Below are 72,089 nucleotides of genomic sequence, written 5' to 3'. Positions count from 1 at the left end.
TGCTCCATGTTGGTCAGGGTCTGCTTTACCTTATTCCATTGCTGGGTCTTCTCATTCAGATTGGGCAACTAAAAGGCATGGGCGACCTCGGGTCGGAGGCAGTTAGGGAAGGTTAGTACAACCATTTTGCTAGGCCGGAAGTATCACGCATTTGATTCCCACGTGGCTTTGAATCGAGACATGAAGTCAGTGACGATTTATCCTTTCTTCTGCATGCACCGCGTAACTTCTCTGAAGCGCCGAGGTTGTCGGAGTTTGGCAAGGATTGGGGCTTTAATTTCACGCAACCATGTTTTCATAGTTTGCCCGACATCCTCGCGGACTGCTGGTCGTCTGTGCTCCCCAGGAGTAGCATTGGCAGACGGGAAAATGACATCCGCCCAGGTCCATGAAGCTCCGTATATGATACGGAGGTGCGCCCGTAAATAGGGTTAAATATTTGACTGGTCTTAATAAGCCAATGAAGATACGCTACAGGTTTTCTTAGTGGATTAGGGGCATCGCCGATCATATTGCGTACCTCGGCAATATTGGTCCAGGGTTTTAAAATAGGGACATTGCCAGGGGGAACTGAGAGGTCTCTCCACTTATGCGCTGTCGGGTAACCCTTACCTGCTTTTGGTTGAAACTCGACCGTCCCGTAAACAGAGAGTCCTCCACGACCGTAAGTTCCGGAGGAATCGGGCACACGTGCTGGTTTTCGGTTAAGGATAGCAGCCGATACTGCCACGGCCTGGGTTAGCTGCCCGTCCTGGGGTATTTGTTGCAATTCCACAGCCGTTTCACTAAGCTCCATCTAAATCCCTGGACAATGTAACAGAGTACCTGATGTCCTTGTTTCCAAATAAACCGTATTAGCGGGCGAAACCATGGGGACTAGCAGGTCGCCCAACAATTGCTTTGTCCTCTTCGATTTTGCGATTTTTATCTGCGTGTCCTTATTTATTGAGACCTTTGGACTCGTATCGGCCGAGCGTCGTTCATGGGGAGGTTGCTTGTTCTATTCCGATCGGATTGGCATGACCAGGGACTTACCGCCTCTGTTTTCCATTTTGACATGTACTTTTATTTTTATTCATCTATATTAGTCGTATTCTATGTTCTATTATCTATACTAAGCGCACTTCATAATCAACTGATGACCATATACGAACTGCTGGGTCCCATTATATTTCACAAAATCATTATGTCTATTAGGTCTGATCTCTCTCCCAGTTTCCTTCTTGATTGTTTTTTTTAAATTAGGACCTAGGAGCTGATGTCTGGCCGATCAGGGACGTCCTTTCTGACGCCTCAAGCTGGTCCTGGTCTTGATGCCCTTCTTTCAGCTAAGTCTACAGTTAGAGTACCCTGGACCTAGTTTTGAGTCCTGTCTTTCACGGATTTCTCACAGGTAGTGTTTCGATTTCTTACCAAGGGGCCAACTACCCGTTTGGGGCTCAGTTAGATACCGTATATAGGGATCCCATACCCTTGCCAAATTTTTAGAGAATCTCCCTTTCCGCATGAGACTCAGACTCAGGTATTCATTAGGAGACCCTTTATTTACGTGGTAGGGAGAGCCGTCCCTCCGGAGAGCAAAGTCTCCATTTACAATCAGCACACGAACCCTCTTTATGGTTGATTCTAACGAGTATGATTTGTTCAACATTTCCATATTTGGTATTGTCCTAAGCAAGCTGGAGGGGAATAAGCCTATGTCACATGGCCTCATGGTGTACAGCTGTAGGCCGGAGCTTATCGCGTAGTCTTATGTCTACAACAGTACGGCAAATGACAGCTCCACGATTTTCTGCTGATCCGGGCTTTAAGCAATACAAGCACACAATTCTAGAGTCTGGCAAAGGTATTGAACAGACCCCATCTTCCCCAAATCCTCCATAAGTGCAGATAATGTAAGTGGATACAGCCTTTTCCAAGCACTGGTAGTCGAACACAGCAGGGCAGAGAATGATGTTGAAGGAACATGAGGGACAACAGTTTCTGCGCAGAAGGTGATGGACATTTGTAAAAAAGCTATAAAATTGTTTTTAGGCCAGGCTCTGGGAACCGTGCATAGGTCTGGAAAACACACTACAGGAAAGTACACAAGAAATCTTGGGCATCTAGATTCACAGTTCCCAGAAGTTTTTAAAAATAATTTGTGAGGGTTAGTTTATCCCACCAAAGGTGTTCTCCTGGAAGGTCTGACTCGGAGTAGATTAAACGGCACCTTATCCAGAGCTGTACAAATGCGATGGAGAGGAAACTCTCCGAAGAGGTTTGACTGGGAGAGTTATAGATTATGGTTGTAACGTTCTCCTTCGGGTGTAACGAACGCCGAATTTAACGTCCGGATAAACCACAGCCAATGAAAACCAGATCGCAGTAAGATTAACCATTTACTGTTCACTCTTCACATTAACATATGGTGAAAACTGTTGATAAAACAATACAAGATTGATACAGTATTTGTTCCTTCCTTAATATCACATTTCAAGTGTAAATACTTGCAAAGGTGACCATAACTACATTACACTAAGGTGCAGTATACAGGGAGAGTTTACCTGCTCCATTGACTACTTTAAATACACTTCCATGCAAACTATACGCGACTCTTTAACTAACGAAAGCATAAACATTATCTACCGTCGTTACTTCTAACAGGATCGGCATTAACATCTTAGTTCAATATATCGATTATCTATTAACTTACAGCGTTGCTCTCACTGTGATTTCTCATGCCTGCAAAACTACTTCTGCTCGGGTGAGCCTCGTGGCAAGCCCCCACCCTCGCGCTAATTTCAAACCGGTGTTTTCCCACAAGACGCGGCGAAACCGGATGTGACGTCATCGCATGCCGATATATTTTACATGCAATGAATATACTTTAAACACTTCTAATTCTAACTAGAAAATACTATTGAATGAATTACTAAGCGAAAATATTATAAACTAAATAACTGTCGTAAATACAGCACAATGGTGTTGACTGTTTCTGAGTTATTGAACAACGTGAACTCCAAATCCTTTAATGACACCTTGTCCAGAGTAGAATAGTGGTTTTTTTGGACAGGCAGCTCCAGGATGGGGTGTTTGGGAGGGATTTAGTGCGAAATTGACCAGAGTTATCCTTATGCTGGGGACAGGCCCCTCTCCTGGAAGGTGTGACTGGGACTGTTTTACATTGCGAAGTTCACTGTTTCTGAGTTACTTTTCAGAGTGAAATGCTGGTCTTGGGTTTCAAGTCTCCTGTGATGTATGTCACAGTCAGATTCCACTGTCTGTTGGTCAATATTTGGGTCCCATTACGTGAACCAGTTCCCACACATCTGCTAATGTGTGTTATCGAAGTGAACTGAGTTGTAGAACTGTTCCATTAACCAAGTCATCAGTCTCAGGTTACTAAGTTGTACCTAATTTCCCTTTCCGACCAGACGTAAATTGGTGCACCACTTTGTAATCAAGAACGGTCTCCAGGCGGAATGTTGAGTGTTTGCTAATTTCCTTGAAAGCTGCATAATATGCTGAGTTTTTCCAGCATATTGAGCGTGCGCCCTCCCTCTAGTTCTCTTCTTGGCTCCGTCTGATGCTGAGACAGTCACGGTTAAATCATGAAACCGGCCCCATCAGCGATTGTAATCGGAATTAGCACGGACTATTTCTGCTCATACGGCTCGATTTTACCCCCAGTGATTACCCTTACATCGTCTTATCTTCACACTGAAGAAGGCGCGTCAGAGACAGCGTGAATCGAGCCTGACGATTGAGCGTCAGAACATCCAAATGTTCCTGCAGTTGTTGCCCTAACTGAAGAGGGACAGAGACAGGCACCAAATGAACCAACTATGTGAGAGGAATGGATGAGTTGGCGGTACCGGTCCCGGTGGTGTAGATGAAAAACCACTGGACGCAGATTGAAGATGACAGGGGAAATGTAAGGCGGATCTGAGTGGAAACATTTCACGACGACGGTGGTCCATATATGAACTACACGAAAAATTGGCTTAGGCAGGTACTGTCTGGTTCCATCTGGCAATCCCTCACCTTGCTATTTACCTCAGCAATGGGGCCTCTATCCCTTCGTTTAGTTTCCAATCATTTCCAGGTTCCACTAACGACACACGCCTGCTTTCCGGATGTGCTTTCAGGATAAAGATCCTGTGATCACAACAAGGAGCTGCCAGTTCGTAGGTCGACTCCAGGGTGAGTAACCTCGTTTCATCGTTCTCAGGATGCCAGTTCTAAGTCAATCATCGCTTCTGGATACCCATTCCACGCTCGCTACCTCAATAACACCTCCCGACTCTGCCTCCACGCTGGTGTTCTGCATATGGGTTCGTCCACCGCCATGCTCGTGTAACAGAACGAACTGGACATAATGAACCTAGCGGAAACGGATCTCGTACAACAGGCCCGCGCCAGTCAGAGCTGCATACCGGGCGCCCACGACCAACTACTTAGGGAGGTCACAGAAAATCTTCGGTCGCTGTCCACGAAGGTATGAAAGGGCAGTGAAAAGGTGGACCGAGTTTCCGCTTCCCTTTCTCCGTTCCCTCCACCACTCGGGATGGCGTCGCACCTGGGATCAGCAACACAGTCCTCTCGAGAGCCATACGTACCCGAGTCAGAACCCTACGCAGGAGACCTAGGAAGGTGCAGGGCCTTCCTGTTACAATGTCCTCTGGTCTTTGAGCTACAGCCACGTACCTTCACTTCAGATAAATCCAAGATTGCGTGGATCATGGGGCTGCTACGAGAGGATGCATTAGCTTGGGAACTGCGATATGGGATAACCGACCAGAGGTCTCCTCCTTCCCCTCCTTTGTTGCTGAAATCAGGAAGGTCTTCGAACATTCCATTCGCAGTAAGAACGCCGCTAAACGCTTGCTTCTTCTTTGTCAGGGTTCACGAAGAGTAGCAAGGTATTCCACTGAGTTCGACCCTTAGTCTCAGACTCAGGGTGGTATGACGAGGCCCTACGGGAGGCGTTTTGACAGGGCCTCTCGGACAAGATAAGGGATAAACTGGCAGCGAGGGACGACACGGACTGTCTGGACTCGTTGATCTCGCTAGCCACTAGATTACATACTCAACTTCAAGAGCGGCTGAGATGAAGAACCAGTCGCCCCGCTCCTCGGGGAAGCCCCCGATCCACCTTACCAGTCCTAGCCAGCTTCCTTTCCCCAGCACCTCCAATTGTAGCTCCTGCTCCGACCGTCCTCGCCACCCTGGGGGAAGAACCGATGCAGTTGGGACGGAACTGGCTCTCCCCAGCTGAACGACTTCGGAGGTGGAGAACTGGGGATCATTTCTATTGTGGCCAGCCCTTTCCCTGCCTCCGCACCGCCATCGACCTTCTCCCCGGGGACTCTCTACCCACCAGTCGCCTTTTTAAGCTATCCCGACCGGAGAGAGAGGCCACGGAGAAATACATTAGCGAGTACCTCGCGGCGGGCATTATCAGAACTTCATTTTCCTCGGTAGGCGCCGGTTTCTTCTTTGTAGAAAAGAAGGACAGTTCTCTTCGTCCTTGTATTGATTACAGAGACCTAAACAGTATAACAGTTAAGAACAAGTATCCTCTACTCCTCATTAGTTCGGCTTTTGAACCACTGCATGGAGCCACCATTTCCTCAAAGCTGGCCCTTCGTAACGCCTACCATCTAGTTAGGGTGAGGGAGGGGGTCGAGTGGAAGCCGGCCTTTAATACCCCTCCGGGATACTTCGAATATTTGGTCATGCCCTCACCAATGCTCCCGCTGTTTCTTAAGCACTCGTTAATGACATACTGACGGACTTCATTTATCGGTTCGTGTTCGTTTACCTCGATGATATCCTGATATTTTCTAGCATCCCCCCACCCCACAAAGAACTCGTTCACTGTGTCCGTCAAGTCCTCCAGAGACTGTGGGAAAACCAAATATTTGTGAAATGTCTGTTCCACGTACCTTCGGTCAGTTTCCCGGGTTATATCATCGAGAGCGGGCAGGCGAGAGCAAATCCAGAGAAGATCCGGGCAGTGGAAGAATGGCCTAGGTCCACGACCCGCAAACAAATTCAAAGTTTCCTGGGATTTGCAAACATCTCCCGCCGATTTGAAAGAGACTACAGTCAAGTGGCTGCCTCCCTTACCAGGCTGACTTCACCTACTACCCCATTCTGTTGGGACTCCGAAGCTGACTCGGCGTTTACCGACCTGAAGAGGCGTTTTACGACCGCTCCCGTCCTGGTTCATCTGGACCCAGCCCGGCAATTCATTGTTGATGTGGACGCCTCTGACTCCGGGATAGGAACAGTCCTGTCCCAAGGATCAAGTTTGGAGTAAAAGCCTGTTCTCTGTGCCATCTATTCTCGCTGACTGTCCCCCGCAGAGCGGAATTACGACGTGGGGTATCGGGAACTTCTGGCGGTCAAACTAGCATTGGATGAATGGAGGTAATGGCTGGAGAGGGCAGACCATGCGTTTGTGGTATGGCTGATCATAAAAAAACATGGGTTATACTTAGACCGCTAAACGTTTGAACTCCTGCCAGGCCTGTTGGGCATTATTTTCTGGACCGTTCAAGTTTTAACTCACTTACCGTCCAGGGTCCAAGAACGGGATGCCGAAAGAGATCTCCCGCTAATACGACTCCAAGGAGGAAACTTCCAGCCCAAGGACTATCCTCCCACCATCCTGCGTGGTTGCCACCCTCACCTGGAAGATCGAGTCCAAAATAGAAGAAGCCCAAAAGGATGACCCAGACCCCGGGAATGGACCAGGCGATCACATGTACGTGCCCGTTTACGTCAGGTCTCAGGTTCTCCAATGGGGGCACACGTCTCGGTTTGCCTGCCACCCCGGGAGTGATCGGACCCTAGTGCTCCTGAAGAAACACTTTTGTTGGCCGACCATGGAGGCGGATACCTGTTCCTATGTCTCAGCATGCTCCATCTGTGCCCAGGGAAAAGCCTCTCATCGTCTACCTGCGGGTTTTTTCGTCCTCTACCTGTCCCTGGTCGTCCCTGGTTGCACATTGCCCCAGACCTCGTCACCGGTCTTCCATGGGAAATCCACCGTATTCACAGTGGTAAACCGGTTCTCCAAGGCGGTGCATGTCGTAGCCATCCCTAAAATCCCTTCCTCTCAAGAAACCGCAGACCTTCTTGTCCGCCACGTCTTCCGCCTCCACGGAATCCCCGTAGACATCGTCTCCAATCGAGTTCTCCAGTTCATCTTTCAGATATGGAAGGCCTTCTGTCAAGCCTAGGTGAATCGGTCAGCCTATCATCCGATTTCCACCCCCAGACGAACGGGCAGGCGGAACAACCAAGATCTGGAGGCGACACTACATTGTGTAACGGCAAACAACCCATCAACCTGGAGCAACTACCTCCCGTGGGTTGAGTACGCCCACAACCCTCTGGTGAGCTCGGCCATTTGAACGTTTCCATTCGAGTGTTCCTTGGGGTACCAACCCCCGCTGTTCCCCGGGCAGGAAGAGAAGATTGCGGTACCGTCGGCTCAGGACCATATTGAATGGTGTCTTAAGGAGTGGGAGGAGGCACGCACTCAGATCAGCAAAACGCAATATGAAGACGGCCGACCGACATCGGGCACCGGCGCCTGAGTATCAAACGGGACAGATGGTGTGGCTTTCATCCAAGGAGATCCCGCTCAAAAACGTGCATATGAAACTTGCCCCTCACTTTCTGGGACCATTCAAGGTCGAAAGTGTTATCAAACCCGCAGCGGTCCGCCTAAAACTGCCAAGATCTATTGGTATCCACCCGACATTTCATGTTTCCCAGTTAAAGCCAGTTTCAGTCAATCCCTTGCATCCCCCGGCTGAGACTCCCCCACCTGCCCGTATCATCGACAACCATCCGGCATACACAATCGGAAGGCTACTGGATGTGCGCCGTAAGGACAGGTGTTTCCAATACCTGGCAGATTAGAAAGGGTACGGTCCTGTAGAGCGTTCCTGGATCCCCTGCTCCTTCATCTTAGACCCTTCTGTCATCCATGATTTTCTTCGGGACAATCCAGACAGGCCTGGAGGATCGCCTGGAGGCTCCTGTTGAGAGAGGGCGACAATTATGGTCCCTTCTCGCAATCCTCCACCTTGCTATTTACCTCAGGACTTGGGCCTCAATCTGCTAGTTTAGTTTCCAATCATTCCCAGGTTTCACTATCTAAACACACCTGCTTTCCATCAAAAAATGCAGGATATGGACCCTGTGATCACAACAAGGAGATGCCAGTTTGTTGGCCGACTCTGGTGTAACTAACCTCGTTTCATGGTTCTTAGGACTGCCAGTTCTAAGTCTAGCATCGCTCTTGGATACCGGTTCCACGCTTGCTAAGTCAATAATGCCTCCCGGCTTTATCTCCACGCCTGTGTGTTGCATTTGGGTCCGTCCACGGTCACGCTCATGTAACACTCTCTCTCTCCTTCTGCGATTGCGTAACCACCAATTGTGATTCCCCAACAAAACAACTACTCAGCAAACTCCGTCTTCCCTTTTATCCCGGCTGGAACATGCCATCACGTGACAACGGATCACCTCTCTATCACGAGACAATTACAGCATACCAATATCACGAGACAATTACATCATGCTCACGAGAAACTCACGGGGCAGGTAACACTTTAAGCAAAGTGTTACGTCTAATCCTGGTTGTCAGAATTGCTTCGTATAAAATTTAAACCCAATTGTTCGACAGAGATCGAAGACAAAAGTAGCTAACTCTAGTCTTGGTAGCGTAATATCTGTTGTTGGCAAGGTGCTGGATTCGGTGATCTATGAATAAATAGTAGGTCACTGGTAGATAACTTCATCAAACTGAATTAACATGGTTTAGATTTGTAGCATCTGCATGGAAATGTGTTTATCAGTCCATCAGATCCATGCCATCTAGAGAACCATAGAACTACAGCACAGAAACAGTCCTTTTGGCCCTTCTTGGCTGTGCCAAAGTATTTTTCTGCCTAGTCCCACTTAGACTGCACCTAGACTATATCCCACCCATACCCCTCTCATCCATGTACCTGTCGAAGTTTTTCTTAAATGTGAAAAGAGAGTCTGCATTCACCACTTCAACTGGCAGCTCATTCCACAGTCCCACGACTCTCTGTGTGAAGAAGCTCCCCCTAATGTTCCCTTTAAACTTTTCACTTTTCACCCTTAACACACGTCCTCTGTTTTTTTTTCTCCCCTAGCCTCAGTGGAAAATGCCTGCTTACATTCACTCTATCGATACCCATCATAACCTTATAAACCTCTATCAAATCTCCCCTCATTGATCAACGCTCCAGCGAATGAAGTCCTAACCTATTCAACCTTTCTCTGTGACTCAGGTTCTCAAGTCCCACAACATCCTTGGAAACCTTCTCTGCACTCTTTCAACCTTATTAATATCCTTCATGTAATTAGGTGGCCACAATTGCACGCAATACTCCAAATTCGGCCTCACAGATGTCTTATACAACGTCACCATATCGTTCCAACTCATATTCAATACCTTGATTTTCAAGGCAAATGTGCCAAAAGCTCTCTACCTGATCTACCTGTGATGCCACTTTTAGGGAATTATGTATCTGTATTCCAAGATCCCTCTGTTCTACCTTACTCCTCAGTGTTGTAGCATTACCATTGTATGTCCTGCCTTGGTTTGTGCTTCCGAACTGCAATATCTCACACTTGTCTGCATTAAACTCCATCTGCCATTTGTCAGCCCATTTTTGCAGCTGGTCTAATTCCCTCTGCAAGATTTGAAAACCTTCCTATCCACTACACCTCCAATCTTTGTATCATCAGCAAATTTGCTGATCCAATTTACCACATTATCATCCAGATCATTGATATAGATGATAAATAACAATGGGCCCAGCACTAATCCCTGTTACACTCCATCAGTCAGGGGTCTCAACTAAGTAACAATGCTCCACTGCCACTCTGGCTTATCTCATCGAGCCAATGTCTAATCCAATTTACTAACTCATCATGTATGCCAAGCAACCAAATCTTCCTAACTAACCTCCCATGCGGGACCTTGTGAAAAGCCTCACTGAAGTCCATGTAGACAACATCCACTGCCTTCCCTTCATCCACTTTCCTGGTAACCTCCTCGAAAAACTCTACCACGCACAAAGCCATGTCGACTCTCCCTAATAAGTCCGTGTCTATCCAAATACTTGTAGATCTTATCTCTTAGTACTCCTTCCAATAATTTGCCTACTACTGACGTCAAATTTACCGGCCTATAATTTCCTGGATTACTTTTAGAGCCCTTTTTAAGCAACTGAACAACATGAGCGATACTCCAATCCTCTGGCCCCTGATCCGCAGATACCAACAGTCTAAATATATCTGCCAGGGCTCCTGCAATTTCAACACTAGTCTCCTTCAAGGTCCGAGAGAATAATCTGTTAGGTCCTGGGGATTTATCTACTCTGATTTGCCTCAAGACAGCAAGCACCTCCTCCTCTTTAATCTGTTTCGGTTCCATGACCTCAGTATTTGTTTGCCTTATTTTCATAGACTCCTTGTCAGTTTCCTTAGTAAATACAGATGTAATAAAAACATTTAAGATCTCCTTCACTTCTTTTGGTTCCATACATAGCCGACCACTCTGATCTTCAAGAGTACCAATTTTATCCCTTACTATCCTTTTGCTCTTAATCTACCTGTAGAAGCATTATCCTTCACCTTGACTGCCAAAGCAACTCTATGACTTCTTTTAGCCCTCCTGATTTCTTTCTTAAGTATTCTCTTGCACTTTTTATACTCCTCAAGCACTGAATTTGCTCCTTGCTGCCCAAATCTGTCATACATCTCTCTTGTATTCTTGATCAGATTTCCAATGCCCCTCGAAAACCAAGGTTCTTTATTCTTATACACTTTGCCTTTAATCCATACAGGAACATACAAACTTTGCACTCCCAAAATCTCTCCTTTGAAGGCCTCACAGATCAATCACATCCTTGCCAGAGAACAACCTGTCCCAATCCACGCTTGTTAGATCCTTTCTCACTTCTTCAAATTTGGCCTTTTTCCAGTTTAGTACCCCAACCAGAGGAACAGATCTACCTTTATCCATGACCAAGTTGAAACTAATCATTTTATAATCCAAAGTTTCCCCCTACACACACTTCCGTCACTTGTCCTAACTCATTTCCTATTAGGAGATCTAGTATTGCATCTACTCTTTTCAGTACCTCTGTATATTGATTTAGAAAACTTTTCTGAACACATTTTACAAACTCTCACCCGTCTAGACCTTTACCAGTATGGGAGTCCCAATCAATATGTGGAAAATTGAGATCCCCTACTATGATAACTTTATGTTTCCTGCAATTGTCTGCTGTCTCTCTCCAGATTTACTCCTCCAGTTCTCGCTGATTATTGGGTGGTCGAAAGTACAACCCCATTAATGTGGTCATACCTTTCCTGTTTCTCAGCTCCAGCCATATCACCTCGGTAGACAAGTCCTCTAATCTGTCCGGCCTGAGCACTACTGTAATATTTTCCTTGACTAGCAATGTCACCACCCCCCACCGTTCATCCCTCTGCCTTTATCACGTCTGAAATATCGGAACCCTGGATCATTAAGATGGATCATTAAGTTCCTGTAGCCAAGTTGCACTAATAGATATAATGTCATAATACCATGTGTCAATCTACGCCCTCAGCTCGGCTGCCTTGCCCACAATACACCTCGCATTGAAATAGATACACCTCAGGAGATAATTACCATCACACACAACCATTCTATTTTTGTCTTTGCATAAACTTTTAACATAATGTATTTTCACCCACGCTCCATTATCTGTTCTGGCACTCTGGCTCACATCCCCCTGCTGATCTAGTTTAAACCCTCCCCAATAGCACTAGGAAACCTCCCGGCAAGGATATTGGTACCCCTGTAGTTCAGGTGTAATCCATCTCTCTTGTACAGGACCCACCTGCCACAGAAGAGGTCCCAATGATCCAAAAATCTGAAACTTTGCCCCGTACACCAGTTCCTCAGCCACTTGTTCATCCTCCAGAGCATCCTACACTTTCCCTCACTGGCACGTTGCACAGGTAGCAATCCTGAGATTACTACCCTCGAGGTCCTACTTTTTAACTTCCCGCCAAGCTCTCTATACTCAATCTTCAGAACTTCCTCTCTATTTCTTTCTACGTCATTGGTACCGATGTGCACCATGACATCTGGCTGCTCACCCTCCCAATTCAGAATGCTGTGCACGCGATCAGAGACATCCGTAACCCTGGCGCCCGGGAGGCAACGAACCATCCGGGACTCTCTGTCTCGTCCAGAGAACCTCCTGTCTGTATCCCTAACTATCGAGTCCCCTATCAATACTGCTCTCCTCTTCTTCCGCCCTCCATTCTGCGCTCCGGAAACAGAATCAGTGACGGAGATCCAGGTGCTGCAGCAGTCAGTGCACTGACTATAAATGTTGCGATGTTGCTTTGACGTCTCAGGTACGTCACCTCCCCTACCCCCAGCCACCCCACAGTATCCAAATCGGTATACTTGTTGTTGAGTGGAATGACCACAGGGGAATCCTGCTCAGTCTGCAATTTCCCATTCCCTCACCTGATGGTAACCCAATTACCCGTCCCTTGTTCCTTTGGTGCAGCTACCTCCCTGAAACTTCTATCTATAAAGTCCTCATTCTCCTGAATGATCTGGAGGTCATCCAGCTCCTGCTCCAGTTCCCTAACATGATTCGTTAGGAGTTGCCACTGGATGCACATTGCATGTGTCGTTGTGAGGGACACCTGAGGTCCCCCTGACTTCCCACATCCTGCAAGAAGAGCATTCTAACACCCTGTCTGACTTTCTCTCTAAACCTACTAGTTAAAAAAGAAATCGAATGAGAAAGAAAAGCAACAAAAGCAACTTACAGGAATCTACCCTCGCCTCTGCCTGTTCATGCCGAAGCCTGTTGAGCCAAAGCCGTCCCACTCTGATTCAGTCTACATTGATGATGGCCGCGTCGCTAGACAAGACTTTTTTTTATAGAACGCTAGCTGACCAGCTGTCTTCAGCTCCTCCGCACCCAACTGGTTGGCCGTTTAAAGAACTGAAAAAGACCGCGAATATTCTCTTTCTCAAGCTCCTATTTAAGTTGTGCCCATATCTGTCTAAACCACGTCCATGTCGAGCAGCTTTTCAATCTTATTACTGTACTTACTTCAAACATTTCCTCCGGCAATTAGTTGTCTGTACCGATCTCTATCTGGCTGGAAGACATATCCCATTGGACTTCTATTCACTCTCTGTTCTCGCACATCCAGTGCCCTCTAGTTTATTATTTTAAGGTGACAAAAGCTAAACATGATATTTCAAAGTAACCTCACAACATCTTGTACAATGCAAAGCACCATCGCAACTGACTGATGAAGGCGGTTGTGTCAAAAGGTTTCATCAACAACGTGTCTATGTCAACATGACCATGTTTGAGACGCTGTCAGTTCATTCTCATTTGACCAACATGAGAGGAACTTTTCTGGATTTTAGAAGGGAACCTGTAGACGTAGCTGACTTAGATTTTCAGAAGGCATTTGATAATTGCCACATGAAAGGCTAGTGCATGACAGCGGAAATGACAGGACCGGGGGAAAGGAGTTTACAAGGAGTGGATGCTGGTTATTACATTGAAGACAGAGACTGAATCAACAGGTCTGTCTCAGGATGTGAGGATGTAAGTATTGGATTGTCCTTGGGATCACCTCTAGGCCCTCAATTGCTGAAAATGACAGCGTTTAAAGGAGAATCATGAAGATTCCAAGATTGAAAAGCATGTCATTTGAAGGGTGTTTGACGTCTCTGAGACTGAATTCTCTCGAATTAAGATGAAAAAGGGGTGACCTCATGGAAACCTACAGAATGGTGAAATGGCTTGAAGAGTGGTACGCAAGGGATGTTTCCTCTGTTTTGAGAGTTTAAGACTCAAAGGGATATTGCCTCAAAATATAGAGGCATACTTTTAGATTGGAGGTGAGGAAGAACTTCTTCAGCCGGAGAGTGGTGAACCTCCGGAATTCTTTGCCAAAAGCAACTGTGAAGGCCAAGCCTTTATTTATATTTATTACAGAGGCTCATAAGACTATTGCAAGGTCAGAACATGAAGGGATAATGAGCTATGCAGGAAATTAGGGCCGAACGGAAAATTGAATCAGCCATGATGAAATGGTGGAACAGATTCTATAAGCCAAATTGCCTAATTCTGCTCATATGTCTTAAGGTCGTGTGATCCAATTATTTACTATCAATATTAAGGACATGGAGGAGTGGGGAGGGGTGTAATAGAGTTTCCCAAGGAGCAGGAAACAGTTCGGGGCTGTCAATATCGATTTTAATCACTAGGTGGAGAATGCGGAGTATAAGGGATCGAAGGATATTAATGACAAGGAATGTGGTGAGGGTAATGTTGTGATGGGACATTTGGTCTCTGCAGCTGGATATAGAGCGCTGGCTGAATAGGAAAATACTTGAAAATGGAGTTTTAATGTCGTAAACAGCGATGCCGTGTTCAGTGGTGGAACGAAACAAAAGGCAAACTATTATTTATATGGAGAAAAACGACCATAAATGAAGTACAGAGGGATCCAGGTGTTATCCTGTACAAGTTACATTTAAAAAAAAAACAGCAGACAGGTGCAGTGAGTGGTGAATGATTCATTGATATTTAGTGCTGGGTCGATGGTACAGAGACACCGAAAAGTGTTGTTACAGTGTCAAACAAGTACACAGTGATGAATTTTGGGAAGTTAAAGCAGGTCAGGACATACTCTGTGAATGGCAGAGTCATGTGGTGTGTTAGTGAACAGAGGTACTTTGGGATGCAGATATAGTTCCCTGAAAGTCGCAACACAGGTAGACAAGGTTCTGAAGTAGGTTAACAACATGCTTACCATTGGCAGCAGAGGAGTTACAACATCACATTATAGTTGCACAAACCACAGCAGCAGTACCTGTGCAGTTCTGGTCATCACCTGAGAGGAACGCTGTGATTAAGCTGGAAAGGTGAAACAATTTTCACAAGAATGTTGCTGTGACTGGGGGCTTGAGTAACAAGCAAAGCTCAGTCCAGCTGGGGCTGTTTTCCCTGGATTGTCTGAGACAGTGGAAAGACCAGCCAGAAGTTTATAAAATTATGAGAGGTGTTGATAAGGTAAACAGTGAAAATTATTTTCCGAGGGTGGAAATGTCGAATTCAAGATGGCTTACAATTAAGGTGACAGTTTGGTCATTTATGATGAAAATCATGGCATGTTTTATTTACAGAGAGCTGGGCCCTGTTATGGGCTGCTATGGGAAGTGATGAAATCTGATATGAGAGTGACATTGAAGAGACAGCAGAGATTTAGTTTAATTTGGTATTGTGTTCAGCACAGACATTGTGGGAAGAAGGGCATGCTCCTATACGCTATTGTTCCATGTTTTGAGTCAGCCTTAGTGACAGAAAACTATTTAACCGGGGGCACGAACAGGTGGATCTGTGGCTATGAATGGGATCCTCAAGAGTGTTGGCGAACAGAGAGACTAAGGAGTACAATTTCATAGTTCTCTGAAAGTGTAGACAGGGTTGTGAGGAAGGTATTAATCACACTGACTTCATTAGTTAGAGTTTGGATTAAAGGAGATGGGACATCATGTTGTAACTGTAAAAGTCATTGGAGAGACCACAATGTATTGTGTGCAGTTTCATTTACAGGATGAAAGTCATTGAGCCATTAAAAAATTGGCCGAATGGTTTGGGGAATCTATAACGGACGGAGATAATGTGGAAGTGGAAAAGACTCGAAAGGGACCTGAGAGGCAACTTCTTCCACACAGAGGGTCGTGGGTATATGGTACGAGCTGCCCTAGGAATTTTCAGAGGAAAGAAAAATTACAATGTTTAACAGACATTTGGACAGGTACATATATGGAGAGGTTTAGAGGCATATTGGTCAAACATAACTACATCGAATTCTAGGATATGCATCTTGATCAGCATGGCTGATTTTCTGTTTTGTGCTGCTCTCTGACTCAGTGATAGATGGACTGCACGAGAGACTCCTCACTACAGGTGTAGATTATTCACCTGTGACAGGGACGGATGTAAATAATGGGGAGGAGCGAATGTTGCATTATTGATCAAAGAGACCATCAGTGAGGGAGGATGTCTCAGAATGATCTTCCGATGAGTCCGTGTGAGTGGAGTTAAGGAATAAATAAAATAGCAATCACATTGCTGGGATTATACTGTAAATCTTTTAATAATTGGTGGGAGATTGAGGAACAGATCTGTTGTGAAATCACAGAGGTCATGAGATTAGGGTTTCAGCAATAGGGCATTCAAACATAATGAAGAGCATCACCTTTGTAGAAGTTTTGAAGCGCATCCAGGAGGTCTTCTTCCAATACATTATAGTGCTACTTGGTACATGGCAGGAAAGTTGATGAAGTGTCAGTGGACGAGGACTTTGGAACAGGTCAGCACTGAATTTAATCAGTCTGGGAGAGGGACTTACTGTTGTAAACATGTAGCTTATTGGTGAAACCACGAATTATTGTGCACAGCTCTATAACTCATTTATATGAAGAATGTCATTAAGATGAAACGGTGCAGGAAGCTGAAAATAGTTTGGAAAATTAGAGATTTGAAGTAGACATTTGAAGGTAAAAAACTAGACCGAAGACACATGTGGATGTTAAGATTAAGGTAATTTTCAATTAATGTTAATTATAAAGAAAGAATACTGAGTGTTTCAAGGATATGAAGAAAAAGGATAACTAGGGAATGAGAGAGGCCTTTTGGTGACAACCTATGTGTGAGGCTGGAGGAGGTACGTAGGGTCTGAAATGAATATCTTTCAGACATAGTCACCAAGGAAAAAGAGATGATGTTTGGACATTTCAGTTGGTGTCTTGAAATTACAGAGAACATGAAACTTACAAAGAAGGGCCAATTAGATGTTCTAGTGGGTCTAAATTTCGATAAATCCTCAGAGCCCAATGAGATTAGATGTAACTCAGGAAGCCCTGGAAGATTACATAGACACTGAAATAATTAAATATTCCATAGTCACAAGGAATCTAATCTTGATAACTGCAGGACAGGAACATCTTTCAGCACAATATTAATGGAAAGAAGGGGTTGAGTTATCAGGAAAGGCCGCATAACCTTTCCTCCTGAAGCACAGGAGGATGAGGGGTGAACTTGATGGGAACAGAATATCATGAAGGGAGCAGATGGTGTGAGTGGACCCCGGCTTTTCGAAGCACAGTGCCGTCGAAAACAACAGGCAGAGAATGAAGGTGAGATGAGAAAGGTGTTAAGCAACATGAGGGACAAAATTTTCTGCAGAGAATGTCATAGTTACGTGGACGCGTTTAATGAAGAAACTGCGTTCAAAAACCAGGTAAAAATTATTTCAACAGGTTCATGAATAGGTTGTCTCAGACGGGTATGGGCCAAATACAGACAAATGTGTCTAACTCAGGTCAGCATGGATCAGTTGGGATGGAGGGTCTTTTTTTCTGATCCAGACTGAAGTGTGTACAACATGAGGTTTAAGGAGTGGTGTGTGTGGTTTAAAGAGGATTTAAAGAAAAATATCCTCTTTCATCCACAGGGAAGTTACAACCTGAAACACACTGCTTTAGTTGTTGATGCGGGCGAGTATTTAAGGACCACCTGGGTAAACGACAAAATAATAAATGATAAAAGACAAACGAAGTGTAGTCTTAGTGGAGACAGATTCTTAATGTTCGGTACAAACAAAGTCCCACAAAGCTGAAACATATAGACAAAGCCGAAGTCCCTGTAACTCTGCATCATAGGTAGACACAGTTGTGAAGAAGGCTTGCGCCCTGCTTGCCTTCAGCAACCAAAGACGTCACCTGGACGTCACGTTAGAGTTGTACAAAACTGTATTAGGGCCAGACGGTGTGAAGGATTTCGGCCAAGTCGGGTAAATACTTTTGCGAGACTGTAGAATTGCTTGTCTGTATTGCTTAGTGTCGATTAGCAGGAAATCGTGGTACTGCCTTTTAGCCTACGTCACGAGGGTATGTGATTTAATTGGGGATGGAAATTCAGAGTAAAGGGTTAACTATCTGAGTTGTTAACACCTTGCACCTTTCTTTAATTAGCAAAATGTCTCGTGCTGATCATGGTTCATAACGGAGCACTAAAACAGAGACAGTGAAGGTCTTAAATTGTAGAGAGGACCCTGTGAAGTTCCTGACAAATCGCGTGAGTGGTTTTCTTTCACCTGTTTGGTACGAACATATAAAACATTTTGTACTTTCGTACTTTACTGACTTCCTGTATCTAAGGATTTAATAAACCTTCATTATATTATAAATAAAGACTCCCCGTATGACCTGAACTTTCAGCACACTTGCAATAATCTTATCTGTGTATTTTGTACAGAAACGAGACTGTCATTCATTGGGAACTTCTGACCGTGAGCGACTCTGAGCCTTGGGAAACAAAACTACTAGGGAAGACCAGAACAGACGAGGGGCCCAACCGGCAGATGACCATCCTTGAGCTCCTGGAGAGGGTCAAAACGGTACATGTTAGATGGCGTCCGAGACCGACAGGAACTCCACTGAATCGTCAAACTAATGGACAACAGAGACTTTGGAAGTCGGAATTGAATACTATTCAGAGAAAGGTAAGATGATTGTATTGTGATTGAAAATTAACAAAATATGGTTACAGATTATCCTAAAACTAACAGTTAAGAAATGGATAGTCAGGAAAGCAAAGGCGCCGATGCCATTGTCACTGTCCCAAAGAGAAGAGAATTAGCCTCCAAGCCTGTCGATCCACCAACGCAGGATCCGATGAATAAACATACTGAGAAAAGGGTAAAGCACCATAAAAGACTGGGCAAATTTTAGGCGTGCCCCTGTGCATCCGAGCTCGCCAGTGGACAACATATTGCTGGAAATTGGAGATTCCAGGAATGTGATTGCTTTTCTGGCGATTTATACGGACCGAACGCAAGACACTGGCCTTTGGATGCTCTTTTGATTTGAAGAAAATTCGTTCCAGGAAAGGTGAGACCAAAGGAAGGGATGAGGTCCCGAACTGGGATTTGGAATGCTTGAAGTGATGTTTTAAAGCACGGGAAGAAGTGGTTAAAAGACACGTGACACCAGAATCTAAATCAGGTTTATTATCACAGGCAGCAGCAGTTCGATTTTCAATTACTTGCATTGAAAAGATTTTCTTAAATGTGCAAAAACAGAAATATTGCAAAAATAAAGTGTTAGTGTCCAAAATTTCAATGTCTATTTCGGGATCGATGGCAGAGGGGAAGAAGGGGTTCCTGAATCGCTGAGTGAATGCCTTCAGGTGTCTGTATCTCCTACCTGACGGTAAAAGTGAGAGAATGGCATGCCCTGGGTGCTGGATGTCCTTAAAATGGATGCTGCCTTTCTGAAACACCGCTTCCTAAAGATGTCCTGGGTACTTTGCAGGCCAGTGCCCAAGATGGAGCTGGACTAGGTTGTACAACCTTCTGTAGATTCTTCCGGTTCTGTGCAGTAGCCCCTACATACCAGACAGTGCAGCCTGTCAGAATGCTCTCTACCGTACAACCATAGAAGCTTTTGAGTGTATTTTTGACATTCCAAATTTCTTCAAACTCCTGATAAAGTATAGCTGCTGTCTTGCCAGCTTTATCGATATGTTGGAACCAGGTTAAATCCTCAGAGATCTTGACACCGAGGAATTTAAAGCTGCTTATTCCCTCAATTTCTAATCCCTCTAATCCTTCTAATCCCTAATTAGCATGTGCTCCTTCGTCTAACCTTTCTTGACGTTCACAATCAGCTCTTTCATCTTACTGACGTTGAGTGCCATATTGTTTGTCCAGCACCATTCCACTAGTTGGCATACCTCACTCCTCTACGCCATTTCGTCACCACCTGAAATTCTACCAACAGTGGTTGTATCGTCAACCAATTCGTAGATGGAATTTGAGCTATATCTTGTCACACAGTCATGTGTATACATAGAGTAGAGCAGTGGGCTAAGCACGCACCCTTGAGGTACGCCAGTGTTGATCGTCAGCGAGGAGGATATATTATCACCAATCCGCAAAGACAGTGGTCTTCCGGTCAGGAAGTCGAGGATCCAATTGCAGTGGGAGGTAGAGGCCAAGGTTCTGCAACTTCTCATTCAGGATTGTGGGAATGATGGTATTAAATGCTGAGCTGTAGTCGATGAACAGCATCCTGACGTAGGTTTTTGTGTTCTCTGGATAGTCTAAAGCCGTGCGGAGAGTCATTCAGATTATGTCCGCTGTTGATCTATTGTGGCGATAGTCAAATTGCAATGGGTCCAGATCCTTGCTTAGGCAGGAGTTCAGTCTATTCATAACCAACCGCTCAAAGCATTTCATCACTGTCAGTGTGAGTGATACCGAGAGATATTCGTTAAGGCAGCTGGTTTAATTCTTGCCAGTTTTTGACAAGTGGGACCATTTGCCTGTAGCAGTGAGAGGTTGAAAATGTCCTTAAATACTCCCGCCAGTTGGTTGGCACAGGTTTTGAGAGCCAGACCAGGTTCTCCAACGGGACTTTCTGCCTTGCGAGAGTTCACTCTCATTGAAGACAGTCAACCATCAGCCTCTGAGACAGAGATCACAGGGTCATCAGGTGCAGCGTGGATTTTCACAGCTATAGTTGTGTTCTCCCTTTCAACGCATGCACAGAAGGCGTTGAGTTCATCTGGTAGTGAAGCATCGCCGCCATTCATACTATTGGGTTTCGCTTTGTAAGAAGTAATGTCAAGCAGACACTGTCAGAGTTGCCGTTTATCTGATATCACCTCCAATGTCGTTCGAAATTGTCGCTTCACCCTAGAAGTAGCCTTCCACATATCATACCTGGTACAGGCCTGGGTTTCCAGATTTGAATGTCAATGATCTAGCCTTCAGCAGACGATGTACCTCCTGAAACTAAACCTAAGATAGAGGAGAAAATTTTTTTAAAAAAATAGAAGCAGGCCCTCCACAGCCTTCTCTTCTTTCTTCCCCTGTGGGATTCTATCCTAAAATCCTAGGTGCCAAGCTGCTAGAAAACCCTAATACGGAAATAGTAATGTAATACATATGTGCCACGGCCGCAGCATCACACTGAGCCTAGCTGTTGCAACATGTCACAGTCACATTCCGGGAACCAGTTTCCTGCATGTGAACGGATTTCCCCATCCGGTGCCTCTAGTACAGGACATCCTTCTGCTGCCATGGAACAGGAACAGTCATAGCCTGTGGACATTCTGCAGAGTATACGGTGCAAACGCGGTTACAGGCCAGGAGAGTGCAGTCTCAATCAAATTCATGATGGGTATTTGAAGATATAAGAGGAAAGCCGAGGCTCATGCCGAAGAGCCTATTCGGCATGGTTTAAGAGCCAAATGTTTTTTAGCCCAAAAGGTAGAGCCGCCTAAATACAGCTAAACCTTGTCAGATAAAAGAAACAAACTTCCTGGAAGGAGAATAATCCCAGGGAATAAAGCCTCCCTTTAAGCCTAAATATCTGAGTTGCATGTTGGAACGGTTAATAGTGGAAATTTCAGGCGCCTTTCCAACTGATGTCACCATTTAGGTCCCCATACTGGAGTGATTGTCACAACACGAATTCGGCAGCGAGGTAGATGCAACAATTGCGCTTGTGAATTTTTACATGTATGCAAATTATTTATTCGTGATAGTTTTTAACTCCAAACTTGTCATAATAGTGCTTTTCGAGACTTGGGCAGGGAACAGCAACGCAGACAGCAAACTGTCTGACTTGCTTTCGGCCTTTTCTCTCAGAAACTGGACTTTTGAGTCATCTGACTTTGAAGACTAGCGGTATTTGTTTAATGTTTAGATTTTCTTTTCAGCCGCAGTATAGGCCTCGGTTCCCATTTGAGAGTTTTAGTTAACGCCTCTATTTGGCCTAGCGTTTATTGTTTATTTTCCCTTAAACACTGTTCGCAATAAAGTTTGTGAACTATCGACCTGCTTCAGTGTCTCTCAATCCGCACTTGGGCCGTATCCAAACCTGGTAACAGTGACAGTGAGTCATCCCCTTAGGACTGTCCTGTTTTGGATCCCTTGTACGTTTGGACGGGAAATCCCATTCCCTTCTCCTCAGTATGACTGTAAGAAGTAAACCCGTCTCTTGTGGGCATTGTACAAGAATCATGTTGATCTAATTGTCTCTGCGACACCCCACCGAGTCACACTTGAGAAAAACTTGAGACTGTGCTCCGTTCGCCAATAGTATTTATCTTCCGAGGCTGTTAACGGCATTAAACCCGTTCTAAAGATTTTTTTGCAGTAAAGAGTGCTATGCATGACGCAAAACCCTTGCAGTACCCTATTTTCCCAATCCCAAAGCGGAGCAGGCCGGACGAATGGCGGTTTGTGCAAGATTAGCAGGCTGTTATTGAGAAATATATGCCTGAAATGGCAGTAGTAGCTGTGTATTAATTGAACTATGTAACCTATATGCTATTTACATATACTCTTATATACCGAGCATTTACTATGTTTACTAGATATGTCATCTATAATTAACCGAAGTGTATTAATTGAACTATATTCTATGTACTATAAATCAGCTGAAATGTAACTTATATACTATGGAATGGGTTAATAGCTAGTGAAAAGATAACGGTGGATCGAGCAGGCAAAGGGGGAACAGACAAAGGAATGTTAATAGCTGATGGAGAGATAACGGTGGCCAGGGAGGAGAGATCGTATGGCTTGAATTATAGACAGGGAGGGAACGAGATTGACTAGGAAAAGTAATGGTGGCAGGTTAGGAGGTGACATCTTGGTGATAAACTGTTGAAGAATGATTGGGTATGCTGATAAGGCCGAAATGTAACTGAGATAAGAAATGGCTATAAAAAGCGCTGTGTACCGGGGCTCGGGGAGCAGTCAGTGACAAGTTCATTGATTGCTTCAGCCTTTGTTTGCAAATAAAGGCTTAACTTCTCGAAGAATCGTCTGCGTCTCCTGGTCATTTCAAGAAAGCACGACAAAATTGGCGACGCGGCAGGACCGGATAGAGACCCGCGAAGAAGAAACGGGAGATCGGGGACGATTCCCGGACTCCCGGGGACCCTCACAGGGCTAACAGAATTAAGGGTGCACCCAAACAAAGGTAAGCGCTTTTTGCGACAATTTGGACTAAGAATTCTGTTGGTTTTGGGTTGGTCTCGGGGACTCAGAAGTGTGGAACCACTGCTGAAGGGTCTCTCCGGTCCAAAGAATCTGGGAGAATTGGGGGTTAACAGGAAGCTCAGAGGATTGATCGAGAACACTGCAGTGGGGGTAAGTACGAGTAAGCTAATAAGGGGTTAAGTGAAAAACAATTCCACGTGGTGTTGGTAAGTCCCTGTGGATACCGCTTCATATAAAACGAAGTTCTGAACGGGCAGGGAAAGGAGAAAAAGAGAAAGTTCCGTGGATACCGCTCTAGTTAGAGGTCTGCACGGGCAGAACAGAATAGAAAACAAGGATAGTCCGATGAATAGTTTAAGGCGCTGGTAGATAGACGATAGGCTAGGCATAGAATTAGAATAAATAGTATTATCCAGTAAACGAACTGCGAATCTCTGAAATATCTTTAAAAAAGAGAGCAACATGACAGATAAAGGAACAGCAGTAGAGATTCTGAGCAAAAAATTCCCGGTGCCAAGATAAGATCACAAAAGCTTCAGAAAAATTGGAAAAAAGAACTAAGCACCTGGTCACAAAATGGCCAAGAGAAGGAACGTTTGATTTAAGCTTGTGCGAAGAAATGGAGGCGCTAATTAAAAATTACAAACCAAAAGATAAATCTAAGAAAAGAGAGCAAAAAAGAGAACGAGAAATGGAAGTGCTAAAAACTCTTCAGAATGGAGGGAGAGAGGCTGAAGAGGACAGGTAGAATATTGATTAAAAGTGAGGAAGACACTAAGGTGCTGGAGAAACAGTCTGTTAGAGAGAGAGGGAGGTACAGTGAAAAGCTGGCTACAGCTCCATACCCGGATGTGAAAGAAGCAGAAAGGCCCCCTCCATATTACCAGCAGGAAACACCCAAGCAGTGCCCCATGATATCAGGAACAGTATGCCTGCAGGGGGAAGTAAAGGTTTGGGATCCTGTGGAGGAAAGAAGTAAGTGCGGGAAGTAAAAGCAGCGATGTGGAACGAGATAGAGGCAAAAAAGATAAGGATGGAACAGGAGAAAAGAGAAATGTCAAGAGAGGTTGAGAGGTTAAAGAATTTGACAGGTAAAAGAGATTATGAGGAGTATCTGTTATACCGTAAAGATGGACAGACTAGAAGGGAATGGGACCCATCAAAGAGGCAAGAGCTGAGTGATTCGAAAGGAAGTTGGGGGAAAGTAGGAGACAAGAGCTTTGAAAAAGCACGAGGGAGAATGGCGAGGCAAATATTGGAGATGGAACAGGGGACCAGAGGAGAGAAGGCACAAGGGAGATGGAATACCCGAGAGAGGTATAAGAGGCAGCCAGTAGAAATAGGGCCAGCAATAGATGAGGAATCGTGTGTAAGACTGCTTCATGTTTTTTTGACAGTGTCATTGATGCCAATTTGCACCAGGCTGCTCGAACTTCTCCTTCAAAACATGCTGCAAATGCAGCTATACCCTCTGGACGCTACCACCAGGAAGGCAACACGGCATGCTCTGTTGTGGCCGCAGTATCTCCAGTCTGTCCCCACTAATTACTGAGTCCCGTAACACAATCACACTGCCTAACCTTTCCCTTCTGCTGTGCCTTAGAGCCAGCCACACTGCCACTGCTTCTTTTGTGCCCTGATGGGTTATCACCCCCACCCAAAGAGGTTGCTGAGAGGAATGGCCAGAGGGTAACCATCAAGATTTCTTAGTCTCGTTTTGAAATTAAAGAATTTCTTAAGATCGGGTACAGTCAAAACTCATCAACAGCGTCAGTGGACTCGATCAAGAGGACTTAAGTAAGTCTGAGGACTTGCTTAAAATCTTTTATGCTCTGACATTGAAGACCCCGAAGTCTCAGGCCAGATGTTGGAAAGTGGGAATATAAGGTGCCCGAACTGGTTTCCACCCGTAGTGATGGATTCCAGGACCATCTCACACCGATCGTGGGACCAGTGGTATTGCTCCCCGGTAGCTGTGTGGGTAGGTTTCACTGAAAACGCGATTACACCCACAGAACGTGGTTCTGACATTGTGTCCAGTACTCTGACTGGTGAGGAGCTCTCAGTGGAATTGGAATTCTATCGTATTCCTGATCAGTCCACTGGGAACAACATATTGGTCGTGGGGTCTTCTTAGGGATTATTTTACATTGATACTTGTTGTTTAGATCTCACACACAACATGTACGCACGACTTGAGCTCACTGCTTTAATGATCTCAGATATTTTTACCCATGGTCACTCGGATGCTTAGCTTCTGCCATCTCGTCGTATTCCGTGTCACAATTTGGTCACTGTAGATCACCATCTTATACATAATGATGGACAGAAGCGGAATCACATTCTCACCTTCCCCATGATCATCGGAACAAATATTGACATACATTTCCTCGTAAGATATGAATGATTTTTCTAGTGGTGTGCTTATTGTGTGACGTTGTTTCTCTTGGAGTGGAGAAAGGTAGTGTGATATTTGAGGTTTTAAAAAGTCATGAAGTTAACAGACAGATAGAGAACGGGAAGCTTTTCCATTTAAATGGTACATGTCTATGCCCCAAATGAGCTGATGCATACGGAGTGGCTAAAGACAGGGGATACTCATCAATGGTGGAATATTGAAACATAGAAAACCTACAACACAATACAGGACCTTCGGCCCACAAAGTTGTGCTGAAGATGTCCCTAACTTAGAAATTACTAGAATTTCCGATAGCCTTCCATTTTTCTAAGCTCCATGTACCTATTCATGAAACATAGCAAAGCATGTAGACAGATCACGGCAGATAGGGACTTAGTTCGGTCTGTCATTTAGCAGACAAACAGAGACTTGTCTTTGTTCCGTGAAGGTTCCAGCCGAGAGGTCTGCTGGAACTATAGAAACACAAATCTGGTCAAACCTAAAACACAAAGTATAGTCCTGGTCATTACACCATAGGACATAGAGACATATCGATATTAAATTTAGGAGGAAGAATCCCCACTTTATTCTGCATATTGTTAATGTGTGGGATATGGAATTGATCTGTATTCACAATCTGCATGTCCTTTTTGAATGTACCTCAGTATAGTGTCTCTTTATTCATGTTCTCTGGGAGAATTAAATAGACTGCAGTAGTGTAGATTAGTAGTCAGTTGTAAGCAAATATATTGTGAGCCCATTGTCCGGTTTCCACCTCAATGTCTAATCCAATATAACCAGCTCATTGAAACTGTCACTATCTATAATGAATAGAAATATCAACTAGCGGTAGCTTAATATAGTTGTGAAAATTGTAGTTTAATCAAAGAAATGCAGATAATTATATATGATGATTCAATGCCAATGTTATGGAACAAAATGTAAAAAGTATATGACCCCCACACTCTCACGCTGTACCAGCGACTGACAGGTACAGAATTAATTCTACACTCCCACACTGTACCAGAGCCTAGAAGATAGGGGATTCTAAGAACCTCTCTCTGGGTGTCTGTCTGCCTGATTTTCTAAGTATCTGTCTGTTGTTCTGTCTGTCTTAACCGTTTCGTTCTCTCTTTCTTTTCCAGCCACCTAGTATCTATTCATCTGACAATTTCCTGTGCTATCTTTATATTTACTCGATTTACCCATTTCTTTCCACTTGAAACATTATTTCCCAATTTGCTTTTGACCTGTGGCAGATTAGAGATGCCATAAACCCTATTACATCAGAAATATCGCACGCAGAATACCGGAGGACCTCAGCAAAATTGAAAACTGCTGTGGTAGATGATTGTGGTCGGCCAACTCTGTTTACTGATAAATAATTAGCCAACAAAATCGTGAAATCTGTAACTCTGGCTGTTCCGTGACGTAGTTTGGTCTTTGTAATTAAAGGTACGGCAGTTTTTCCACTGCTGAGGTAATGACCAAGAACTTTGATACATTTGTCTTCAATCGGCCAAATATTTACATTAGAGAAACACACAAAAACTGTTGGAGCATGCCACGCAGCATCTAATGAAAAGAGAACAGCGGATGTTTCGGTCCGAAACGTCGACTGCGCTGTTCCCCATAGATGATGTCTAGCGAGCTGAGTTCCTTTAATATTTTGCGAGTGTTTGGATTTGTGCAGCATCAGATATTCTGTTGTTTATGATTTATAAAAGACAATGATATTAAGTCAATGTGTGATCAAGTGACTGTAACTGAGAAGGTTAGTCAGAGGTATAACAGTATCTCTGGAGACTGATCTTCTGTATAAATCAGGGCCGCTTTGAATGCATTAGCTATCTGCCGGAGCTGTCAATTCAGGAGCAACAGATATCGGAGTTATTTACTGAAACGATGTATCCAGTCATCGGGCGGATAGAAAACGTTTACTATCCTTTTATTTCAGTCTTTGGAATTCTCGCTAAGCAGCACTGACATCCGCCGTTGGTAGTAATTGTTCTATTGCTGGTTTCCACTGTCACCTGTCCAGTCCCAGTGTTCCACTTTTCAGGAATGGAATGGAAACACTGGCAATGTAGATTCTCCGATTGGGATCTAGAAAACAAACTCCTGCAGGGAATCAACGAATCCGCCAACTTCTGTGGGACTGAGCGGGTCAGGCAAAGCTCTTCAAGCGGTTTGTGATCAATAATAGGATGTTCGGGTCTCTGTGATTTTGGCCTTGTAGCAGCTGCTTTGCGTTTGGAAATATTGTGTTTATACACTTGCGGAGATAACCAATAGATTGTCTGCATTTGTCTGTGAGCGGTTTTCAGAGTTAGGTGTAACAATCGAACTATCTACTGGTAGTAACACTTTAGCAAATATTAGGAGTTCCGTGTTGTAAGACGAAACTGTTGTGGATTTTTAATAAACTTGAGCGGTAGGAGGACCTAGATGGCCTGTTTCCGTGCTGTGATTGTTATATGGTTATATGGTATGACTGCATATAAAACTGTTGATGGATAATACAATGAAGACGTTGCTGAGCCAATTAACACAAGCGACGTGATGCTTCACAGTTATTAATACTGTGAAATGTATTCTATTATAGCTAAATCTGACACTGTTACAGTCATCTGGCCGGCCCCATGTTTGCTGCTGGACGTTGAATTCCTCTCCCCTGCTTCCCTGAAATGGATTCAGTTGGAGACGTCAGGTCTGTCTGTGAGGTTGTGTCAGCCTGCGCTGCAACTGTTGGAATCAGTCAATGTTCTGTTGTAAAGTCAGTGAGGTAGCAAATTCTGGAATAGGAAACAATCTCTGGAAATGCTGGAAACACTAAGCCCCAAGCAGCTTGTATTGAAAGAGGAACCAATTAACTGTCGTGTCAGGGGTCTCTCCAAGAATAGTTCTGTGAAGAGGGACTTTAGCTGTTTTTCCACATATTCTGTTTCGCCTGGATGAGTGATTGCAGCATTTCATGTTTTTGTTCCGTCCTTCGAGTGTTCTGTTGCTGACAGGGATCGCCATGGAAGTTGATGATTGTCTGATGGAAGAGTCCCGCCGTCAGCGTCCGGATTTATTCATTTCATCCAGACGAGACACGGAAGGCGCCGGTAAAAAATATTCCATCTAGTATTGACTCTGAGAAGGTTGTTACTCAGTTTTAGCTTTCCGCAGCCACTTCACATTTGGGTCATCGAAGGAATTCGTATTCAGATCATATTGACTTCATTTTACTGCGTAATCTCCTTCTCTATCTCCGCCAGCTCTGCGCCCTGTCTCGATTCCCTATTTATTGTTAAATATAACAATAAACTTATTACTGGATCTCCTTAAACTGCTGCTTTGGCTTCCGCTCAGAATTTTCTCAAATTGATGTTCCCTGTCTTTCTTCCAGCGAACTGGGTGGCGATTGTGATACTGTCCAGGGAAAAATGTGGGATCTCCAAATGTATCTCCTATACTCAGCGCTCTGATTTATAAAGGCCAGCATATCAAAGGCTTTCTTCACTACCACATCCACATGAGATTCCACCTTCAGGGAACTATGCACCACTATTCCTAGATCACTCTGTTCTACTGCCCTACCATTTACCATGCATGTCCTATTTTGATTATTCCTACCAAAATGTAGCACCTCACACTTATCAGCAGGTAGCACTCATGGGCGGCATTTGAGATGCTTCACCGAATTTTAACACCTTGTGTCCCATTCTTTCTGATTTCGCTGTTCAATATTCTGGCTGTCAGGCGGTTTCTAGCTGCCAGTCGAGCCTGCAGGGTACTTCGGAGACAAAAGAGTAGAAAGAATGACAAGGACCGAGAGATAGAGAACCGACGCAAATCCATCGTTTTGCTCTTCAGCATAAACGGCCGTTTCCTATTGTTCTGAGGTAGAATGGTGGCAATTTACATCTAAAGACGAATTACAAAGAGTTGTGTTTATTCTGTCACGGATCCCCGTAACATCACACACACATCGGCAATACTGCAGATTCTCAGTTCCTGTACCAAGACGTGTACTTACGCCGTGACACAGAGCAAATTCCGAGAGAATCTAAAGAATGCAGTGAAATACCCATTGAATCAGATTTTGAAACTAATGAAACGTTAGAAATAAATGCTGTAAAGTATTATAATTCAGCTGCCTTCATGTTCCCTATTCTATCCCCCAACTTGTGCGTAAATGGAAACAATGTGACGAACTGAGTTACAAAACAAACACGGGAAAATCTGCAGATGCTCGAAATACAAAACAACACGCACAAAATCAGATCCTGATGAAGGGTCTCGCCCCGAAACGTCGATTGTTTATTCTTTTCCTCACAGAGAATGTTGGAGGAACACAATAGACCAGGTAGAATCTATGGAAAATAGTTTACTGCCGACTTTTCGGGCCAAAACCCTTCATCACAGTGTTGACAACTGTTCACTCATTTCCATTTTGTTTGTTTTGCCTTAGAGTTATGAAACAGCTGTTTACAGCTGATCCCAACGGCATCAGTTGCCTCACCATCCCAGAGAAATCCCATTTGCAGATCTCGTCCTGCCCTGTTCAAATGAAGCTTGTGGCGAACCTGTTACCTCTGTTTCTCGGTGTTGACAAAGCTGCCTGATCTTGGAGTATATTTTCGTCTGTATCAACAACTGCTGCTCGTTTCCTTCGCCTTTTTTTCATCCAATATATTTTCCGTCTCTTTGCTACCTGGAACTAACTTCCTGTAAGAAAATGTTAATTTTTTTTACAATTGAACCCAAAGAACCTTCACCTTCAGATGTATAGAAAGATAGTGAGGGAAAGAGATGGGGGAGAGGGTGAGAGAGAGCGAGAGAGAGAGAGAGAGAGAGAGAGAGAGAGAGAGAATGCGAAATCGCAAGGGAGCACTACGAGGTAGCACGAGAACTATGGGGATGAAGACAAAGGACAGAGGGACAGAGAGAGCAAGTGAGACGTAGCGAGTCAGAGGGCAAGACGGAGCTGGCTCCTGAGAGATGACGTGAGAGTGAGCGCGAGAGAGAGGACGAATAAGTTCTGGCGAGGGGGAGACCGAGTGAGTGATTGAGTGAGAGAGAGAGAGAGAGAGAGAGAGAGAGAGAGAGAGAGAGAGAGAGAGAGAGAGAGAGAGAGAGAGAGAGAGAGAGAGAGAGAGAGAGAGAGAGAGAGAGAGAGAGAGAGAGAGAGAGAGAGAGAGAGAGAAAGAGAGAGAGGGAGAGAGAGCGAATGAGAAATCGCAAAGTGGCGAGTGCCAGAAAGAGAAAGCGCGAGTGCTGAGGGAGTGAAGGGCAGAGAGTGAATGAGACTTCGCGAGAAAGAAGGCGCAATGGAGAGTAAGTGACAGGATAATAATTTAAAGATGATGTGCGGGGTAAGTAGCAGATCAGTTTTATTTACAGAGTTGTGGGCTGCTATGGGCTGCCATGGGGAGTGATGGAAGACAATATGACTGACATTGAAGGGAGAGGAGAGATTTAGTTTAATGCGGCATTGTGTTCAGCACAGACATCGAGAGAAGAAGGACATGTTCCTATACTGCATTGTTCAATGTTCTGAGTGAGTCTCAGTGACAGAAAACTATTTAACAGGGGGAACCGACAGGTGTATCTGTGACAACTAGTTGGAGCCTCAAGAGTGTTGGAGAACAGAGAGACTAAGTACTACAAGTACTTAGTTCTCTAAAAGTGTAGATAGGGTGGTGAAGAAGGCATTGATCAGTTAGAGTTTGGAGTACAGGAGATGAGACTTCATGTTGTGACAGTACAGTTCACTGGTGAGACCACAATGTATAGTGTGCAGTTCTGGTATCTAATTTATCGGGTGAAAATCACTAAGCTGGGAAAGGACAGAATGGTTTGGTAATATGAAATGGGAAAGATCAAAAAAGATACTCAGGCAAATACTTCCACACAGAGAGTGGTGGGTATATGTTACGAGCTGCCAGAGGAAGCTGCAGAGGAGATACTGTATATATCATAAGATATCAGAGGAATTGAAACAGATTGACATTAAGAAAGAAACTGTGATGAATAGACTGATCGGACTGAAGGCTAATAAATCCCCGGGTCCAGATGGTCTGCATCTGAGGGTTCTAAAAGAGGTGGCTCAGGAAATTGCGGAAGCATTGGTAATCATTTTCCAATGTTCCTTAGATTCAGGATCAGTTCCTGAAGATTGGAGAGTGGCTAATGTTATCCCACTTTTCAAGAAGGGAGGGAAGGAGAAAACGGAGAACTAACGTTAGTCGTGGGGAAGAAGCTCGAGTCCATTATTAAAGACGAAATAGTGGCATATCTTGATGGCAGTAATAGGATTAGGCCGAGCCAGCATGGATTTACCAAGGGCAAATCATGCTTGACTAATCTGTTGGTGTTTTTTGAGGGTGTAACAAGGATGTTAGACGAGGGTAACCCAGTGGATGTAGTGTACCTAGATTTTCAGAAGGCATTCGATAAGGTGCCACATAGGAGATTGGTGAGTAAAATCAGAGCTCATGGCATTGGGGGCAGGGTTTCAAAATGGATAGAAAACTGGTTGGCAGATAGAAAGCAAAGGGTAGCAGTGAATGGGTGTTTCTCGGACTGGCTGGAGGTGACTAGTGGGGTACCACAGGGCTCTGTATTGGGACCACAGCTCTTTACGATTTATGTCAACGATTTAGATGAGGGCATTGAAAACTATATCAGCAAGTTTGCTGATGATACTAAACTGGGTGGCAGTGTGACATGCGAAGAGGACGTTAGGAGAATACAGGGAGACTTGGATAGGCTTGGTGAGTGGGCAGATACTTGGCAGATGTCATTCAATGTGAATATATGTGAAGTTATCCACTTTGGAAGTGGAACTTTGTCAAAGGCTTTGCTGAAGTCCATATAGACTACATCCACCGCCTTACCCTCGTCAACATTCCTCGTAACCTCTTCAAAAAAATTCAATAAGGTTTGTCAAACATGACCTTCCACGCACAAATCCATGCTGGCTACTCCTAATCAGATCCTGTCTAACCAGATAATTATTAATACTAACTCTAAGAATACTTTCCATTAATTTACCCACCACTGATGTCAAACTGACAGGTCTATAATTTCTAGGCTTACTTCTAGAAACCCTTTTAAACAATGGAACCACATGAGCAATACGCCAATCCTCCGGCACAATCCCTGTTTCTAATGACATCTTAAAGATCTCAGAACCAACACCTTATCTCCAGGCTTAAACATCCTCATCCTAGCTTCTTTATCATACCAAGTCTTCATTTTCTCCTGAGCCAATTTTAAATTTTCCTTGGCTAAGCTACAAGCTTTATGTAACCTGTCCTTAAATTTCAAAACATAGTCCAACTAATTCGTGTGTACTTCCTGACTAATCCACTGTTCTTTCAATAAAGCTAAAGGTCCTCTAACTCTATGCCCAAACACGTTCAAATGGACTAAAACTTAAAGATTCCTGTACCGATTCCCTTACTGCAAATAAAAGTAAGTTTATACCCTCATCCTAGTCACTTTCATTTTCCACACAATATGTCCTACTCATATTCTTGAGGGCAGAATGAAACCTCTCCAAGGCACCTTCCGATTCTGGATGGTATGCAGACGAAGTGATTTGCTTAGCTCCCAATTTAAAAACTATCTGTTGAAACAATCCAGACATAAAATTACTGCCTTGATCAGTTTGTATTTCCTTAGGTAATCCAAAATAAGTAAAACATTTTAGAAGAGCCTTTGTCACAGTTTTAGCTTTTATATTCCTAAGTGGTACTGCCTCTGGAAACCAAGACGAAGTACACATGATAGTCAACAAATACTGATAACCAGTTTTTGTCTTTGGTAATGGACCAACACAATCTACAATAACCTTAGAAAACGGTTCACCAAATGCTGGAATAGGTTGTAATGGAGCCACTGGTGTAACTTGATTTGGTTTACCCACAATTTGACAAGTATGGCAAATCTTTTCTTAGACCAGGCCAGTAAAAATGTTGTAAAATCTTGTCCACAGTTTTCCTTACCCCTTGATATCCACCTAAAGGCATACTATGAGCTAAAGTCAAAATCTCATTTCGATAAACTTTCGGGACAACTACCTAGTAAACAACATTCCAATCCTCACTTGCAGGAATTGTAGGCGATCTCCACTTCCTCATCAACACTCCTTTTTCCACGTAATATCCTACTGGCACCTTCTCAATTTTTTCACTACCTAGTAAAGCTTGTTCTCTTAATTTTATAATCTCAGAGTCTCTATTCTGCTCTGCTAACATCTCCTTCCGAGACAGAGATAAATCTTCATGGTCAGACTTACTCCAAGAATCGTGTTCAAACAACGAAGGTAAGAAAGTCTCTGACACATCCTCAAAACTCGAATCCTGAGTTGAACAGTCCTGAGTAACATCCTCATTCTGCCCATCAATCTTTTTAGCCATAGCTCTAGTCACAACACAGGAAGAATCTGTGTTAGAATTCAACTCTGGTTCCTCTGACTCCATTGCCAAATGCACTTCAGGAAAAACTTGTCCACCTGCCAAGACATTACCTAACAATAAAGAAATACCCTTCACAGGTAAGCTACGCTGAAATCCTACTTTAACAAATCCTGTAACTAACCCTGACTTTAAATTTACTTTATGTAAATGTTCAGGCATAAAATCACTCCCAACACCTCTTATGTAATTTACCTCACCAGTATCAGACTCTTCATTAAACTTCAACACACTGTCTAACATCAGTGATTGAGAAGCCCCAGTATCCCTAAGGATTTTTATTGGCACCAGAGTAGATCCTTCTTTCAAGGATACAAACCTTTCAGTTATAAAATGATAATATCCCTTTTTAACTTGGTCAGACTCTAACAAAACCTCATTTGTGTTTATCAAACCCTGTAACTTTACAGGTGCTTCAGTATGTTGCACACAAGCATCTGGAACTGCTGCCTTCTCTTTATTTTTCAATCTGAAGCAGTTAGCTATTACATGGCCAGGCTTCTTACAATAGTTACAAATAAGACCAAACTGCCTTTCCTTCACAGGTTTTCTTTCCTCCTTACCTTTCTCATCAACTTCTGATTTAATTTCTGATTTACCTTGAGTCTCCGTGTTATTTTTCCTCTTAAAAATTCTACCCTGAGGAAATTTATTCTTATGGATTAAAACATACTCATCAGCTAATCTAGCAGAGTCCTGTAATTTATCAGTATCCCTCTGATTTAAGTACGTCCTTACTTCAACAGGAATGCTTCTTTTAAATTCCTCCATTAAAATCAGCTCTTTCAATGTATCATAGTCATTTACATTTTTCGAAGAAACCCATCTCTCAAAACACACTGCTTTATCATAGGCAAATTCCACATAAGTCTTCTCCACAGACTTTTTCAAACTTCTGAATCTTTCTTTATATGCTTCTGGGACTAATTCGTATACTTTTAGAATATGCATTTTTACAATATCATAATCAAGTGCTTGCGCAGCAGTTAAAGCTGTTTAAACTTGCTGTGCTTTGCCTTTAATTACACTCTGTAACAACACTGACCATTTATCTCTCGGCCACTCTGACATCCGAGCAATAGTTTCAAAATGTTGAAAATATCTTTCCACTTCTGTTTCACTAAATGGAGGGACAAATTTAATTTCTTGACCAGCAACAAACGGTTTTCTAGAACCAGAAGGCTGATTCCGAGACCTTAATTCCTCCATTGCATATTCAAATTCCATTTTCTTTTGATCAGCCTCCAATTTACAACGCTCCAACTTCATTTGTTCGATTTGCAACTGCATCTCCAGATTACTTATTGGAAACGACTCTAAAATCGATTCATCAAAAACACCCGAATCCACATAGTGTGACGCGATTTTTCTCTGTCTAGCAGCCTTAGATGTAGTCTGCAAATACCTTTAAGTTGCAATTTACTAGCTACCTCAGACACTTCAGTCTTCTTCGCCTTCGCTAACAGCTCCGCGCCTGGCGAAGCCAGAAACTCATCAATATTCATTGTTGCCGAAAACCACTCACAAGCCAATCAAATAAAAGAATCGAGTATCCCCCGTTTCCAAAACACCGACTCAAAATTCAACAAGCATTTAAACTCAAATGATCCAATCCCGGACGAGACCCCATATTTATGTTACGTATTCAGGCAACAATAAATATACGAGTTAGGCAAAGGTTTATGTAACAAATAACACGTTTATTAAACACTGAAAACAAACACACCCAAAACTAAACAAACACTATCGTAACCGGAAATCAGCTGCTGTGCAGCAGCTTAAACAGTTCTTAAAGCGATGCAGCTCACACAGTTCTTAAAGCGATGTTGCAAAAACAGTTCTTTAAAGTAGGATTGCCACAAGTCAAAAATGCCCACAGTTCATTTAAGGGAGAGACTTTTTAAGACGATTTAAATTCTCTTTCACGTCGCTTTGCTTCAGTCCCCAAAGTCGGACTTCTCCCACGAAGAATTTACGAAACGAAACGAAACGGCTTAAAGACACTGACCTTTCCCTTATCACACTGTCCTCAATCTTTTCTGCTATCCCGCAGAGATTAACACGAGAACAGTCAACGAATTCCTTCCGAATAAGGATTAAACAAGGTCGAACCCGTTTCACCGTCTTTTAAACTTTAGGCATCAGATAAAACTTCATCTTTCAACTAAACTCCATCATCACATTAAATCACGCAGTGGCATGATGTCAACATGGCAAATCCTGCCACGAACTGCCTCTCCTCACAGGGTGGGGTCTTCCTTTCATACCCTGTTAAAAAAAACTGTCACCTGATGTCTACTGGCGGGAAAATGACGTCGCTCCACCATCACAAGACCATTTCCAGTATAGCTTCAACCCCAGTCACGTGACAAGGGTACCAGTGTCACGTGTCACGAGTACGTAACAAAGATATGTGGTGGAAAGCTCAATGGGGATATTAGAGGAAGCGTTATTACTCAGAGAGTGGTTGGTGCGTAGAATGCACTGCCTGAGTCAGTGGCGGAGGCAGATACACGTGAAATTTAAGAGACCTCTAGACAGGTATATAGAGTAATTTAAGTTGGGGGGTTATAAGGGAGGCAGGGTTTAAGGGTCGACTCAACATTGTGGGTCGAAGGCCCTGTACTGTGCTGTATTGTTCTATGCTCTAAAATATGTTACTGGTTTTTTTTCTGTATTCCTTACTTAGATGTATTTTCTTCAATATTTTTATATAACTTAGCTCATCTATGCAGTTGATTTCTTTTGCATCTCCTGACCTTGTGTATGAACATTTCATGCACCATATATATTACCTATTTAAGCCGATGCCATTGTCCGTCAACTGAAACAGCATCAAGCAGTTTCTTCCAGTTTGCGTTCTGAGGTCTTTGCCTCATCTGGTCAAACTGCTTCTTTGTGAAGTTCCATCTAAGAGCTTTCATTTTTACTGATGTAATCCCTCAAAGTACGTCGAGACTAACAAAGTTATGATCACTTGTTCCTGAAGACTAAAGAACTTCCGTAATCAAAATAGTCTCTTGAATGTTACAGAATATCAGATCTAGACAGGCCTCCCCTCTTGTTTGTACATTGACATACTGGGTCAAAAAATAATGCAGTTCATTGTAGTAGTATAAGTTGAAACACTAACAAAATACAGAACAAAATATAACAGCTGCATAGAAAGATAAATCACAAGGTGCAAGATCATCATTTGGCAGATTGTAATGCCAATAATTCATCAGATAGTGGTAGTCTCATAACAATGCGATGAATGATGTCATTAATCCACGTGGTACGTGCTTTCAGGGTGATTTCTTAATGATTCCTGTGTCTTTGCAATGCAATTCAGACCATGGCCATGAACTCGGACACTCTCTGGGAAAGACATTACTGTCATGGATATGGTCCTGACCCTGACCATAGTAACTCCCCGTCTTAATTCATCTCTTCTTCTGTTACTCATGTGCACAAATGACAGTATCTAACAGCCAGTGAGCGCACCATTCAGCTCGCCTTTGGTCTCTGGAAGAAAACTGGTGCCGTCACTTTCTATTAACACCAGTGAAGACGGCCTCTGGGCCTGATCTCTGTGATCTTCAATGTGTAGAGTGTAGCAGTTTTTAAGCGAGGTTGTCAGGCAATCAACCTGAGTCCATGAACACATTTTGGAAACATTTGCCTGTACCTGATTCCATGAATTTCAAAACGAGCTGAGGAAAACTTGGTTGCTCCCCTCAGGCAGCGACGGATAAAGACAGGCAGTGTGATAGTGACAGTTTACACACTAGTTAGTGGAGACAGGCAGGATATACTGTGACCACAAAAGAGACACAAGGATGGTGTCCTGACGAAAGGTCTCGGCCCGAAACGTCGACTCTACTTCTTCCTGTGGATGTTGCCTGGGCTGCTGCATTCCACCAGCTTTGAGTGTGTGTTGCTTGAATTTCCAGCATCTGCAGATTTCCTCGTGTTTGCGTTTTTAAATTCACTACCGCGAAGCCTCTCCCAGTGATGCTAATACTGAAGAAGTTTAAATCTTCTCTTCGACGTGAGTTCAATGAAAACCTCTCTCACTGCTCCCCATCTATAATTTCTTCGGCCCTTCAACTTTTCAATCACATATTGACCGAGACCCGTTACTACAGACATATATCCTCCTTGGAACTTGTCTCCGCTGCCAACTTACTCCACTTGGCTTTAGGATTCGTTTTCGAGCTTCTCAATTTGGACCTTCTGAGAATCCCAGGTACTCAAGTTTAATTGACTCTGCTTCTCGTTGTTTCTGCTGACGAGCTCTGAGGGTGACATTCTTCGCCATGAGGAGGTTCCTGGCGTCCCTATCACAATCTCTTCCACGCCTCCGGGGTCCTGACGAAGGGTCTTAGCCCGCAACGTTGGCTGTAATTCTTCCTACAGATGCTGCATGGCCTTCTGCATTCCCCCAGAATTTTGTGTGTGTTGCTTGAATTTCCAGCATCTGCGGATTTGCTCGTGTTTGCAAAGATGTTGTGTTGCCTAACGGGCGCCAGCGTCGAGGGTGTATAGGTGCAGCTGCAGGATATGGTCAAGGAGAAGAGTAAAAATCCAGAGGTCTTTGTGCAAATTGGCATCAATGCCACTGTCAAAGAATGAGATGAAGTCCTACATATTCAGTATATAGAGTTAGGAAAGAGTCCTCTTTCCTTCTGTCACCCATGTACGAAGGACAGGGATGGAAAAGAGAAATTTGGATGCCCACAGAAATGAAGAATTTAGTCAAGAATAAAAAGGAAAAGTACGTTCAGTTTTGGAAATTAGGATAAAATGGAATAGTTCACAGTTATACAGAATCAAAAAAAAAAAGAACTAAGAAAGGAATTACGAAAACAAAGGGCTGTGAAAAGTACTTGGCAAGTAGAATTAAAGTGACTCCTTTAAAATTTTCTTTAAAGAAAAAAGTAATATGGTTTTCCAAAAATTTTAGAAATTTTTTATCAAATAACAATGATAAGTTAAAACGCCAACTTCTATTTGGTACAGAGTAAACAGGCAATCTTAAAGCCAGAAGCACAGGTGCATGATCAGACAAAGCAATCTCCTTATAATCACAGGATCGAACCAGTGGAAGCAAGTTTCTATCTATAAAAAAGTAGTCAATCCAAGAGTACATAAGATGAACCTGAGAGAAATATGAATATTCCTTTTCTTGGGGGTGTAAAAAATGCCGCACGTCGAGAATGCCACATTGAAATAGAAAAGCTTTTAAAAATAGGACTGATTTATTAGTGACAGGGGTTTTACTTGAAGAGCGATCTAATATAGGGTCAAGCCAAAAATTAAAACCTCTACCCATCACTAAGTAATACTGATTCAAATCAGGCAGAAAAGAGAAAATACGTTCAAAGAACAAGGGGTCATCTGTATTTGGAGCATATACATTCGCAAATACGATTAGTTTATTCCCAAGACTACCCGAAACAATAACAAAGCGCCCATTTATATCAGAAATTACATTATGTTGAATAAAGGATACATTCTGATCAAACAGGATAGAAACGCCTCTCGATCTAGATTGAGAGGGTGAGTGAAAATGTATACCCTTCCATACTTAGAAAAAGCGTGAAATATCATCTTTACGATATAGGTTTCTTGGAGAAAGATTATGCGAGTTTTAAGTTTCCTGATATAAGAGAAAATCTTATTTCATTTAACAGGGTTATTTAGACCTTTCACATTAAAGCTGAGTATATTAATAAAGGAATCCATCAAGTATCCTTTAGTAATGTATAAAAGGTAATCACAGACATGCAGATAGCGAATATATAGAACAGTAAAAACCTCCTATCAGCTTTCTGGAAGAACCCATGTTGTAATAAATGCAACTCTGCTGATGCTTCTTTAATTCATATGTTTTGGTTTTGCCCTAAAATTGAAAAGTTTTGGCGGGAAGTATTCCATACCTTCGCACAACTTTTTAGGGTCCAATTTGACCCAAATCCCCTTACTGCCTTGTTTGGTATTATTGCAGATGAAGATATAACTTTAAATACTTCTAACCTACAGGTTTTAGTTTTTATCCTCTCTTTTAGCAAGAAGAGCAATCTTGCTTAAATGGAAGGAGTCTACCCCTCCTATGCATCTTCAATGACGACGTGATATTATGTCTTATTTAAACTTAGAAAAGATCCGCTGCTGAGTCTTAAATTCGAAACAATCTTTTTATGATATCTGGGGACCTTTCCTAAATTATTTTTCCAATTTATGAAGTTTAACAGTCCACAGACTTTTATGTATATTTTTATCTTCTCTTCCTAAGCGAATATGTTTTCTTTCCTAATTTATCCATTATCATCCATCAGCTTTTTTATTTGGTTGACTTTTTTATTTAAAAAATTTCTTTTATGATGTATGACCTATCTGTAATTTTTTGATTACACAGTGGTATACCTTTATGTGTTATGCTATAACATTTTGATCAATTTTATCACAATATATGAATGTACACAAGTTATGTTGAGATGTATCTATGTGTTGCACTCTGTAAATCCTGTTTTTTTTTTCTTCCGAATAAAAATATTGTAAAAATAAAGTAAAGTGACTCCCAAGGCACTCTATACATTTATCTAGACAAGAGCATAACGGCGGAGAGGGTAGGACCCCTCAATGATAAAGAGGGGAACATTTTCTTGGATCCAGTGAATATGAGTGAAATACGTAATAAGTACTTTGCTTTAGTATTTACCAAATGGAAAAGATGTGGACTCGTAGACAGTACTGCATGTATAAATATGTTAGGGAGTTTGGAGGACTAGGAGGAAGAAGTATTGGGTCTCCTAGTGACATCCTTCGGCCTGATGGGGTTTACGTCAAACTTTTGAGTGAATCAAGTGACGAGATTGCTTTGGCCTTGACCAGTAGCTTCATATCTTTCCTAGGCACAGACATGTACACAGAGGACGGGTGAGTGGCAAATGTTAAACCTGTATGTAAGAAGGGAACAAGGGAAAATCCAGGGAACTGTCTCACGTCAGTTGTATAAAAATTGTTGGGGAAACTACTTCAAGATTGAAAGGCCAAAGACGTAGATGAAAGTAGAGCTGATGATGTCGTCTACATGGATTAAAGTAAAGCATTTTCCAAAGTCCCGTTTAATTAATGAAAGCGTTTGTAGAGACGTATTCGAGCTGGTATTCTGTAATTCGTAGCGTTCTACAGGTATCTGTGCTGGGGCCTCTGCTATTTGTGAAATATTAAAATGACCGGGATGAAAATGTTGGTGGGTGGTTTTTAATAAATTTTTGATGATACCAAGAGTGCTGTAGTTGTGGGTAATGAAGAAGACTGGCAAAGAATACAACACAATATAGATTATTAGCAGATAAGAGCAGTGAAACTGATAAATGTGAAGTCTTGCACCTTAGTAGGCCAAAAGCAAGTAGTAAAGGGTTAAGGGAAGACAATTAACAGTGTTGCTGAGCAGAAAGGTTTGAGGTCAAAGTGTATAGCTCCTTGAAAATCACTACGCAGGTCAATCGGCGGTTAAGATGCTTATCAAATGCTTGCTCCTATTAGCTGAGTTATTGAGCTCAAAGTTCAAGAGGTGATGTTGCAGTTTTAAAAAGACTCCAGTTTGGCCGCATCCCTAGTACAGCATATAGTTCTCTTTGACCCAGCATAGGAGGGAATTTGAGGCGTTGGAGAAGGGGCAGAAGAAGTTTACCAAGCTGTTTTCTGGTTGAAATGGCCTGTGGTAACATAATTGTCCTGACAAACTTGGATGTTTTCTTTGGAGCAGCAGAGGCTGATGGGAGATAAAATAGTGGTTTATAACATGCGAGGCACAGATCGAGTAGATATGGAGTGTCTTTATCACATGGTAGAAATGTCCAATACATTGAAGGTGAGAGGTGGTAGTTTGAAGGGAGATGTGAGTGGTATGTTATTTTTTCCCTCAGAGTACTGGAGTGGTGGAGTTAAATGCATTATTGTTTTTTACAGAATGTTTAGATAAGTACATGAATGTCAGGAGAATGGATGGACGGAAGGATAATGTTCGTCGAAAAGATTAGATTTTGGGGGTTTACTGATTTACTTTTTAGATTGTTTGGCACAATATTATGGGACTCACGGTCTATTGTGCTGTACTACTCAATGAGTTGTTCTATATTCTGGGTACCAGTATGACAGAGCTCAGGATGACCCTGCAGGTTTACAAGTAGATGATAAGTGTAATATTAATGTAAGGAAGAACAAGCTGCAAATGCAAACAGAGCAATGAGTTAAATTGTACCACAGAGGCAACATTTAAAACGACAAGAGATACAGGAATTAAGGACTGCATGTCGTCTGCCGAATGCTAGATCCGTGGCATTCAACTCTGGCTACCTATGCCTGTATCTGAAAACAAGGAATGATTTGCGGAGGGCTATTTCAAGGGCAGAGACAAAATCGAACGAGGTTCGAGGTGACATCGGATGTACGACAACTCAGACTCCGTTTGCGAGACATTACATTCTGCAAAGCGAAACCCAGAACCATGAATGACAGTGATGCTTCACTACCAGATGAACTCAATGCCTTCTATGCTTTCTTTGATATGGCGAAGTTCCCTGCGCCTTCTGATGACCCAGTGATCTCTGTTACAGAGACCGATGTTTGGCTGTATTTAAAGAGAGTGAACCATTGCAAGCCGAAGGGTCCCGATGGAGTACCTGGAACGACTCTGTAAAGCTGTGCAAACCAATTCACAGGAGTATTCAAGGACATTTTCAACCTCTCACTGTTAGAGGCAGAAGTTACCACATGTCAAAAAATAGCAGCAATTATACGAGTGCCTAAGAATTATTACATAGCAGTAATTCATAGAGGTACCAACTAGAGAAGGGGCAGTGTTGTAACTCCTGTTAGGGAATGAGATAGGTCAGGTGACGGAGGTATGTGTTGGGGAGCACTTCGGGTCCAGTGATCACAATGCCTTTAGTTTCAATATAATTATGGAGAAGGATAGGACTGGAACCAGGGTTGAGATTTGAAAGGCTAACTTTGAGGAGATACGAAAGGATTTAGAAGGAGTGGATTGGGACAATTAGCAAAAGGATAGTGAAGGACAAAATTGGTCCCTTTGAGAATCAGAGTGGACAGCTATATGTGTGGAGCCCAAAGAGGTGGGGGAGATTTTGAATAATTTCTTTTGTTCGGTATTCATTAAGGAGAAGGATATTGAATTGTGTAAGGTAAGGGAAACAAGGAGGGTATTTATGGAAAGTATGATGATTAAAGAAGAGGAAGTACTGGTGCCTTTAAAGAATATAAAAGTGGATAAGTCTCCAGGTCCTGACAGGATATACCCTTGGACCTTGAGGGAAGATAGAGTAGAAATTGCAGGGGCTCTGACAGAAATATTTCAAATGTCATTAGAAACGGCGATGGTGCCGTAGGATTGGCATATTTTTCATGTGATTCCATTATTTAAAAAGGGTTCTAACAGTAAACTTAGCAATTATCGGTCTGTCAGCTTGACGTCAGTAGTGGGTAAATTAAAGGAAAGTATTCTTAGAAATGGTATATATAATTATCAGGATAGACAGGGTCTGATTGGGAACAGTCAACATGGACTTGTGTGTGGAACGTCATGTTTAACAAATCTTATTGAATTTTTTGAAGAGGTTACTAGGAAGGTTGACGAGGGTAAAGCAGTGGATGTTGTCTATATCGACTTCAGTAAGGCCTTTGACAAGGTTCCACATGCAGGGTTATTTAGGAAGGTTCAATCATTAAGTACTAATATTGAAGTAGTGAAATGTATTCAACTGTGACTAGATGGGAGATGCCAGAGAGTAGTATTGGATAAATGTTTGTCAAGTTAGAGGCCGGTGACTAGTGGTGTGCCTCAGGAATTTATACTGGGTCCAATGTTGTTTGTAATTTACATTAGTGTTCTGGATAATGGGGTAGTAAATTGGATTAGTAAGTATGCAGGTGATACTAAGAGAGGTGGCGTTGTGGATAATGAAGTAGGTTTTCAAGGCTTGCAGAGCGATTTATGCAAGTTAGAAGAGTGGGCTGAAAGGTGGTAGATGGAGTTTAATGCTGATAAGTTTGTTGGACTAATCAAAATAGGACTTACATGGTAAATAGTAGGGCATTGAAAAATGCAGTAGGACAGAGTAATCTAGGAATAATGGTGCACAGTTCCCTGAAGGTGGAATCTCATGTGGATAGGGTGATGAAGGAAGCTTTTGGTATGATGGCCTTTATAAATCAGAGCACTGAGTATAGGATTTGGGATGTAATGTTAAAATTCTACAAGACATTGGTGAGGCCAAATTTGGAGTATTGTGTACAGTTCTGGTCATCGAATTATAGCAAACATGTCAAAAAATAGGGAGAGTACAGAGGAGATTTACTAGAATGTAACCTGGGTTTCAGCACCTAAGTTACAGAGAAAGGTTGAACAAGTTAGGTCTTTATTCTTTGGAGCATAGAAGGTTGAGGGAGGACTAGATAGAGGTATTTAAAATTATAAGGGGGAGAGATAATGTTGACGTGGATAGGCTTTTACCATTGAGAGTAGGGGCGATTCAAACAAGAGGACATGTTAATGATTATTGCTCAATAGCGCTAACATCTCCAGAAATGAAATCTTTTGAGAGGTTGCCCATGACCAAACTGAACTCCTGTCTCAGCAATTAGCCTATTTCCACAGTAGGTCAAAGGTAGTTCCAATCTTAATGGTACTTCACACGCCTTTAGCTCACCTGTACAACACAAGCTCCTATGTCAAGATGCAGTTCATTGAATTTTGCTCAGAATTTAATACCATCATTCCATAATTCTGATTGGGAAATTGTAGAACCCGATCCTCTGTACCTCCCTCTACAGTTGGATCTTCAAGTTCCTTACCGAAAGATTACAATCTGTGTAGATTGGTTATAACAACTCCTCCTCGCTGACGATCAACACTGGTGCATCTCAGCGCTGTGTGCTTAGCCCAATGCTCTAAACGCTATATACCCATATCTGTGTGGCTAGGCATAGCTGAAACACCATCTATAAATTTGCTGATGACACAACCATTGTTGAAAGAATCTAGTGTGTTGACAGAAGTGCGTGCAGGAGTGAGATATGCTAACTAGTTGAATGGTGTCACAGCAACAACCTGGTACTCATCGTCAGTAAGACGAAAGAGCTGATTGTGGACTTCCAGAAAGGTAAGACGAAGGAACAGTTTCAAGTTCATGCATGTCAAGATCTCTGAGGACCTGGCCCCATCATATCTATGTAGTTATACAGAAAGCAAGAAAGCAGCTATACCTCACTAGGAGTTCGAAGAAATTTGTTACGTCAACAAAAACACTCAAAAACCTATATAGCTGTAGCATGGAGGGCATTCCTGCTGGCTACATCGCTGTCCGGAATGTGGGTGCTACTGCACGTGACTGAAAGAAATTGCAGAGGTTTGTAAATTTAGTTGGACCCATCTTGATTACTATCCCGGACATCTTCAAGGAGCGTTGTTTCAGAAAGGCAGCGTCCGTTATGTAAGACCACCAGCGCCTTGGGCATGCCCCTTTCTCAGTTTTACCATCAGGTAGGGGACACAGAAGACTGAAGGCACACACTCACCGGTTCATGAACAGCTTCTCTCCCTCTGCCATGCGATTCCTAAATGGATATTGAACTTTTACACACTACCTCTCTTTTTTAATACATAGCTTTTTTGTTTTTTCAAGGTTTTAATCTATTCAATATATCTACAATGTAATTGTTTTTCTTATTTATTATTATTGTTTATTCTTCTTCTTCCAAATTATGTATTGCATTGAACTGCTTCTACTAAGTTAAGAATGTTCTCATCACATGCCGGTGATAATAACCCTGATTCTGATTCTGATAATAAGGATAATGACACCATTGTACTGGGGAACTTCAACATGCAAGGTGATTCGGAAAATCAGGTTGATGTTGAATCGCAAGAGAATTAATTTGTTGAAAGCCTACAAGTTGGCTTTTTGGAGCAGCTTGTGCTTGAGCCAACTCGGGAAAATGTTATCTTTAGATTGAGTATTATATAACAGTCCTGGTCTCATAAGGGAGCTTTATATAAAGGAACCTCTAAGAACCTGTGATCATAATATGATTGAATTCACACTATAATTTAAGCAGGTGAACCATAACTCAGATATATCCTTATAACTGGATTTACAGAAGCATGGAAGAGGACCTTGCCCAGGTGGATTGTAGGAGGATACTGGCAGGGATTACAGCAGAGCAGAGATGGCTGAAGTTTCTGGGAATAATTCACAAGGTGTTGAATAAATAGGTTGCACAGAGGAAGTGGTTCTCAAATTGACAGGCATACCAATATAGCAAGATACCAAAAGTTTTTTTAATAAATGTAAAATATCGTTGAGAGTTCATATTGAACCATTGGCAAATGATGTTCCTGAGTTAGCAGTTGAGGCAAAAAAATAGCAGGTAAGCGCATTGAGTACTTTGTATCTGCCTTCACTGTAGAAGATACTAGTTACTTTCCAGAATTCTGTGAGTGTCAGGGATCAGGAGTGAGTGTTGTTGCAAATGAAAAGGAAAGTGTGCTCAACCAACTCATGGTCATGACCTTTCAAGAATCGTTTGATTCTGGCATGTTCCCAGAGGACTGGAAGATTGCAAATGTCACTTCAGTCGTTAAGAAGGGGGAATGTCAAAAGAAAGGAAAGGAGAGGCCAGTTAGCCTAACCTAAATGGTTAGGAAAGTGTTGGAGTCTTATAAAGGGCGAGGTTTAGAGGTACTGGAGACTAATGATAAAAGTCACAGTCAGCATGATTTCTATGAAGGGAAAACTTTCTTGAAAAATCTGTTAGAATTCTTTGAGAAAATAACAAGCAGAGTAGACAATGGAGAAGCAGTGGATGTCATTTCCTTGAATTTTCAGAAGGCGTTTGATAAGGTGCCACACATTAGGTTGCTTTACAAGTTAAAACCCAAGAAACGTTACAGAAAAGATACTGGCATGGACAGCGGATAGCTGACAGGTAGGAGGCAGCAAGTGAGAATTAAAGGGGCACTTCCTCCCTGGCTGCCAGTGACTAGTGGTATTCCTCAGGGGTCTGTATTGGAACCACTACTTTTTCACATTGATTATTAATGATTTAGATAATGGAATTGAAAGGATTGTGGCAAAGTTTGAGGATAATATGAAGATGGGTGAAGCGGTAGGTAGAGGAAGGAATGTATTTGCAGCAGGACTTAGAGAAGTTGTAACGATAGGCAAAAATGTGGCAGATGGAATACAGTGTTGGGAAATGTATGATAATGAATTTTGGTAAAAGGAACAATAGTCCGGAATATTATCTAAATGGGAACAAGGTTGAAACATTAGCCATGCAGAAAGACATAAGAGTCCTCTTGCAAGACATGCAGTCGATTATTTTATAAGCCGAGTTTGTGGTAAAGAAGGTAAATGCAATGTTGTCATTTGTTTCAAGAGGAATAGGATATAAAAGCAAAGAGATAAGTCTGCACCTTCATATGACACTAGTCAGGCTTCACTTGGAAGATTGTGAAATGTTTCGGGCCCATATTTCAGGAAGGATGTGTTGTCATTGGAGACAGACCAGAGGTAGTTCATGAGGATGATTCCGGGAATAGAGGTGTTCAACTATGTGGAGCACTTGGCAGCTTTGGGCCTATACTGACTGGAATTGAAAAGAATATGGTTGATCTAATTGAAACCAACCGAATGTTGAAAGGAATAGATAGGGTGGATGTGTAGAGGATGGGATTCGGAATTAAAAGGCACAGCTTCACAAATATGGTGGGGGTGACCTTTTAGAACAGTGCTAAGGAGGAATTATTTTAGCCAGAGAGTAGTGAGTCTGTTGAATGCTCTTTGACAGTCTGGGGTGGAGGCCAAATCATTGGTATATTTAAGGTCAAAATTAACGATCGGTAAGGACATCAAAGGGTTTGGTCAGAAGACAGATGTATGGGCTTGAGTAAGTTCCCAGATGAGCTATGCTGAAATGGCAGAGCTAACACGATGGGCTGAATGGCCTGATTCTGCTCCTATGTCTTCTGGTCTTAAGATTACAATGGGACATCAGCACGTTGCTGAGCAGGGCTGAGAAGTGGCAGATGGTGTTCCACCTGGAAAAGTATTAGGTGATAAACAATGAAAAATCAAACTGGATAACAGGGTACAATTGCCAAGATTATGGTAAGAAGGTTTCTGAATTGTTGTTTTTCATTATCAGGGGCCTGAGTTCAAGAGCTGTGGGGTACTGTTACAATGCTATTAAACTGATTTGATCATTGAGTTCAGGTCTGGAAACCTCATATGAGAGCATATGAGGAAAAGTTGATCAAGCTTGGGCTTCTCTCTTTACAGCAAGTACAATGAGAGGAGATTTTATAGATGTATACAAGAGAAAAATAAAGGATTGAAAGTGTAGAAACTCTGCTTCTTTTCACGAGGCTGGCAATGGCTAACATGAGAGGACATACCTTTCAGGTAGCTGCAGGGAATTATAGAGGGACTGGTGCCAGAGGCAGTTTTATTTTACACACAGGGAATGTTGAGTGCTTGCATCTCCCTGCAATGGTGATGCAGTAAGGAAAGAGTTAGCTGTGATTGATCCTTGGTTTGTGCTGAAATAAAACGTAAGTTTGTAAGACTAAATGATGTTAGCTTGGATTGGGATTGTTTTGAGAAACTACAAGACAACCAGTCTACCGCAATGTTTTCAGGGAGTCAAGTGCAGCCATTGAGGTGGTGAAAAACGTGTTTGACAGTGCTCAATGTCAATGTAGCGTTCTCGCTCGGGTGTAACTGAAACGCCGAATTAAACGCCGAGATAAACCGTAGTCAATGAGAACAAGGTCGCAGTAAGATTAACCATTTACTGTTCACTCTTCACATTAACATATGGTGAAAACTGTTGATAAAACAATACAAGATTGATACAGTATTTGTTCCCTTCTTGATATCACATTTACATTGTAAATACTTCTGAAAGTAACTATAAATACATTACATTAAAGTGCAGCTTACAGGCAGAATTTACCTACGCCATTGACTGCTTTAAATACACTTCAATGCAAACTATCCTCAACTCTTTAACTAACGAAAACATAAACATTATCGACCGTCGTTACTTTTAACAGGATCGGCGTTAACATTTTAATTCAACATATCAATTATCTATTAACTTACAGCGTTGCTCTCACTGTGATTTCTAATGCTTGCATACAACCTCTGCTCGGGTCTGCCTCGTGCGAGCCCCCGCCCTCGCGTCGATCTCAAACCGGTATTTTCCCACAAGACGCGGAGAAACCGGGTGTGACGTCATCGCATGCCGATATGTTTTACAGGCAATGAATATACTTTAAGCACTTCTAATTCTAACTAGAAAATACTAACAAATGAATTACTAAGCGAAAATATTATAAACTAAATAACTGCCATAAAGGCAACACAGTCATCAAAGTTCGGGTGGGTGCAGCTGGTCCCTCCAAAATGTAAATATACCAGTGTAAGCGGTTTTGAAGGATACAAAAATGAGCATATTCTTTGCTGGAATGTGGAAAAAAAAGTTGTCAAAGAATAGATCACAGCTGGAGCTCTGACATGGAACAGAATTTTGAGAGGGAAAGACAAAACACAGCATGAGAGAGAGAATAATAGGCAGAGGGACTGAATGTGGCAGACAGAGAGAGAGAGAGAGAGAGAGAGAGCAAGAGAGTAAGTTGCAAGAAAGGGGGAAAAGAGAGAGCGCGAGAGAGACAGTGAGAGACAGACACATAAAGACCGAAATAGAGAAAGACACATAGTGGTATAGAGAAAGACAGAGAGAGAGAGAGAGAGAGAGAGAGAGAGAGAGAGAGAGAGAGAGAGAGAGAGAGAGAGAGAGAGAGAAGAGAACAGGCTTTGTGACATTGTCAGAAGTGTGACTCCCTCCAACGTTGCAGAAATGGGCTTGTTCAGTGGATGATCAGTATTATTTTGATTACTGTACTGCGGCTACTATAGAAATTTGTTTGTCTTTCGGCAATGAAGTCGGAGGAGTTCTCATAAAGTGTTTTGCTTTAACACGTGTGCAGCAATTCCTTTGTTTGCAAATGCATATGTAAGTACCTTGGGCTGAATGACTGTTAAAACAATTCTCATTACAAAGAGTCTATCAGATAAGGACATGAATATTCAGGATATTCAGAATATTCAGGTTGGATCACTTCAGCTGTGGGGGGGGGGGGGGGAGTGGGGACACAGACGAGTCTATCCGTGCGACACCGGACTCCGAGTCTTCCGGCTGTCCCTGCCTTCAGTTGGAATTTCTCATAGGCACATGATTCTCATCTTGTAGCTGGGGATATAAATGGCCTTGGGTTCGAGTGTAGGTGCTGGTTGGTCTCGTCAGCATCTCCTTGGAGCAACCCGCCGGTCGAAGGCTAGAGCAGCCAAACATCGAAGCATGGATTCAGCCGTTTCCGGAGTCAGCCAAGGTTGCTGGCCGCCCCGACAGTCGGAGCCACCCCCGACTGAGCTCCCTTCCTGTCCTTGGCCCTGTGGGGTAAGCCAGGCCGTCTTTGTCTTTACCCTTTACTGTTCTCTTCCCCTCCCTATCTGAATCCCTGACAGTTTCCTCGGTGGCTTACCTCAACAGTCTTCCCTGCCTGGCGTGCCTAACAAGTTTTAGATTGATCAAATCCTTAAGGACTTGAAATGAGCTGACATTTTCCCTGTATATACAGGGAAAATATATAAGAAGGATGACCGCATTGGCCCTAGTAGCTATTGACCAGTAAGCTTAATGTGTATCAGAAGTAAGATAAGATAGACCCGAATGAACATCCAGTTGGAAAATCATCTGATAGCAACAGGTATGTTTGTGGAAGATCTGCATTGGTTCAGAAAGGGTAAATCACGTTTTACTAATACGTTGCTGTTCTGTGAAGAGGCAACTAAAATTTACGATACCAATACAGAGGGTGATATCATTTAAATCGCGTTTTACTAATACGTTGTAGTTCTATGAAGAGGCAAATAAAATTTCTGATACCAATAGTGAGGTTGATATCAATTAGTTGGATGTTCAGAAGGTTTTTGTCAGGGTACTCCACAAGAGGTTAATAATCAAATTACAGAAGGCAAGGATACAGGGTATGCGAATGTCTAGAGGATTGGCTCAGCAACAGAAAACAATGAGTTATGGTGAGAAGACCATTTTTACACATGAACATGTTGAAAGTGGAGTTCCATAAGAATCTGTTTTGGGGCTGCTGCTGTTTTTTTTTATCAATTTACATAAATGACTCGGATCAAATAAACAAATAACACAGAACAAATAAACTAGTTTATTTTGCTGGTTAGCCAATATTAGGGAGGCAGGCTGATAACATTCAGATAGCAGAATCAATACAGTTAGATCTAAATAAAATCTTAACTTTGAGAGATAAATGGCAGATCAGATTAATGAAAGAAAATATAAGATATTACATATAGACACTAGAAATATTAGATATAAATATACAATGGGCATCTTGTGTATAAAACTGAATTGTATGAGAAGGATATGGGCATGCTGGCAGACACCACTATCGACATCTTGGCAATGTGCTAAAGAAATTAGGAAGACTGATAGAATGTTGGGTTATCTAATACGTTCAAAAGTGTTCACCTGTTCAGACGTTCTCCTTAAGCTGTACAATGCCCTTGTGAGTTCTGACCTTGTACTGTGTACAACATATTACGTGGCGACATTTCGCATAGCGGTGTCGAAACTCATTGAAGGGCTGCAGGGAATGAGCTATGCAGGAAAATTGAAAGAATTAAATCTTTTTAGAATAAGTTGACGTAGAATGAGAGGAGACACGATAGAACTGTTCAATACCACCAAGGGTAGATGCAACGTGCTACTTCAAAATTAACCCATCAACAAGAACTCGGAGCGGCTGGTCAAAGTTGGTTAAATGGACATTTTAGGCTAACGTCAGGAAGCAATTCTTTACACAGTGATTTAACAGGTAAAAAGATAGCACCCACTCTCACACTGTACCAGAGACTGTCAGATACAGAACGAACCCTACACTCTCTGAGTGTACTAGAGATTGACAGGTACGGATAGAATCCAACATTCACACGTGGTGTCAGAAACTAATAAGTTTAAAATGCTGAAATGCTTACGCTTAAAATGAACCCCAGACTCTCACACCATACCGGGTACTAGAAGATACAGGAAGAATACCAAAATATGTAAATATATACATCTGTCTCTGACTATCTGTCAGAGACAGACAGATTTAACTTTTCGATTTAACTATTCGTCAATCTGCTTATCGATTTCTCTGTCCCTGTCTCTCATCTAACGTTTTATCACACGCTTGCCTTTCCCTCGTTCACTTCCAGCCACCCCGAATCCATTGTTCTCACAATTTCATGTGCACACAATTTTCAAAATTACTTCACCGGTCAAACCGTTCGGATGCAGATTGATATATTTCTTTTCAATTTTGTTTGAACTTTGGCAGATTTGAGATGCTCATTAAAGGCAATTACATCAGCAATATCACACACATAATCATGGAGGAATTCAGCTGAGTTGATTGCGTTACTTTGGTTTTCAAGCATCTTCGGATTTTCTCGTGTTTTCTGCATCTGAACCGTGCTCATCCAATCATTTCCATCACGACCATATAACCATATAACCATTACAGCACGGAAACAGGCCATCTCGGCCCTTCTAGTCCATGCCGAGCGCTTACTCTCAGCTAGTCCCACTGATTCGCACTCAGCCGATAACCCTCCATTCCATTCCTTTCCTGTCCATATACCTATCCAATTTTACTTTAATTTGCAATACCAAACCTGCCTCCACCACTTCCACTGGAGGCTCGTTCCACACAGCTAGTAAAGAAATTCCTAAGTAAAGAAATTAAGTAAGAAATTAAGTAAGAAACTAAGTAAAGAAATTCTAAGTAAAGAAATTCCCCCTCGTGTCATCCTTAAACTTTTGCCCCCAACACTCAACTTATGTCCTCTTGTTTGAATCTCCCCTACTCTCAATGGAAAAAGCCTATACATGTCATATCCCACTCATAATTTTAAATACCTCTATCAAGTCCCTCCTCAACCTTCTACGTTACAAAGAATAAAGACCTAACTTGTACGAACTCTCCCTGTAACTTAAGTGCTGAATCCCAGGTAACATTCCAGTAAATCTGCTCTCTACTCTCTCTATTTTGTTGACATCTTTCCTATAATTCGGTGACCAGAACTGTACACAATACTCCAAATTTGGCCTTACCAATGCCTTGTAGAATTTTAAGATTACATCCCAACTCCTATACTCAATCTCTGATTTATAAAGGCCAGCATACCAAAAGCTTTCTTCACCACCCTATCCACATGAGATTCCACCTTCAGGGAACTATGCACCATTATTCCTAGATTACTGTTCTACCGCATTCTTCAATGCCCTACCATTTACCATGTGTTTAGATTATTCCTAACAAATTGTAGCACCTCACGCTTATCAGCATTAAACTCCATCTGCCATCGTTCAGCCCACTCTTCTAACTGGCCTAAATTTCTCTGCAAACTTTGAAAACCTACTTCATTATCCACAACGCCACCTACCTTAGTATCATCTGCATACTTAACAATTTACCACCCATGATCCAGATCATTAATGTAAATGACAAACAACATTGGACCCAGTGTAGATCCCTGAGGCACACCACTAGTCACTGGCCTCCAACCTGACAAGCAGTTAACCAGCACTACTCTCTGGCATCTCCTATCCAGCCACTGTTGAATCCATTTTAATGCTTCAATATTAATACCTAACGATTGAACCTTCCTAACTAATCTTTCACGCGGAGCCTTGTCAAAGGCCTTACTGAGGTCCATATAGACAACATCCACTGCTTTACTTTCGTCAACTTTCCTCATAACATATTCAAGAAAATTCAATTAGATTTGTCAAACATGACCTTCTGTGCAGAAATCCATGGTGACTATTCCTAATAAGACCCTGTCTGTCCAGATAATTATATACACAATCTCTAAGAATACACTCTCATTCTCATCTCCCTCTGATCATGTGGAAGAAATATTGACATACAATTTCCGGTAAGATATGAATGGATGAAAACCAGTATAATGCATTCCCGGCGTATATGATGAATAAACTTCGGGTACCGGCATTGATCATAATCAACATCGCGATGCCATCTGCAATCATCCCTGATGAAGATTGCTTAGTTTCTCATCAAAACGTCGGTTATAATCGATATTCGTGCCCGGTTGGAAGCCCAATATTTATGAATATTCTAATCGCATTCGTCTTTTGTGACTTTGTTTTTTTTTTCTTGGAACAGAGGAAGGTCACGTTTGAGATTTAAAAAAAGAATAAACCGAGTGATATTTGAAATTTTGAAAAGTACTGAATGTCATAGGCGGCTGGATAATGAATAATGGGACCCAGTGCGCTATGAGACCAACAAGAGGACAGGTCTGTCTAAGATCTGAAGTTCTATAACATTCAGGATAGAATGTTCTGTACGGAAGTTGTTGAGTCTTTTGAAACAAGTGATCATGACATTGTTAGTTTAGAAGTATTTTGATGGACTACATCTCTAAATCCAAAACCATTAAATTGAATTTCAGAAAGTTAAACGTTGCACAGATGAGGCAAAGATAAGATAAACTTGAAGGAAATGGCTTACATTGAGTTAGTTGTGAAACGAAGTTGTGGATTTAAAGAGGCAATACGTGCAGTTCTGTTCAGGAAACGAAGGTCGGCTGAAGCAACAAAATGAATAGATTAACTACATATATGAATGAAGATATACATGCAAATTATTAAATAAAAGCCAGCTATATAAGGAATACAGAAAAAAAGAAAACAATGATGTTATCAGTAGGAAGTATGGAAATATGAGAGCTATAGTCAAGAGCGAAATTTGGATTGCCAAAACGCAGGTTGAGAAGGATATTTCTGATAATGCTAGAATTGACACCCAAGAGATATTTTTTCAAGACTTCATTTGTAAAAGAAAGGCAAAGAGGAAGGTAAGCGTATTAGCAATCAGAGTGGGGAGTCAGGTTATGCAGAGGAGGACATAGCTGATTCTCTTACCTCATATTTTGTCAAGGTATTCAATGGCAAAGATGGTAGCAATATGCTAGTAAGTGCGGAGAAAAATAAGATTGCTTAAGGTGGTTTTGAGATCTTAAAAGATGAGTTCCTGCTTCAGCTAAAAATTCTGAAAATTAATACATCTTCAAGAGCAGACAGCAGATATCCAATGATACTTAAAGAATACTGAAAACATGTATTTTTGACAATGCAGTGAAGACTGGTAAAATCTCTAAGGACTGGAAATGGGCTGACGTTGTCCCGGTATATAAGAAATGTGGCCGCACTGACAGTGCTAACTGAAGACATATAAACTTAACATGCGTGACAGGTAAGATAATGGAAACACTAATAATCAATAAGTGGAAAATAAGTTGACAAGATTAGGCATGTTAGCAGCATCCAGCATGGATCTGAAAGGGGAAGAAAATCATGTTTTATTAATATTCTGCAATTATATTAATTGCAAATTATTTTTATTTAACTAATATTTATAATAAGAATAGAGCAATTTATATAATTTACTTGGATTTTCAGAAGGCTTTTGAAAGTTACCCCAGAAGTGGTTAATAATCAAATGACAGGAGGTAGGGAATCATGGTACAGGTGTCCAAATGTGTGCAGAATTGGCTCAAAAACAGAAAACAATGAGTTATGATGACAGGAATACAGACATTACAGCACAGAAACAGTCCTTTTGGCCCTTCTTGTTTGTGCCAAACCATTTTCTGCCCAGTGCCACTGACCTGCACCCGGGTCATATCCTTCCAAGCCCCACTCATCCATATACCTGTCGGAGTTTTTCTTAAATATCAAAAGTGAGCCCACATTCACCACTTCATCTGGCAGCTCATTCCACACTCCCACCACTCTCTGCGTGAAGAAGCTCCCCCCTATTGATCCCTTTAAACTTTTCCCCCTTCACCCATGACCTCTGTATTTTTTCTTCCCTGGCCTCAGTGGAAAAAGACTGCTTACATTCACTCTATCTATGCCCATCATAATATTATACACCTCTATCAAATCACCCCTCATTCTCCTACGCTCCAGGGAATAAAGAACTAACCTATTCAATGTTTCCCTGTAACTCAGTTTCTAAAGTCCCACCAACATCCTTGTAAACCTTCTCTGCACTCTTTCAACCTTATTAATATCCTTTCTGTAATTAGGTGACCAAAACAGCACACAATACTCCAAATTCGGTCTCACCAATGTCTTATATAACCTCACCATTACATTCCGACTCATACTCAATACTTCGATTTATAAAGGCCGATGTACCAAAAGTTTTCTTTACAACCTTATCTACTTTTAGGGAATTACGTATCTGTCCTCTCAGATCCCTCTGTTCTACTGCACTCCTCGGTGTCCTACCATTTACCTTGTATGTTCTACCTTGGTTTGACCTTCTGAGGTGCAATACCTCACACTTTTCCGCATTAAGCTCCATCTGCTACTTTTGAGCCCATTCCTCCAACTGATCCAAATCCCTCTGCAAGCTTTGAAAAACTTGCTCATTGTCCACTACAACTCCAATCTTTGTATCGTCAGTAAATTTGCTGATCCAATTTACAATATTATCATCCCACATCATTGATATAGATGACAAATAACAATGGAGCCAGCACTGATCCCTGTGGCGCACTACTAATCACAGGCCTCCACTCAGAGTAGCAATCCTCCACTACCACTCTCTGGCTTCTTCCATTGAGCCAATTTACTACCTCTCTATGTATACCAAGCGATTGAATCTTCGTAACTAACCTCTCTTGCGGGACCTCGTCAAAGGACTTACTGAAGTCCATGTATACAACATCCACTGCCTTCCCTTCATCCACTTTCCAGGTAACTTCCTCGAAAAATTCTAATAGATTGGTTAAATATAACCTACCACGCACAAAGCCATGCTGACTGTTTCTAATAAGTCCTAGTCTGTCCAAATACTTGTAGATCCTATCTCTTAGTATTCCTTCCAATAATTTACCTACTACCGATGTCAAACTTAACGGCCTATAATTTCCCGGTTTACTTTTTGAGTGTTTTTTTAAACAATGGAACTACGTGAGCCATCCTCCAGTCCTCCGGCACCTGACCCGTGGATATATACATTTTAAATATTTCTGTCAGGGCCCCTAAAATTTCAACAGTAGTCTCCCTCAATACCCTGTCAGGTCCTGGGGATTTATCTACTCTGATTTGCCTCAAGACAGAAAACACCTCCTCCTCTTTAATCTGTAGAAGTTCTATGACCACCCTACTTGTTTGCCTTGTTTCCATAGACTCCATTCCAGCTCCTTAGTAAATACAGATGCAAAAAACTCATTTAATATCTTTCGCATTTCTTTTGATCCCATACATAGCCGCCCACTCTGATCTTCAAGAGGACCTATTTTATCCATTACTATTCTTTTGCTCTTAACATACCTGTAGGATCTCTTAGAGTTATCCATCACCGTGATTTCCAAAGCAACCTCATGTCTTCTTTTAGCCCTCCTAATTTCTTGCTTGTCTTTTCTTACACTATTGATATTCATCAAGCATCTTATTTCCTCCCTGTTGCTCCTTTGAAGGCCTCCCACTTATCAGTCAGATCCTTCCCAGAGAACAACCTGCCCAATCTACGCTTTTTAGATCCATACTCACTTCTTCAAATTTGGCCTTTTTCCAGTTTAGAACTTCAACCCGAGGACCAGATCTAACTTTATCCATGATGAAGTTGAAACTAATCATGTGATGATCGCTGGAACCAAAATGTTCCCCTGTACACACTTCCGTCACCTAACCCAACTCGTGTCCTAATAGGAGATCTAATATTCCACTCCCCCGCCCAATAGGTAAATCAAGATCCTACCACATTGCATTTACATTTGACCTGCCTTTAGCTTTGTATTGCTTTGAAACACTGAAGAACCATTGCGAGCAACTGGTGATATTGCTCAGAGTAACTTCACCAAATTCAGTAGCACACACAGAAAGCTGGTTGCAGACTACTCTAAATCATATGGAAAGTTAAATACAAATGCTTACATGAAGTTAGCACATAATAATTTTGAGGAAAACTCAATAGTACACTCGTTTCGGCTGAATGCGTGACTTACTATTCTGTGTATTTTGTGTTATGCCATGTACATAACTATACAGGGTGAAGAGAAGGTGAAAAGAAACAAAATGAATACAACACAGAAACATGAAATACAGAAAGTAAAGCTTCATTCAGGAACCTGATACATGGCATTAACATTAGAAATGCCTTTACCTTTGTGTTGCTTTGAAACACTGAAACACTATTGTGTAATCCATGATATTGCTCAGAGAAACGTCACCAAATTCGGTAACACACACATAAAAATGGTTGTAGAGTACTCTACATCATACGGAAAGTAAATTAAAAAGGTTTACATCAAGTTAGCACATAGTACTTCTGCGAAAAATTCAATAGTACACTCTTCTCAGCTGAAAGCATTACTTACTATCTGTGCATTTTCTGTTATGTACATGTGCATAACTATTCAGAGTGAATTGTAAGTGAATAGAAGAACAATGAATACTACTCACAACAATGGAATGCATAAAGCCAAGTTGAATTCAAGAAACTACTATATTGCATTTACAGTTGAGCTGCCTTTAGCTTTGTGTTGCTTTGAAACACTGAAGTACCATTATGAGCAAATGATGAATTCCTTAGAGTAACTTCACCAAATTCAGAAGCAGACACATAGAACTGGTTGCAGACTACACTAAATCATATGGAAAGTACATTAAAAAGGTTTACATCAAGTTAGCACATAGCATTTTTGAGGAAAATTCAATAGTACACTCTTTTCATCTGAATGCATTACTTACAATTCTGTGCTTTTTCTGTTATATACATGTGCATAACTATTCAGAGTCAATTCTAAGTGAATAGAAACACAATGAATACTACTCACAGCAAGGGAATACATAAAGTAAAGTTGAATTCAAGAGCCTACTACATTGCATTTACATTGGACCTGCCTTTTGCTTTGTATTGCTTTGAAACACTGAAGTTCTATTGTGTAATCCAAGATATTGCTCAGAGTAACTTCAACAACTTCAGTAGCATACACATACAAATGGTTGCAGATTACTCTAACTCATATGAAAGTAAATTTAAAAGGTTTACATCAAATTCGCACACAGCACTTTTGAGGAAAATTCAACAGCACTCTCTATTCAGCTGAATGCATTACTTACAATTCTGTGCATTTTCTGTTATATACATGTGCATAACTATTCAGAATCAATTCTAAGTGAATAGAAACACAATGAATACTACTCACAGCAATCGAATACATAAAGTAAAGTAGAATTCAAGAACCTACTACATTGCATTTACATTTGGCCTGCCTTTATCTTTGTATTGCTTTGAAACACTGAACTATCATTATGAGCAACTGGTGATATTGCTTAGAGTAACGTCATGAAATTCAGCAGCACACACAAAAAAATGGTTGCAGACTGCTCTAAATCATATCCAAAGTTAAATACAAATGTTTACATGACGTCAGCACATAGTAATTTAGAGGAAAATTCAATAGTACTCTCGTTTCAGCCAAACGCATGACTTACTATTCTGTGTATTTTGTGTTATGTACATGTGCATCTGCCTTTTGCTTTGTATTGCTTTGAAACACTGAAGTTCTATTGTGTAATCAATGATATTGCTTAGAGTAACTTCAACAACTGCAGCAGCACAGACATAAAAATGGTTGAAGACTACTCTAAACCATATGGAAAGTTAAATACAAATGTTTACATGAAGCTGGCACATAGTAATTTTGAGGAAAATTGAATAGTACACTCGTTTCAGCTGAATGCATTACATACTATTCAGTCTATGTTGTGTTGTGCACATGTGCATAACCATACAGGGTGCAGAGTAGGTGAAAAGAAACGAAATGAATACTACACAGAACCATGAAATACAAAACGTAAAGTTTAATTCAGGAACCTATTACATTGCATTTACATTTGACCTGCCTTTTGCTTTGTATTCCTTTGAAACACTGAAGTGCTATTGAGTAATCAGAGATATTGCTTAGAGTAACTCCTTCAACGTCAGTAGCAGACACATAATATGGTGGCAGACTACTCTAAATCATAGGCAAATTACATTAAAATGGTTTACATCAAGTTAGCACATGGTACTTTTCAGGAGAATTCAATAGTACACTCATTTCATCTGAATGCATTACTTACAATTCTGTGATTTTCTGTTATATACATGTGCATAACTATTCAGAATCAATTCTAAGTGAATAGAAACACAATGAATACTACTCACAGCAAGGGAATACATAAAGTAAAGTTAAATTCAAGAAACTACTACATTGCATTTAGATTTGAACTGCCTTTTGCTTTGTATTGCCTTGAAACACTGAAGTTCTGTTGTGCAATCCGTGATATTGCTTAGAGTAACTTCAACAACTTCAGTAGCATACACATACAAATGGTTGCAGATTACACTAAATCATAAGAAAGTAAATTTAAAAGGTTTACATCAAATTCGCACACAGCACTTTTGAGGAAAATTAAATAGCACACTCTATTCAGCTGAATGCATTACTTACTGTGCATTCTGTGCATTTTCTGTTATGTACATGTGCTTTACTATTCAGAGTGAATTGTAAGAGAATAGAAACCCAATGAATACTACACACAGCAATCGAATACATAACGTTCAATTCAAGAACCTAGCACATTGCATTAACATTTGAACAGCCTTTAGCGATGTTTTGCTTTGAAGAACTGAAGTACAATTATGAGCAACTGGTGATATTGCTTAGTGGAACTTTACCAAAGTCGGTAGCACACACATAAAACTTGCTGCAGACTACTCGAAACCATATGGAAAGTTAATTACAAATGATTACATGAAGATAGCATATATTAATTTAGGGGAAAATTCAATAGAATACTAGTTACAGCTGAATGCATTACTTACTATTCTCTGCATTTTCTGTTAATGTAGATGTGCATAACTATTCATAGTGAATTGTAATTGAATAGAAACACAATGAATAATAGTAACTGCAATGGAATACATAAACTGAAGTAGAATTCAAGAACCTTCTACATTGCATTTACATTTGAACAGCATTTAGCTTTGTATTGCTTTGAAGCACTGAAGTACAATTATGAGCAACTGGTGGTATTGGTTACAGTAACTTCACCTAATTCAGTAGCACACACATAAAATTTGCTGCAGTCTAGTCTAAATCCTACGGAATGTTAATTACAAATGGTTACATGAAGGTAGCACATAGTAATTTAGGGGAAAATTCAATAAAACACTAGTCACAGCTGAATGCATTACTTACTATTCTGTGCATTTTCTGTTAATGTAGATGTGCATAACTATTCAGAGTGAACTCTAATTGAATAGAAACACAATGAATTCTACTCACAGCAATGGAATACATAAAGTGAAGTTGAATTCAATAACCTACGATGATGCATTTACATTTGAATCGCCTTTAGCTTTGTATTGCTTTGAAACAGTGTCCATTAAAGAGCAACTGGTGATATTGCTTGGGGCAACTTCACCAAATTCAGTAGCACACACATAAAACTTGATGCAGCGTATTCTAACGCATATGGTAAATTAATTACAAATGGTTACATGAAGAGAGCACATAGTAATTTTTGCGGAAGATTCAATAGTACATTCCTTTCAGCTGAATGCATTACTTAATAGTCTGGCAATTTTCGGTTATGTTGTTGTGCATAACTATTCAGAGTGAATTGTAATTGAATAGAAACACAATGAATACTACTCACAGCAATGGAATACATAAACTGAAGTTGAATTCATTAACCTACGATGATGCATTTACATTTGAATCGCCTTTAGCTTTGTATTGCTTTGAAACAGTGTCCATTAATGAGCAACTGGTGATATTGCTTAGAGTAACGTCATCAAATTCAGCAGCACACACAAAAAAACTGGTTGCAGCCTGCTCTAAATCATATCGGAAGTTAATTACAAATGTTTTCATAACGTCATTACATAGTAATTTAGAGGAAAATTCAATAGTGCACTCGATTCAGCCGACCGCATGACTTACTATTCAGGGTATTTTGTGTTATGTACATGTGCATAACTACACAGGTTGAAGAGTAGGTGAAAAGAAACGAAATGAATACCACAGAGAACCATGAAACACACAAAGTAAAGGTTAATTCAGGAACCTATTACATTGCATTTACATTTGTACCTGCCTTTTGCTTTGTATTACTTTGAAACACTGAAGTTCTATTGTGTAATCAATGATATTGCTTAGAGTAACTTCAACAACTGCAGCAGCACAGACATAAAAATGGTTGAAGACTACTCTAAACCATATGGAAAGTTAAATGCAAATGTTTACATGAAGCTGGCACATAGTAATTTTGAGGAAAATTGAATAGTACACTCGTTTCAGCTGAATGCATTACATACTATTCAGTCTATTTTGTGTTGTGCACATGTGCATAACCATAAAGGGTGCAGAGTAGGTGAAAAGAAACGAAATGAATACTACACAGAACCATGAAATACAAAACGTAAAGTTTAATTCAGGAACCTACTACATTGCATTTACATTTGACCAGCCTTTTGCTTTGTATTCCTTTGAAACACTGAAGCGCTATTGAGTAATCAGAGATATTGCTTAGAGTAACTTCTCCAACTTCAGCAGCACAGACATAAAAATGGTTGCAGATTACGCTATATCATATGAAAGTAAATTTAAAAGGTTTACATCAAATTCGCACACAGCACTTTTGAGGATAATTCAATAGCACACTCTATTCAACTGAATGCATTACTTACTGTGCATTCTGTGCATTTTCTGTTATGTACATGTGCTTTACTATTCAGAGTGAATTGTAAGAGAATAGAAACCCAATGAATACTACACACAGCAATCGAATTCATAACGTTGAATTCAAGAACCTAGCACATTGCATTAACATTTGAACAGCCTTTACCTTTCTTTTGCTTTGAAACACTGAAGTACCATTATGAGCAACTGATGATATTGCTTAGAGTAACTTCACCAAATTCAGTGGCGCACAGATAAAACTTGCTGCAGTCTACTCTAAATCATATGGAAAGTTATATAAAATGTTTACATGAATGTACCACATAGTAATTTTGAGGAAAATTCAATAGTACACTCAGTTTAGCTGAATGCGTTACTTACTAGTCTGTGCATTTTCTGTTAAAGTACAAGTGCATAACTATTCAGAGTGAATTGTAATTGAATAGAAACAAAATTAATAACACTGACAGCAATGGAATACACAAAATGAAGTTGAATTCAAGCACCCACGATAACGCGTTTACATTTGAACAGCCTTTAGCTTTGTTTTCCTTGAAACAGTGTCCATTTATGAGCAATTGTTGATTTTGCTTAGAGAAACGTCACCAAATTCCGTAGCACACACATAGAATTTGCTGTAGCGTAGTCTACCTCATATGGAAAGATAATTACAAATCGTTACATAAAGATAGCACATAGTATTTTTTGGGAAAATTCAATAGTACACTCGTTTCAGCTGAATGCATTACTTACTATTCTGTGCTTTTTAGTTATGTACATGTGCATAACTATTCATAGTGAATTGTAATTGAAGAGAAACACAATGAATAATACTCACAGCAATGGAATACATAAAGTAAAGTAGAATTCAAGAACCTACTACATTGCATTTACATTTGCCCTGCCTTTATCTTTGTATTGCTTTGTAACACTGAACTATCATTATGAACAACTGGTGATATTGCTCAGAGTAACGTCATCAAATTCAGCAGCACACACAAAAAAATGGTTGCAGCCTGCTCTAAATCATATCGAACGTTAATTAGAAATGTTTACATAACGTCAATACATAGTAATTTAGAGGAAAATTCAATAGTACACTCGTTTCAGCCGAACGCATGACTTACTATTCAGGGTATATGTGTTATGTACATGTGCATAACTATACAGGGTGAAGAGTAGGTGAAAAGAAACGAAATGAATACCACAGAGAACCATGAAACACACAAAATAAAGGTTAATTCAGGAACCTACTACATTGCATTTACATTTGAACCTGCCTTTGGCTTTGTATTGCTTTGATACACTGAAGTTCTATTGTGTAATCAATGATATTGCTTAGAGTAACTTCAACAACTGCAGCAGCACAGACATAAAAATGGTTGAAGACTACTCTAAACCATATGGAAAGTTAAATGCAAATGTTTACATGAAGCTGGCACATAGTAATTTTGAGGAAAATTCAATAGCACTCTCGATTCAGCTGAATGCATTACTTACCGTGCATTCTGTGCATTTTCTGTTATGTACATGTGCTTTACTATTCAGAGTGAATTGTAGAATAGAAACCCAATGAATACTACACACAGCAATCGAATTCATAACGTTGAATTCAAGAACCTAGCACATTGCAGTAACATTTGAACAGCCTTTAGCTTTGTTTTGCTATGAAACACTGAAGTACCATTATGAGCAACTGATGATATTGCTTAGAGTAACTTCACCAAATTCAGTAGCGCACAGATAAAACTTGCTGCAGTCTACTCTAAATCATATGAAAGTAAATTTAAAAGGTTTACATCAAATACGCACACAGCACTTTTGAGGAAAATTCAATAGCAAACTCTGTTCAGCTGAATGCATTACTTACTATTCTGCGCATTTTCTGTTATGTACATGTGCTTTACTATTCAGAGTCAATTGTAAGAGAATAGAAACCCAACGAATACTACACACAGCAGTCGAATACATAACGTTGAATTCAAGATCCTAGCACATTGCATTAACATTTGAACCGCCTTTAGCTATGTTTTGCTTTGAAGAACTGAAGTACAATTATGAGCAACTGGTGATATTGCTTAGTGGAACTTTACCAAAGTTGGTAGCACACACATAAAACTTGCTGCAGACTACTCGAAACCATATGGAAAGTTAATTACAAATGGTTACATGAAGATAGCACATATTAATTTAGGGGAAAATTCAATAGAATACTAGTTACAGCTGAATGCATTACTTACTATTCTCTGCATTTTCTGTTAATGTAGATGTGCATAACTATTCATAGTGAATTGTAATTGAATAGAAACACAATGAATAATAGTAACTGCAATGGAATACATAAACTGAAGTAGAATTCAAGAACCTACTACATTGCATTTACATTTGAACAGCATTTAGCTTTGTATTGCTTTGAAGCACTGAAGTACAATTATGAGCAACTGGTGGTATTGGTTACAGTAACTTCACCTAATTCAGTAGCACACACATAAAATTTGCTGCAGTCTAGTCTAAATCCTACGGAATGTTAATTACAAATGGTTACATGAAGGTAGCACATAGTAATTTAGGGGAAAATTCAATAAAAAACTAGTCACAGCAGAATGCATTACTAACTATTCTGTGCATTTTCTGTTAATGTAGATGTGCATAACTATTCAGAGTGAACTCTAATTGAATAGAAACACAATGAATTCTACTCACAGCAATGGAATACATAAAGTGAAGTTGAATTCAATAACCTACGATGATGCATTTACATTTGAATCGCCTTTAGCTTTGTATTGCTTTGAAACAGTGTCCATTAAAGAGCAACTGGTGATATTGCTTGGGGCAACTTCACCAAATTCAGTAGCACACACATAAAACTTGATGCAGCGTATTCTAAAGCATATGGTAAATTAATTACAAATGGTTACATGAAGTGAGCACATAGTAATTTTTGCGGAAGATTCAATAGTACACTCCTTTCAGCTGAATGCATTACTTAATAGTCTGTGCATGTTCGGTTATGTAGTTGTGCATAACTATTCAGAGTGAATTGTAATTGAATAGAAACACAATGAATAATACTCACAGCAATGGAATACATAAACTGAAGTTGAATTCAAGCACCCACGATAACGCATTTACATTTGAACCGCCTTTAGCTTTGTTTTCCTTGAAACAGTGTCCATTTATGAGCAATTGGTGATTTTGCTTAGAGAAACGTCACCAAGTTCCGTAGCACACACATAGAATTTGCAGTAGCTTAGTGTACTTCATATGCAAAGATAATTACAAATCGTTACATGAAGATAGCACATAGTATTTTTTGGGAAAATTCAATAGTACACTCGGTTCAGCTGAATGCATTACTTACTATTCTGTGCATTTTCGGTTATGTACATGTGCATAACTATTCATAGTGAATTGTAATTGAAGAGAAACACAACGAATAATACTCACAGCAATGGAATACATAAAGTAAAGTAGAATTCAAGAACCTACTACATTGCATTTACATTTGCCCTGCCTTTATCTTTGTATTGCTTTGTAACACTGAACTATCATTATGAACAACTGGTGATATTGCTCAGAGTAACGTCATCAAATTCAGCAGCACACACAAAAAAATGGTTGCAGCCTGCTCTAAATCATATCGAACGTTAATTAGAAATGTTTACATAACGTCAATACATAGTAATTTAGAGGAAAATTCAATAGTACACTCGTTTCAGCCGAACGCATGACTTACTATTCAGGGTATATGTGTTATGTACATGTGCATAACTATACAGGGTGAAGAGTAGGTGAAAAGAAACGAAATGAATACCACAGAGAACCATGAAACACACAAAATAAAGGTTAATTCAGGAACCTACTACATTGCATTTACATTTGAACCTGCCTTTGGCTTTGTATTGCTTTGATACACTGAAGTTCTATTGTGTAATCAATGATATTGCTTAGAGTAACTTCAACAACTGCAGCAGCACAGACATAAAAATGGTTGAAGACTACTCTAAACCATATGGAAAGTTAAATGCAAATGTTTACATGAAGCTGGCACATAGTAATTTTGAGGAAAATTCAATAGCACTCTCGATTCAGCTGAATGCATTACTTACCGTGCATTCTGTGCATTTTCTGTTATGTACATGTGCTTTACTATTCAGAGTGAATTGTAGAATAGAAACCCAATGAATACTACACACAGCAATCGAATTCATAACGTTGAATTCAAGAACCTAGCACATTGCAGTAACATTTGAACAGCCTTTAGCTTTGTTTTGCTATGAAACACTGAAGTACCATTATGAGCAACTGATGATATTGCTTAGAGTAACTTCACCAAATTCAGTAGCGCACAGATAAAACTTGCTGCAGTCTACTCTAAATCATATGAAAGTAAATTTAAAAGGTTTACATCAAATACGCACACAGCACTTTTGAGGAAAATTCAATAGCAAACTCTGTTCAGCTGAATGCATTACTTACTATTCTGCGCATTTTCTGTTATGTACATGTGCTTTACTATTCAGAGTCAATTGTAAGAGAATAGAAACCCAACGAATACTACACACAGCAGTCGAATACATAACGTTGAATTCAAGATCCTAGCACATTGCATTAACATTTGAACCGCCTTTAGCTATGTTTTGCTTTGAAGAACTGAAGTACAATTATGAGCAACTGGTGATATTGCTTAGTGGAACTTTACCAAAGTTGGTAGCACACACATAAAACTTGCTGCAGACTACTCGAAACCATATGGAAAGTTAATTACAAATGGTTACATGAAGATAGCACATATTAATTTAGGGGAAAATTCAATAGAATACTAGTTACAGCTGAATGCATTACTTACTATTCTCTGCATTTTCTGTTAATGTAGATGTGCATAACTATTCATAGTGAATTGTAATTGAATAGAAACACAATGAATAATAGTAACTGCAATGGAATACATAAACTGAAGTAGAATTCAAGAACCTACTACATTGCATTTACATTTGAACAGCATTTAGCTTTGTATTGCTTTGAAGCACTGAAGTACAATTATGAGCAACTGGTGGTATTGGTTACAGTAACTTCACCTAATTCAGTAGCACACACATAAAATTTGCTGCAGTCTAGTCTAAATCCTACGGAATGTTAATTACAAATGGTTACATGAAGGTAGCACATAGTAATTTAGGGGAAAATTCAATAAAAAACTAGTCACAGCAGAATGCATTACTAACTATTCTGTGCATTTTCTGTTAATGTAGATGTGCATAACTATTCAGAGTGAACTCTAATTGAATAGAAACACAATGAATTCTACTCACAGCAATGGAATACATAAAGTGAAGTTGAATTCAATAACCTACGATGATGCATTTACATTTGAATCGCCTTTAGCTTTGTATTGCTTTGAAACAGTGTCCATTAAAGAGCAACTGGTGATATTGCTTGGGGCAACTTCACCAAATTCAGTAGCACACACATAAAACTTGATGCAGCGTATTCTAAAGCATATGGTAAATTAATTACAAATGGTTACATGAAGTGAGCACATAGTAATTTTTGCGGAAGATTCAATAGTACACTCCTTTCAGCTGAATGCATTACTTAATAGTCTGTGCATGTTCGGTTATGTAGTTGTGCATAACTATTCAGAGTGAATTGTAATTGAATAGAAACACAATGAATAATACTCACAGCAATGGAATACATAAACTGAAGTTGAATTCAAGCACCCACGATAACGCATTTACATTTGAACCGCCTTTAGCTTTGTTTTCCTTGAAACAGTGTCCATTTATGAGCAATTGGTGATTTTGCTTAGAGAAACGTCACCAAGTTCCGTAGCACACACATAGAATTTGCAGTAGCTTAGTGTACTTCATATGCAAAGATAATTACAAATCGTTACATGAAGATAGCACATAGTATTTTTTGGGAAAATTCAATAGTACACTCGGTTCAGCTGAATGCATTACTTACTATTCTGTGCATTTTCGGTTATGTACATGTGCATAACTGTTCATAGTGAATTGTAATTGAAGAGAAACACAACGAATAATACTCACAGCAATGGAATACATAAAGTAAAGTAGAATTCAAGAACCTACTACATTGCATTTACATTTGGCCTGCCTTTATCTTTGTATTGCTTTGAAACACTGAACTATCATTATGAACAACTGGTGATATTGCTTAGAGTAACGTCATCAAATTCAGCAGCACACACAAAAAAATAGTTGCAGCCTGCCCTAAATCATATCGAAAGTTAATTACAAATGTTTACATGACGTCAATACATAGTAATTTAGAGGAAAATTCAATAGTGCACTCGATTCAGCCGACCGCATGACTTACTATTCAGGGTATTTTGTGTTATGTACATGTGCATAACTACACAGGGTGAAGAGTAGGTGAAAAGAAACGAAATGAATACCACAGAGAACCATGAAACACACAAAATAAAGGTTAATTCAGGAACCTACTACATTGCATTTACATTTGAACCTGCCTTTTGCGTTGTATTGCTTTGATACACTGAAGTTCTATTGTGTAATCAATGATATTGCTTAGAGTAACTTCAACAACTGCAGCAGCACAGACATAAAAATGGTTGAAGACTACTCTAAACCATATTTAAAGTTAAATGCAAATGTTTACATGAAGCTGGCACATAGTAATTTTGAGGAAAATTGAATAGTACACTCGTTTCAGCTGAATGCATTACATACTATTCAGTCTATTTTGTGTTGTGCACATGTGCATAACCATACAGGGTGCAGAGTAGGTGAAAAGAAACGAAATGAATACTACACAGAACCATGAAATACAAAACGTAAAGTTTAATTCAGGAACCTACTACACTGCATTTACATTTGACCAGCCTTTTGCTTTGTATTCCTTTGAAACACTGAAGCGCTATTGAGTAATCAGAGATATTGCTTAGAGTAACTTCTCCAACTTCAGCAGCACGGACATAAAATGGTTGCAGATTACGCTATATCATATGAAAGTAAATTTAAAAGGTTTACATCAAATTCGCACACAGCACTTTTGAGGATAATTCAATAGCACACTCTGTTCAACTGAATGCATTACTTACTGTGCATTTTCTGTTATGTACATGCGCTTTACTATTCAGAGTCAATTGTAAGAGAATAGAAACCCAATGAATACTACACACAGCAGTCGAATACATAACGTTGAATTCAAGAACCTAGCACATTGCATTAACATTTGAACCGCCTTTAGCTATGTTTTGCTTTGAAGAACTGAAGTACAATTATGAGCAACTGGTGATATTGCTTAGTGGAACTTTAACAAAGTTGGTAGCACACACATAAAACTTGCTGCTGACTACTCGAAACCATATGGAAAGTTAATTACAAATGGTTACATGAAGATAGCACATATTAATTTAGGGGAAAATTCAATAGAATACTAGTTACAGCTGAATGCATTACTTACTATTCTCTGCATTTTCTGTTAATGTAGATGTGCATAACTATTCATAGTGAATTGTAATTGAATAGAAACACAATGAATAATAGTAACTGCAATGGAATACATAAACTGAAGTAGAATTCAAGAACCTACTACATTGCATTTACATTTGAACAGCATTTAGCTTTGTATTGCTTTGAAGCAATGAAGTACAATTATGAGCAACTGGTGGTATTGGTTACAGTAACTTCACCTAATTCAGTAGCACACACTTATAAATTACTGAACACTACTCGAAATTATATGGAAAGTTAATTATAAAAGGTTACATAAAGCGCGCTCATTGTAATTCAAGGAAAAATTCATTAGTACACTCGTTTCAGCTGAATGCATTACTCACTATTCTGTGCATTTTCTGTTATGTACATGTGCATAACTATTTATAGTGAATTGTGATTGAATAGAAACACAATGAATAATAATAAGCGCAAAGGAGTACATAAACTGAAGTTGAATTCAAGAACCTACTACATTGCATTTTCTTTGGAAGACCCTTAACCTTTGTATTGCTTTGAAGCACTGGGATACCATTATGAGCATCTGGTGATATTGCTTGGTGTAACTTTACTAAATTCTGTAGCACACACATAAAACCGGCTGCAGACTACTCGATATCATATGGAAAGTTAATTATAAATGGTTACATGAAGAGAGCAAATAGTAATTTTGGGGAAAATTCAACAGTACACTCGTTTCAGCTGAATGCATTACTTAGTATTCTGTGCATTTTCTGTTATGTACATGTGCATAACTATTTACAGTGAATTGTAATTGAATAGAAACACAATGAATAATAATCAGCGGAAAGTAGTACATAAACTGATGTTGAATTCAAGAACCTGCTACATTGCATGTACTTTTGAACAGCCTTTAGCTTTGTAGTGCTTTGAAAGACTGGAGTGCAATTATGAGCAACTGGTGATATTGCTTAGTGTAACTTAACTAAATTCAGTAGCACACTCATAATACCTGCTGCAGAGTACTCGAAATCATATGGAAAGTTAATTATAAATGGTTACCTGAAGAGAGCAAAATAGTAATTTTGGCGAAAATTCAATAGTACACTCGTTTCACCTGAATGCATTACTTACTATTCTGTGCAGTTTTTGTTATGTACATCTGCATAACTATTCACAATGAATTGTAACTGAATTGAAACACAATGAATAATACTCCCAGCAATGGAATACATAAAATGAAGTTGAATTTAAGAACCTGCTTCATTGCATGTACTTTTCAAACCCTTTAGCTTTGTAGGGCTTTGAAACACTGGAGTACAATTAAGAGCAACTGATGATATTGCTTAGAGTAACTATACAAAATTCAGTATCACACATAATACCTGCTGCAAACTACTCTAAATCATTTGGAAGGTTAATTATAAATGGTTACATCAAGAGAGCACTCAGTAATTTTCGGGAAATTCAACAGGACACTCGTTTCAGCTGAATGCAGTACTTACTATTCTGTGCATTTTCTGTTATGTACATGTGCATAACTATTGATAGTGAATTATAATTGAATAGAAACACAATGAATAATAATCAGCGCAAAGTAGAACATAAACTGATGTTGAATTCAAGAACCTGCTACATTGCATTTACTTTTGAACAGCCTTTAGCTTTGTAG

Source organism: Hypanus sabinus, chromosome 6, assembly GCF_030144855.1.
Source record: "Hypanus sabinus isolate sHypSab1 chromosome 6, sHypSab1.hap1, whole genome shotgun sequence".
NCBI lineage: Eukaryota > Metazoa > Chordata > Chondrichthyes > Myliobatiformes > Dasyatidae > Hypanus > Hypanus sabinus.
This window is presented reverse-complemented; position numbering follows the sequence as displayed.